The sequence below is a fragment of the Amblyraja radiata genome, chromosome 8 (assembly GCF_010909765.2).
Source record: "Amblyraja radiata isolate CabotCenter1 chromosome 8, sAmbRad1.1.pri, whole genome shotgun sequence".
Classification (NCBI taxonomy): domain Eukaryota; kingdom Metazoa; phylum Chordata; class Chondrichthyes; order Rajiformes; family Rajidae; genus Amblyraja; species Amblyraja radiata.
Window position 1 is genome coordinate 1,191,177 of NC_045963.1, and position 72,089 is coordinate 1,263,265.

Here is a 72,089-nt window from a genome sequence, read left to right on the forward strand (position 1 = left end):
TATTCTTACTTGCAGCAGCACAACAGAATATGTTAACATAGTACAGGTACTGTACTCTGAAAACGATATAATAAACAAGAAAAAAAAGTTCAATGTGTAAATGTACTCTCGCACAAATACACACACACACACACACACACACACACACACACACACACACACACACACACACACACACACACACAGAGAGACACACACACACACACACACAGAGAGAACACACACAACACACACACACAGATACACACACACACACACGCACGCACACACAGAGACACACAACAACACACACACACACATAGAGACACACACACACACACACCACAACAAACACACACACACAAACACACACACACACACACACAGACACACACACACACACACACACACACACACCACACATACACACACACAACACACACAACACACAAAAAACACACACACACACACTAGACAACACAACACACACGCACGCACGCACACACACACACACACATATATACACACACACACACGCACGCACGCACACACACACACATATATACACACACACACACACACGCACGCACACACATATATACACATACACACACACACACATACAGATATAGATAGATATATATAGATATATATATATATATATATATATACACACACACACACACACACACACCTGTATATATATATATATTTGTGTGGGTATTTGTGTGTTTGTGTGTATATATAGAACATTATATATATATAAATATACACACACAAATACGTACACATAAAAACAACCAATAATAATGCAATACCTATATGGAAATTTGCCAGTCATTTATCATATTAAACTTTAGTGATATCTTTTTATCATTTTATCTCTACCAGGAACTAGATCAAAATGACTAACTAGTCTGCAATCTTTCAAAACCTATGAGGTATTAGTTTAGTTATGAAAAGTAATAACACATCTATTAATAACGTATTTTGAAGGAAGCAGCGTGTACACATCAAGTGAGTATATCAGAACCACCGCAGGGCAGGAGAGTTGCCAGAATGATTTAAGTCTGTGGATGCCAGTGGCATTATTTTGAGGGATCACATTGGTTGTCATGTACATTATGAAAACAAAGGCTTTAATGTGATTAGCAATGATTTCAATGAGTTTCGCTAAGTCAACATGACTTTGGGATTTATGTCAAGTGTAAAGTTCTTATTAAAAGCATCATTCGTTAAAACTTGTTTCAGATAATTGGAGAGTTTGTTGGGGTGGGAGATTGCAACCTTCACGTGGTCCGCCCTGTTTTGACGAATGCAATCAACCCGGCGTGCACAATCAAATAAGATCAAATAGAACATGTTGTCCAACAACTTTAGGCTGTGCACGCCATACGCAAGAAGAAGAAGGAGAGTTTGTTTCTTTTTATCCTTGCCTGGTTTTGGCAGAGAGTTTGTTTCCTTTTGTCCTGGCTCTGAAGAAGGGTCTCGACCCAAAAACGTTGCCTATTTCCTTCGCACCATAGATGCTGCCTCACCCGCTGAGTTTCTCCAGCATTTTTGTCTACCTTCGATTTTCCAGCATCTGCTGTTCCTTCTTAAACATGTCCTTGCCTGGTTTTGGCAGATGGAGTAATTTTGAGGGGTTTTCAGCAATGGGTTCTGCTTCCTGCTATTATTTTCAGGGTCTCAGGAAGCAATTGAGAAGTGAATGTAATGCAACTGAACACTAGACTAATAGGCACAACATTCAGTCAGTTCTTAAACATTCAGTCAGTTCAGTTTAGTTTATTGTCACGTGTACCGAGGTACAGTGAAAAGCCTTTGTTCTGTGCTATCCAGTCAGCAGATTGAAGCAGAAATACATGATTACAATCGAGCCATTTACAGTGTATTGATACATGATAAAGGAATAACGTTTAGTGCAAGGTAAAGCCAGCAAAGTCCGATCAAGGATAGTCAGAGGATCATCAAAGAGGTAGATAGTAGTTCAGTACTGCTCTCTTGTCTTGTACAATGATTCAGCTGCCTGAAAACAGCTGGGAAGAAACTGTCCCTGAATCTGGAGGTTTTCACACTTCTGTACAGTCACATGTTAGAGCACTCTGATTGTGGTAGAAAGAGCTGATGACTATCAATAAATTAATTCACATTTTTATTGTGCTGTTTCAGAGGTGCTTCATATAGCTGATACACAGGTATGAAGTTCATCAAAGCGTCAATGTTGTATCTATAACATCTCTATAATTATAAAACTCTGATCTTGGATGTGGATGTATTTATTTGTGGAGTTGTGTGTTCGTCTGTGATTCACATCTCCTTGAAAATACGACGTGCTAATGGTGACATTTTTACATATTCCAACAGAGATTTACGCCATGATGTCAAAAATCGCCATCTGAAAATTTGATGCATTATTTCTTAAGTTATTTATTAAAATTGTTCACAAAACCGAAAACTTTTTAAAAGTTAACGAGCTGATGATGTCACAATGGCTCTGCTCCTCGCGGCCTGCTGCGCACAGTTTTCAACGCGCTGCGAGTTACGGCCCCCCCCCGACTCGCAGTCATTTGATCACCGCCCGCTCGCAGTCGACTCACCACTCGGCCGGCCATCCACAGCGCCTCACCCCGCCTGCCTCGCCCCGCCTGCAGCCTAGCCGCGCTCCTCTCCGGGCTCTGGATTGAAGCCGCTGAACACGCAGTAATTTGGTTGGGCTTCCAAAGGGTTCCAAGGGCTTCCGAGGTCCCCCAAGGTCCCGCAAGGTCCCGAAAGGGCAGAGAGAACAGCGCACGAAGAAAGAGAGCACCTCAGCAGTCGGGCCCGCAAATCAGTGTCTGCACCGCCCCGGACAGAGTTCAAGAGACCTATAACAGCTGCACAGAACCAACAAACATAAGGGGAAAAAAGAAACAAGATGAACAACGAGAAACAAGAGAAGGTAGCAAAGAAGAGAAAAAAGGAAAACACAAGAAACCAACCCACCAAACCAAAACAACCTCCCCCTAAGAAAAAGAGGACACCCGCGAACGACTCTTCGAAATCATCCGCCAAGAACCGGAAAAAATCACTAACAAAAAAAGCCCCAAAATTAAATGTCGGCCAAGGCACCAAAATACCCGCTAAGAGATAGCCTATAAACCACCTCGAGATCAACCCCTCTACAAAACTCCCAACCTTCCCCTATCACTAAATCACTAAACCAAAACCCTTATTCCCCTCCCCCTCCCTCCCCTCCCCCTCCCCTCCTCCCATCCACCTCTCCCTCCCTAACCTGGGGTGTGGTGTGGGTGGTGTGGGGGGGGGGTGTGTGGGTGTGTGGTGGGGGTGGGGGGGGGGGTGTGGGTGTGGGGGGGGGGGGGTGTGGGTGGGGGGGGGGGTGTGTGGGGGGGGGGGTGGTTAATGTGTGGGTGGTGGGGGTGGGGAGGGGGGGGTTAGTGTGTGGGGGGGGGGGGGGGGTGGGGGTGTGGGGGTGGGGGGGGGTGGTTAGTGTGTGTGTGTGGGGGGGTGGTTAGTGTGTGTGTGGGGGGGTGTGGTTAGTGTGTGTGTGTGGGGGGGGGGTGGTTAGTGTGTGTGTGTGTGGGGGGGGGTGGTTAGTGTGTGTGTGTGTGTGGGGGGGGGGTGGTTAGTGTGTGTGTGGGGGGGGGGTGGTTAGTGTGTGTGTGGGGGGGGGTGGTTTGTGTGTGTGGGGGGGGGGTGGTTAGTGTGTGTGGGGGGGGTGGTGGTTAGTGTGTGTGTGGGGGGGGGTGGTTAGTGTGTGTGTGGGGGGGGGTGGTTAGTGTGTGTGTGTGGGGGGGGGTAGTTAGTGTGTGTGTGTGTGGGGGGGGGGGTGGTTAGTGTGTGTGTGTGTGGGGGGGGGGGGTAGTGTGTGTGTGACGCCGCAGGCCCCCCCCCCACAAATACTGCGCGTTGAGGGGACGGGACCCAAGCTGTTATTATTATTTAAAGCTATAATATTGAGTTTGACAAAATTCTTTGTAATGAATTTAATCACAAAATTAATAACAAAGTACCCCGTTCCTGCTTTCTCCCCACATCCAATGATTCCGTTAGCCATAAGAGCTGTACCTAACTCTCTTGAAAACATCCAGTGAATTGGCCTTCACTGCCTTCTGTGGCAGAGAATTCCACAGATTCACAACTCTCTGGGTGAAAATGTTTTTCCTCATCTCAGTCCTACATGGCCTACCCCATATTCTTAAACTGTGACCCCTGGTTCTGGACTCCCCCAACATCGGGAACATTTTTCCTGCATCTCACCAGTCCAATCCCTTAATAATTTTATGTCAAATGCATTTTAAATGCCAAATGCACAGAGAAAAAAGTGATCAATGTCGGGAATACAGCTGTGCTAGGACAGGTTTAAGGTGGATAAAACCTCAGCGCCTGATGGGATCTATCCCAGGCTATTGAGAGATGTAAGTGAGGAGATTGCAGGGGATTTGATGAAGATTGTTGCATCTTTTCCAGCCCACAGGTGAGGTCCCGGAGGACTGAAGAGTAGCCAATATTGTTTCTTTTAAGAAGGGAAATAGAGATAATCCACAAAAAATATTGCAGTGAGCCTCACGTCAGTGGTAGGAAGCTCGAAGGTACACAAAATTGCTGGAGGAACTCAGCGGGTGCAGCAGCATCTATGGAGCGAAGGAAATAGGCGACGTTTCGGGCCGAAACCCTTCTTCAGACTGATGGGGGGTGGGGAAAGAAAGAAGGAAAAAGGGAGGAGGAGGAGCCCGAGGGCGGGCGGATGGGAGGGTGGGAGGAGACAGCTAGAGGGTGAAGGAAGGGGAGGGGACAGCACAGGCTAGCCAAATTGGGGGAATTCAATGTTGATGCCATAAGGGCGCAAGGACCCCAGACAGAATATGAGGTGCTGTTCCTCCAATTTCCGCTGTTGCCCACTCTGGCAATGGAGGAGACCCAGGACAGAGAGGTCGGATTGGGAATGGGAGGGGCTCGGGCTCCTCCTCCTCCCTTTTTCCTTCTTTCTTTCCCCACCCCCCATCAGTCTGAAGAAGGGTTTCGGCCCGAAACGTCGCCTATTTCCTTCGCTCCATAGATGCTGCTGCACCCGCTGAGTTCCTCCAGCAATTTTGTGTACCTTCGATATTCCAGCATCTGCAGTTCCCTTTTGAACACAGTGGTAGGAAGCTGTTGGATTCTTTGGGATAAGATTTAAACACCTTAGGCAGCAAATGGGCGAATTAGGGGCAGTCAGCATCAAAGATCCTATAGCGGAGCAAGATAGGCCACTCCTGCGAAATGCAATGGGCTGACGTGTAGTACGCAATGGAGCAGAACGCTGGGCTTTTTTCCGTCCATTTCAGTAACCCGACCCAACTCGCAGTGTAATCAGCGTTGCGGGGGGAACAGTTTGTGTGTGTGGTATAGGGTTAGATTCATAATTCTGTTAGTTCATAATTCTGTTAATTCTTGTTAAAGAATAAAATGTTTATAAATTTTTAATGTTTTTTATCATTTCTTTTTAAATGGCTCATGTGCTGTGTTTGAGTTGATTTTTTATTACACTTGCACTCTGTAATTCATTCATCTAATCACACTGTTCACAACTGCAGTATTTGGGAAAATAATAGCAATATGAAGATTCCAGTTGCTCTAGCCCTGGAATGTTCCTTAATGTTTTTGTGTCTATGGAGCTGTTTCTCAACAATAAAATGGGTCTGGTCTTCCCAATAGCCAGAGAGTAGAATGAGATCTGTCTGTAATGATGGGGTTATCTAAATTAAGTATTTCACAAAATTACATTTGTTTTGAGCAAGATTTACAAATGATGTATAACTTAAGGATGGTTTTATTCAGCGAGCATACAACTGATTAGATTGTGCTGGAAAGAACACACCATATAACCATATAACAATTACAGCACGGAAACAGGCCATCTCGACCCTTCTAGTCCGTGCCGAACACGTATTCTCCCCTAGTCCCATATACCTGCGCTCAGACCATAACCCTCCATGCCTTTCCCGTCCATATAACTATCCAATTTATTTTTAAATGATAAAAACGAACCTGCCTCCACCACCTTCACTGGAAGCTCATTCCACACAGCCACCACTCTCTGAGTAAAAAAGTTCCCCCTCATGTTACCCCTAAACTTCAGTCCCTTAATTCTCAAGACATGTTCTCTTGTTTGAATCTTCCCTACTCTCAGTGGGAAAAGCTTATCCACGTCAACTCTGTCTATCCCTCTCATCATTTTAAAGACCTCTTTCAAGTCCCCCCTTAACCTTCTGCGCACCAAAGAATAAAGCCCTAACTTGTTCAACCTTTCTCTGTAACTTAGTTGCTGAAACCCAGGCAACATTCTAGTAAATCTCCTCTGTACTCTCTCTATTTTGTTGTGATGTGATATAGATGTATATAATCATACATTTACATTTCTTCTGATTTTTATATCCAATGATGAACTTTATTTCAGACTAGACAAGGGACAACATTAAATTAAAAAACATTGTAAACCTCCCTGCAACTTCACCCTGGTGTCTCAGCCGTGCTGATCTGGGCCAGACTCCCCGCACGCTGTGGAAGGAACATAGGCATCTTTTCGCTTTTATTGTGATTTATTTTTCTTTTTAACACTGAATATCTGATAACTGCACATTAGCAGCATATGGCACCAATATTGCACCAACCCACTCAATTTTAAATAATTCAAAAGCAAGATCCATAAACAAACAAGGATAACACTTTTCATTTCTGTCATTCATGATAAGATTTTAATGTGAATCTCATAACGACACATTAGCAGTATATTGCACTAATATTGCACCAACCCACTCAATTTTAAATAATTCATAATAGAAATCCATTAACATGGTTAACACTTTATTTCTGACATGCATAGTAAGATTTACATAATTCACATTATTCTGTGCGCGAGATATACAGGGTTGCAGTGTTCAGCATATTAGCTAACCAGTGAAAGTGATGTACAATTCAACGTATGTAACACAATGATAGCCCTACCCCTGCTTACACCAAATAGTAAAACGTCCAACATAGATACAATAATAAATAAATTGCCATTTCTTGAGGTTTCTCGAGGTGAAAAGTACGCTGTTGATCATTCTTCAGTGCTCTTCTGTGATTTACATCTGGTGTGAATTGAAATTCATTCTCACGAATCTGGTTCGCAGCTAAGCAGTAAGAATGGTCGGCCTGTATGTTGTATGACACTGCCAAGGAAAAAAAAGTTAGAAAGGGGTTAAAAGAGATATACAAATGAAATGGATTAACATATACATGTAAATAAATTAGCATCTACTGGTAATTCTCATTTGAAATTAATGTGATGCACCAATTTCATGCTACAAAAATTGAAAGTAAAATAATGATCTTGCGCGAAACAGCCTCCCAGGACACGTTGCTCACTGCGGCTGTCCGCTGCTCCGGTCCCAGTCATGGTCCCTCTTTGACCGCTCCTCTCTCACCACGGCTGATGGTGGTCGTACGCCGCCGAGACACAGGGTTGGCGAGCGGCGTTCCGGCGTTTGCTCTGGAATGTTCTCGAACATCTCACACATGAAAATATAAGTGTCATACAGGCTATTACATATTGTGCCACTGACATTGTATCAGTTTGGATACAGCATTGTAATTTAGCAAAAGTGAGAAAATAAATGTTAATAACAAAATTCTTGCCTCTTTGCTGCTTTGAAGGCTTCGGTGAAGATGGGAGGTTCTCATTCTTCCTCTTAAGTATCCTGCGTTGGGTAGACAGATGTTTTGGCGGGTTAGTGATGTCAAAGAGCGTTGGAACTGCATTACAATTTAGCCTTTTCTTGGTCTGCTTGTTGGAAAACTGGTCAAGATCGAAGTGCTCAGAACAAAGAGGGCAGTTATTTGACAAATACTCCGCAGTTCGGTGTAGGAGATCATGTCGACGAGTATTCTGGACCCACTGTGGACATCTGAAATTACAGAAAATATCATGCAATCAATATGTTCTTATTCTGCATTAAATAACAGAGAGGTAGAAAGAAAATGCTCCTGAGGAGAAGATTTTTACAAGGATGTTGCCATGAGGACTCGACTATCTGAGCTCAATGATCTAACTACAGTGAGAGATTGAACAGGCTAAATAAAAATTTCAATATGCCACAGAAGTAATAAATGTTTTCTTACCTTTCCTCCTTAATGGGGAACCTGAAGAAAGACAAGTCAGGTCGCCTACATTGCTGATTGGAGCAATTTGCAGCAGAGCAGAATGCAACACTAGTAGACGTGGACGCCATGGACAAAGCAAAGATACGAGTGCGGAGGCAGAAGCAAAGATCCTATCGTTGGGCAGAAGCAAGATGGCGGAAGCTGGTTACGGAAATGGGGCCTTAAATTACCCATGAATCTGCCCATGACCGTACTACATGTTTTTCGCAGGAATGGTCCATCTTGCTCCGCTATAGGATCTTTGGTCAGCATGGCTTACATCATCAGTTTGAAGAAGGGACTTGACCCAGTATGTCACCCATTCCTTCACTCCAGAGATGCTGCCTGTCCCACTGAGTTCCTCCAGCATTTTGTGTCTGTCTTCGGTGTAAACCAGCATCTGCAGTTACTTCCCACACCAGAAGATTAAGATGCAGGGGATCCACAGTGACCTTGTCATTTGGATTCAGATCAAACTTCTTTCAGAGGAATTATAGAGGAAGGGTGTAGGAAGGAACTGCAGACGCTGGTTTAAACCGACAATAGACACAAAAAGCTGGAGTAACTCAGCGGGACAGGCAGCAGCTCTGGAGGGAAGGAATGGAGACGTTTCGGGCCGAAACGTGCCTGAAGATAAATAGGAGAGAAAGTGCACAGGCTAGCGTTAGACACTAACAAGCCAGCTGAGGCGAACGAGTGTGTCTGCTCAATAGAGCAGGCGTAAATCTAAATAGCCCACAGGAAAGCAATTTTAATGAAGCAGTAGTGCATTGCCGCCTAAATTATCAATGCAGCCCAACGCTGCCTCGAGGCCAGGCTAGTGAAATACGGTTTCTATTGCATGCGTATCGCTTTTGCACCATCGTAAAGTCGAAATATCGTAAGTCGAAGCATCGTAAGTCGAGGGGCATCTGTACTCTGTAATCATGCTTACAGGCAAATCCTAGACCTGATACAACAGCGTGCATGCGTGCGCGTTAAATATGCTGTTGACGTCACGCACGAGTGCTTCACCTGCCATCCAATAACAGGCCCTCTTATGCTCAGCAGTTGTACGTAGGGTTGCCAACTGTCCCTATATGGTTGGCAACCCTACGAGCACATGTAATGAATACAGCAAAATGCAGATTCAGATGTTTCTTGTATTCATACTGTGATTAATAACTTTGTGAGACCCCAGCTTTGATTTTGATTCTTCTTCTGTGTTTCACATGCTTTCATTTATCGGTTTTGTTATTTAATTTTGTCCCTGGTAACTATTTCACTCATACTATTTTGTTTCTTTGTCTCTGCTTTTGTTCACTGTTTGCCCTGGGGAAATTTACTAGAGAGAGAGAGAGAGAGAGAGAGAGGGAGGGAGGGGGAGCAGGAGAGGGAGGGGGAGAGAGAGCGGGAGAGGAAGGGAGGGGGAATCTGAGGCGAACAGAAACCATGAGTGAGAGGGAGCGACAGAGAAAGGGAAAGAGAATGAGGGGGGAGAGGAATTCACACAGGGAAACAGAAACACTGAGAGGTAGAGAGAGATGTGGAAAGAGAGAGAAAATGAGGAGGGGAGATCTTACGGGGAAACAGAAACAATGCGAGGTAGAGAGAGACAGAGAAAATCTGGTGAAAATCTGAACCCCTCCTGAATAGATGGCCAATCCTGAGTCAATTAGCATTTTCAATACTAGGAACACAGATATTTATTTGTCTTTTAGTCTCCAGTGCTAAAAGCATGAATGTAACTTGCCAGTTGTACTCACATCTGCCCCTTTGGCAACCAGTAACCAATTCAAGTGCATGTGCATTGCTCTGGCAAACTTGGTATGTAGACACAAAATGCTGGTGTAACTCAGCGGGACAGGCAGCATCTGAGTGATATGTTGTGTCAGGCAAGGGATAATGATCAACATCGGGTTAATGGGGGGAAGTGCAGAATGATCACCTCATATAATAGTAAAACAAACTTGAGGGACTATTTCCTTTCTTATCTCCGGGCGACGTTGCTGTATTTTCTAATCAAAATACAGCATTAGCTCTGGCGAAGTTCGCATGTCTGGTCCCTTAATAATTTACAGAACAAATGGCGAATAAGATTAGAATCAATTAATTTAACAAATAATGCCTTAACATTAAATGTTGTCTCAGCTCATACATATTCCTGTTGCAATTTGTTCTTTGCTCTAAAATGAGGTGCACTATAAATAAAACAAGATTTGGAATAAAGGTTTAGATTGTACGAAGATTGTTTAATTACAGAATTAGATTTTGCTTTCACTGGCTGGGTGTAACATCTCATATTGCTTAACCTACACCTATGCTTCAAGGATTTTTAACAAGGTAACCAACATGAAAGCAGATAAAAGACATTTCGGAAATATGAACTCTTTTAGATTCCTGTACATAATCTTGTAGCTACCCCTGCACCTAAATCTTCAAAGGTTGATTGGATTTACAAAATCACTTTTAATTGTAATTTGAAAGTCTTGTCCAATTGGTATGCCATGGGGAAAACAACAACAAAAAAAGCTGCATTTGGTGTAGTCGTGAGCGAGATCTTGGCTAATGTAATTTTGATTTTCATCAAAAGTTGATGTGCGGCATTTGATTTTTTATCAATTTTATATTTGCCCATTTATGGGCCTGTGGTTTGGATCTGGAACTTAATGAATGGGCCGATACTATGAACATGTTATAGTGCATGGCCAGCAGCTTTGAAAATGCAGTCACACGTCAGTTATTTTATGTACACAATGGAAATGGTAAAATAAAATACTTTGTGTAGCAACCTGGCTACAGCTTCAAAATGTTTTTAGGAGCAGGTGAATTTTATGAACGAATATTCCTGACCTAAGTTCCGGATTTCAAATTGGAAATAGAGATCAAATAGTTTCATTTAGGGTACCACTCAATAAAAGGACATAAACAAACATTGCAGTGATTAATGTTTCAGCTTTGGTCAGGTAGTTCAGTGGCAAATAAAAACAGAGAATGCAAAGTGTAATGTCATTGTTGGTGACATTGTCTTTGATGTCAAATGGTGAAACAATTACCATGAAACAAATTATAATATTGTACGTTCAATATTTGCATTTGAGCTGTTCTTTTCCACAAATTCTCCTGACGTAAGTGAGAAGATGGGTGTAACTGATTATGTAAGTTTAATCACCACGCCCACTAGGACATATAAGTTACATTCAGTGCACCTACTGATCACTCTAACTGAACAGACGTGTAAATAAGTAATTTGTCCATTCACTCCTTGAACAAAATGGAAAATATGGACTCAGACTTTTATGAATCGAAAAAACGACGTCGGAACAGGTAAACCTCTTCATGTGTGGTTATTGGCAATTTTTATATTAATTTATGTACTTCGGATATAATACACAACAGAAATAAATAATTCTTGTAAAATACACGAAATGTGAATATGCTAAGCTTGATATTAGATAATTAATATTAGATATGGAACATCAAAGCTAGTTTTGGTAAATAACAAGTGCATTTACCTAAGTGCAGTTTTATGATTGAAATAACATATTTAGTGTCCTATTGAATACTAGCTTTAAAGAATGCATAATGGATGAATAGACAGAGATAAGTTTACTGTCACAGAATGTATGTTTGCAAAAATGGTATTACATTTGAAATGTTTTTCTAAAAATAGAAAATTTAACAAACCAAATTAATAAATCTTAAAATGTGCAATGATAATTTATCTTCAAAATCCAATATTTTGTTTTTTAATTTTTAGTTTCCGAAAAACATGGGATCCTTTTATGTTAAAAACAATCAACAATGAGGAAGAAGTTACGGGGAAATCTATTCAGTTTCTTCAGTATATAATCTGCTTTTTATTTGGTGTTGCTGTACTGGGGTTCGCTTTTCTCAGCAAGGTCAGTAAAGTCTATCTGGATACAAATTCTGTTCGAATATATAGTCCATTTTGGACATAAATATGTAATTATGGTATAAAGAATGGCTTGCATTGACATGATAAGATTCAAGACGTTACATCTCATGCTGTACTTAGATTTAGTTTGAAATATATTTAAAAAAATTAAATAAATAGTCACATTACCTTTTTTTTTTGTCGATTGTTAACTGTTTGCCAGGACACTGGGAAAAAAATCTGCTTTTCTTTGAATAGTGGGAAAGTCTATTCTTTATAGCTGAGATCAATCTAATGTCTCATCTTAAAGGAAAGCAACTTCTCACGTGTAGTGCAGCATCAGTATTGGGCTGTTTAAGCAATGACTTGGTATTCAATTCTCTTGAGTTGGGCTAAGAGCCACCACCTAATGATTCAGGTTATGATTATTACCAAGTGAGCCCCGGTAGATGCACAAACACACAACAGAATAGATAAACTCATACAGGCAGAATGGACATTTGAAATATTTTCTGGAATGATGGGTATTGTATAAGTTCTTGTTGGATCATTTGTTGTTCTTCTTCTTGCGTTCGAGGCAGCAGAGGTAATGTAACACCCTCCAGGCGCTGTAGCCAGTTCAATGTGCTGTTGTCGAGGGCCGTGAGGTATACCCCTCCACCAGGGGGACAGCGCAGTTAAAAATGACGCGCTGCGCTGTTTGCTGGTCTGCTCCACACACGCAGGCTGCTGATGAACGCAGCCCCCAGCGATGCATGTTGGCGTTACATAGAAACATAGAAAATAGGTGCAGGAGGAGGCCATTTGGCCCTTCGAGCCAGCACCGCCATTCATTGTGATCATGGCTGATCGTCCCCTATCAATAACCCATGCCTGCCTTCTCGCCATATCCCTTGACTCCACTAGCCCCTAGAGCTCTATCTAACTCTCTCTTAAATCCATCCAGTGATTTGGCCTCCACTGCCCTCTGTGGCAGGGAATTCCATAAATTCACAACTCTCTGGGTGAAAAAGTTTTTTCTCACCTCAGTCTTAAATGACCTCCCCTTTATTCTAAGACTGTGGCCCCTGCTTCTGGACTCGCCCAACATTGGGAACATTTCCCCTGCATCTAGCTTGTCCACTCCTTTTATAATTTTATATGTTTCTATAAGATCCCCCTCATCCTTCTAAACTCCAGTGAATACAAGCCTAGTCTTTTCAATCTTTCCTCATATAACAGTCCCGCCATCCCAGGGATCAATCTCGTGAACCTACGCTGCACTGCCTCAATCACAAGGATGTCCTTCCACAAATTAGGAGACCAAAACTGTACACAAGACTCCAGATGTGGTCTCACCAGAACCCTATACAACTGCAGAAGGGGTCGGCCGGTTCAACTACAAACGGCGTTGAACCTGTCCGACCCCTGTACGGAGCCGGTTCAGGGCGACCCACTCTTTGAGGGGCAGGTCCGAGCCAGGTGGGGCTGTGGTGTTCAGTGCAACAGTGAATTGAGGAGGTGGTGAAATCTGTTCCCAGCTGGTTCCCCATACTCCTTTTGTTGTCCTGCTGAGTCACTCCAGCACTTTGTGTCTTACTTTGTTATACTCATCCTTTGGTATACTGGAATTGAACGCTAAACTTTTGATTTGCTGGGACTAGCTGGAAAGGAAAGGAAACCAGGAAACAATGTTTTACAATAATAATCTTTAACAATAAACCTTAACATCTCCTCATATTCCACTTGGGTAGCTTACAGTCTAAGGGTATGATCATTGAATCCTCCAATTTTGGGCAACTACAAACCCACCCCTTTTTTCCCCCAACTCTCTCCCCTTTTCTTCCCCACTCTCTCCCCTGTGCCCCATCTGGACTTACACCTATTTCTCCACTCCCCGTGACATTCCACCCTTCCTTCCTTCCTTCCTCTAGCTTCACAATTCACAACACTTCAATCCTTTTGTCTCACACCTTCTACCTTTTTATCTCTGGCATTTGTCCAACCATCCCCCTATCACCCCCCCCCCCCCTCACCTGCATCTACCTATTACTTGCCAGACTTTGCCCTGCTTCTCCACCTCCAGCTTTCTCTTCCACACCCACCACCCCACAATCTGCCTGAAGAAGGGTCCCAACCTGGAAAGTCACCTATCCATGTTCTCCAGAGATGATGCCTTGTTTTGTAAACCAGCATCTGTTCTTCCTTGTTTCTGAAAATTATTTTTTATTGCTTCGCACCAATAACTGAACGATGGGTTTGCGATGCAGTGATGTATTTTTTTCACACAAAAATGAGCTAAGTGAGAAATGTTGCTCATTATGGTCTCAGCAGAAGAGAAACTGGAATTCACTCTGTCACCATGAACCTTAAATATTAAAGTAATATTGTTTTTGATGTTACATGTTACCTTCTGCCAGCCATACTTACACTGAAAAATATTAAATTTTGCTTTGCAGTCTAGTCTTCTTTTATTGGTCAGCATTTCAAGTGCTAATTCGCCCTTTGAAAACAAACCTTTTACTCATCTTATCTTGGCCTGTGCATTAGTGGTGCCGAATGTTTTAGCATTTACAAAAGCATTGTGGAAAACATCATTTAGATCATCCTCTAGTCCACCAAAAGGTGTTCTAGCCATGGTAAGTTGAGCCGCCTTTATTTTAATATTCACAGTTTAAAACACATCAATGGAGGTTTAGTAAAATGAAGTGTTATTTTTCAAAGTCATACTGTCAGCAGATAATCAATAGATACATTGGCTTTAGAAACTGAAATCATGTTCTCATGGATGACAATGTAAATATCTAATTAATTAAAAGTAAGGAGGGTAAGAACTCTGTGGAAAGACCTTTCCAATAAAACATTTAACACCAGTCTTCAATCACATTTAAGGTTTAAGTTATTCTAAATTATACTGTACTTTAAAAAAAGTATAAATTGTACAATTGTTTATGCATTTGTTGATATGCTGTTAATGACTTGACAAAAATAAATGAGTGAAAATGTTAAATCTTAGCACATTTGCTTTCCCTGAATCTATTCTGGAGGAGACATATTAGTTTTTAGTGCACTGATTTTATTTAATTATCTATGTTCTTGAAAGGGTTATCAACTCTGGAAGTGTTTCTAGCTAACTTTTTTAAGTAACCTCGCAAATGGACGTAAAAAGTAAAAAAGAGAAAAATATCAATATTTAAACCATGTTAAATATCATTGAGTCAGGGCAGCACAGTGGCTCAGCTGGTAGAGCTGCTGCCTCACAGTACCGGAGACCCAGGTTCGATCCTGACCTCGGGTTCTGTCTGTGTGGAGTTGACAGTGTGGGTTTCCTCCGGGTGCTCTGGTTTCTTCCCACATCCCAAAGACATATAGGTTTGTTGGTTAATTGGCCTCTGTAAATTGTTCTTAGTCTGTGTGGAGTGGATGGGGAAGTGGTTAACATAGAACGAATGTGAACAGGTGATCGATGATGGTCGGTGTGGACTGTGGCCGAAGAGCCTGTTTCCGCACTGTATCTTTAACATCAGAAGCTCAACTAAACTATATTAGTTTGAGTCGGTGATCTCACCAATATGTAGGAACCTCAGTGTGTTGGAAAAATGGATCTGAGACAAGTTCTCCCTCAATAGGAAAATCCAGAAATAGCCAGTATAGTTTCAGGTTAAGAGGTTAGCGACAATTTTGAGATAAGGAGGAATTTCACCTCTGAAAGAGTTAGGAATCATCATATTCTCTATTCCAGACAGTTGTGGATGCTGAGCCTACAAATATTTGCAAGGTTCAGATAGCCTTTTAAACATAGATTCAATCATGGGGATTTAGCAGGAAAATAGAGCTGAGTGATGATGAGATTACTAATTACCTGCTTGAATCATGGAACTAGATTAAGAGGCCACAAGGCTGAGATCTGCTCCTGGTGTTCACATTTTGAACAATGTCCAAGTCTTTGTTTGTATCTCGCGAATCTGCCAAAGGCAGCTGCACATTTCATCATATGGGAAGAAAGTCATCATTTATGTAATCTGCAAATTACATCATTACATGAAGAAAATTATATAATCTAACTTTAAGTGTAATGATAAAAGATAACATTATCAAATGGAACAGAGTTTATTCAAGCAAAGTGTAAAATTAGGATCAATTGGAATCTTTCTAAAGAATGAAATTTTGTGTTTATATATTTTAATCAATTAATACTCTAGGGTTAATAATGCTTTGCTCATTCTTGGAGGACTCGTGTTAGTGACAGTTTTAAATGCGCAAGATGACTTCATTTGGATTTAACTTTGGAATTTGCATATCGACATTTTAAAGTATATTACAACTTTTAAAGTATATTACAACACTTATATTTAAAGTTCTAAATTCTATTTTTGTTTCTACCCTGCCTCCTTCCTCACTCCCAACTTCCTCCAACCCCACCCACCATTTTTAATTGTGCCAGGTATGCTTCATCGAAGCAATCATCGCACTTGCCACTTCAGTTCTGGTGCTGGTCTGCTTGCCTCAGTTTGATGTCATTACAAATCTCTGCATTTTGAATGGTGTCTGTCTGTTTCCTTCATTTCTACAAATAATGTATGAGTTGAAAAATCTCGGGATTGCCTTGCTGTTCCCCCTCATTGGCTTCGGGTTGACTTTTCTAGGCCTCTTGCTTTTTGTTTTGGTCCACAATTCCCTGCAGCAATCAGAAACCCCCCAATTCCTTCAGATGTACGTAGCCATAGCAATAGTTTCCTTAACACTATTATCTCTCAATTGGTGGGAAAACTTTACATCCTACTTTAAAGTTGGATTCCTGCAAAATATAAGGGAAAGCCTGCGTGGCAATAGAAATCTTACGTACGTTTGTAGTAGTGCAGTTAGAATTCTCGTCACCTTTGGTGTAGTCGCGGCATGGATTCCAATTAAGAAATATGACTGGAAAGATTTGAAAACAGTCTCTCAATTTGAACTAAATATTATTTTGGGTCTCTTTGGAGTGCAGGCATGTTCTTCTGTACTTTGCCACTGGTTTGGGGTCCTGGTGTGCAAAATGCATGCAGTCAGACGAAGTTTCATGCTGCCATCCATATTAGCCTTCCCTGTGGTATTCATTGCCATTTTGATAGTGCTTTATGATAGTTCCAACAAGTACAGTGAAGGGCCCACCTCCAACCTCACCCTCTTCTGCAATGATTTAATAACTGTCCAAGAAATCGATCCTGTACGAATCCTCCTTTTAGAAATCCCTCAGAGCCTTTGCAGAGCACAGGGATTCTTAAATACCAGCAGAGTTGGTTTGGCACTTCTTGGCACTTCAGCAATATGCTTTTGGCTTGGGCTATTTTTCTCAACTTACTATGTGTGGGGCCAGCCCCTTCAAAGGATTGAAAGGACATCCCATCTCTTTGTTCGATGGCTATATGAAGCTGCCTTCATGGAACAATCAATGCTGCTCAACATACGTGTCCAGAAAAAGCAAATTGAGGAAATCAAAAGGTACATTTTCGTTATATATATATACCTGTATAACGTAAATATCGTTAGAATTTCACACGCTGCTAAAACAGCACAAACTATTTCTTCAGATTTGCATTGTACAAGGCGGTTCAAATGCAATGCACTTCGTTTCACTGTTACCATTCTGTTGTAATTTCCTCAACCCTGTCACCTTAGTGAATAACAGAAGTAAATGCCAAGTAAAGAAATATTGTTTCATTTCTTGTTTGGTTAATCCTTCCCCTAAGGGGAATTCCTTTGAACAACTTCAGCCAAGTCTGCAGAGATCCTTTTTGCATTGCAGTGTTTAATGTGCAGTGGAGTGCAAGATTTAAAAAAAAAATAACACCTTTCTGTAGTTTACCGCATCTACTGGCATCATGTGATCTTCATTACATGGAAAGGCAATAGTACATTTTTTTACTGAGAAACCTATGTGAGGAATGATGCTAATCAGAGAAAAAATATGTCCAATATCTTTCCCTTTCTCTTCATAAAACATTCTGATAATTCATCCTGTAATTCAGCTGAAAAGTAACTATATTTAACCAAATTGTGATAAGCAGCAGTGACTGACTAAACTTATAGGGTATTAGTTTAGTTTAGAGATACAGTGTAGAAACAGGCCCTTCGGCCTACCGAGTCAGCGCTGACCAGCAATTCCCGCATATTAACACTATCCTACACACACTAGGGACAATTTACATTTTTTATTCCAAGCCAATTAACCTACAAACATGTTTGTCCTTGGAGTGTGCGAGGAAACTGAAGATCTTGGAGAAAACCCACGCAGGTCACGGGGAGAACGTACAAACTCCGTACAGACAGGACCCGTAGTCAGTATCAAACCCGGATCTCTGGCGCTATAAGGCAGCAACTCAACCGTTACGCCACCGTGCCGCCCGTAAATTAATGCCAAGTACCCTTCTAAGTAAATGGAACATAAAATACTTTCCCCAAATGCTCACTGATTCAAATACCAGATCGATACTTTATTACAGATTTCTAATATTGTACACTTTGTACTTGATTTGCACAATAAATATTTTTTTAAACAGGAAATCAGACCATGTGATGATATATCTGTGCGCAACAATGTGGCACGAGACAGTGGATGAAATGGAAAAGATTCTCAATTCAATATTCAGGTACATTTCCAGGAACTGGCGTCTAATAATGCTTTTAAAAACTACTTGTGGTGCTTATCTTCAAGGATTTTAACCACAGAGATAAACTATAGTTGTCATCCTGAGTAAAGTTAACAGTATTCAATCATTGCCAAACTTGTAATTTAACTACTTAGATCAGTATGTTGTCAGGTTGCACCACATCAAAGAGCCGACGGATGTTTCTACTAATTTCCTTGATATAATTTTCAAACCACCGTTTCCTGGAAGCATATATGTATCCTCAGTCATGTATTTAACTGTGCATCTCCAAGTGACGAAATGTGTTAAGGGCCTGTCCCACTTTGGTGTCATTTGCGCATCACGCAGGTGGCGCACAAAGATTTTGAGAATCCCAAAATCCTGAGGCGCGCGCGCGACCGCGCGTCACTGCCTACGGCACCACGCTCCATGCGCACGTAATGCTCATTATGCACGCCATGCGCGCATCACATGCGCGTCACGGTGCGTAAATGATCTCGAGTAAATGACGCGCAAATGACGCCCATGTGGGACAGGCCCTTTAGTACTGTAGTGGCATTTATAATTGAATGTGGACTTTCTGCCCTTGACTTATTTTCTCAAAGTTGGCTATATTGCTGAGAAATAAACTCGGCAAAAAAGGCCCCCCAAAAAATGTCCTGGACACGAGCACCACTGCACATCTGGCAAGGGTTTGAATAATGGTGGTGAAGGGCGAGTTTCAGCAGTAGAATGGCCAGGTTATTGCCCCTCATTTACGGTGGAGAACACTTATACGACATTTGGCCAGGTACATGGATAGGAAAGGTTTAGAGGGATACGGGCCACATGCAGGCAGGTGGGTCCAACGTAGATGAGGGCACATTGGTTGGTAACGGCAAGTTGGGCCGAAAGGCCTGTTTCCGTGCTGTGTAGCGCTTTGACTCCATGACTCTAAACAATATAATCTGCATGACCCAACTCATTTTTTGCTGGGAAGTTATTCCCATCTTCAGACTGCTTGGACATAATCACTTTACTGCCTTCAGATCAGATTAATGATCAACTTGAAATGTTTCTAAAACTGTGAAACTAAAGTTCTGCTCACACTGCTGGTATTTTCTCCCACCCATTGAACATAATTTAGAGTTTGTATTGTTCAAGCCTAACTTTATTCTTTACACCATGGCTTGGAGTTTTAAAGCACTATTATGATGTTATTATCAAGTTTCTATCAAATTCTATCAGTTGTCCTTTCCCAGTGTGGACGGAGCCATGATACTGCGCTCTCTAACACTTTTGTCCCGTGACCAGCCAGCAGAAAGGAGAACATTGCAATGTGGGGAATTAATTGCCTCTAGCTTCTATTCATCAGTCGAAAATGAGCCTACTTATTTTTAAACAATGATGCACGGGATGCCCCCACATAGCACTGACAACATTTAACAACAAAAGCTAATGAGAGACACAAAAAGCTGCGATGACACAGCATGCCAGACAGCGTCTCTGGAGATAGATTTAAACCAGCATCTGCAGTTCCTTCCTAAACAAAAGCTAATGGCTTTCCAGACAAGCTTATAGAGCCTGCCTCACAAAAATGTAATAACTCTTCTTCTGCATAGCCCAATTACAATAACTTAACATATGTTAATTAAAATTATCTTTGGACCTCATCTTTTACTCACTTAAGAAATCATATATTAACTGCTTCCATAAAATGCGGCCATCTGTTACAAAGGTACATGTTTATCTCATTTGACCATTTCTCTTTGCAGGCTGGATAAATACAAACCATATACTTTAAAATCACACAAAGACAATTTTGACTTTGAAACACATATTTACTTTGATGATGCATTTACTTTTGTGGGACCCGATGAAAATACGCAGCAGAGAGTTGTGAATGAATATGTGATGAGCCTTGTTTCGACAATGGAGGACATTTACAGGTACTGGAGCTATCTTACATTTGCTATGAATGCAATGTCCTCCATATAAAATGCATTGTGATATTCCCAAGCCCTCGCCTCTCAGCTACACATTGTGTTGCGAAATGAATCTGGAAACCAGTTTTAACCTATTGTTACAAGGTCGGGAGTTTCTGAGAAAGCTTTGATGTGATGCTACTCACTCCAAGCGAATAGTTGGCCTGCAATTGCAATTGTTCCAGCATCACTGATGCATGTAACTTACATCATACTAAGAAACAAAATGTCATGGATTCCAATTTCAAGAAGGAGCATGTTACTAAATTCCTGAAACTGAACTTTTTATTAAACAGGATATTTTCACGGGAAAAATGCACTTCTAAGGATGAACTGGAAGATGATGACATTATGAGGCAAACCATAATGGAGACACCTTACGGTGGAAGAATCTGCTACACACTCCCATACGGAAACACCATTCATGTTCATTTGAAAGACAAACAGAAAATCCGGCACAAGAAGAGATGGTCTCAGGTGTGTTTAAATATTGGGTGACTTTTTACCCCGGACCCCGTAGAGTCTTTCCATCATTTACAAGGCATATGTTATTATGTTGGAATACTTACCTGTAACCTAGATATGTACACCTGCAGCATCACAGACGCTCAATAATGTCAAGGATTAAGTTGTTTCGTTAGTTGTCAACTCAGTCACCAACTAAAAGCTGCAACATCAATTCACAATGTGCGTTTTGCAACAACCAGACGGTACCCACAGTTTAAGGATAAGGGGGAAGTCTTTCAGGACCGAGATGAGAAAAACATTTTTCACACAGAGAGTGGAGAATCTGTGGAATTCTCTGCCACAGAAGGTAGTGGACGCCAGTTCATTGGCTATATTTAAGAGGGAGTTAGATGTGGCCCTTGTGGCTAAAGGGATCAGAGGGTATGGAGAGAAGGCAGGTACGGGATACTGAGTTGGATGATCAGCCATGATCATATTGAATGGCGGTGCAGGCTCGAAGGGCTGAATGGCCTACTCCTGCACCTATTTTCTATGTTTCTATGTTAACCCCTACTAAAATGTGTTGTCATGTTACTTGGTGATTTGGAAAGTCTTTTTAGTGGTTTATTTTAACGATTGGGATCAAAGTTGACGTTCACATTGACGCAAAGGCTCTTCTGAAAACTTCTCAATGTCCGGTGCAACACACAGGAAGAGGAAAAAAAACATTTAAAGTCTGATCAGATATTTGTGACACTTAGACATTTTTAGTGATTTGGCTGAGAATTGGGAAAATGCACTTCCACACCATCCAAGATACTGAATACCATTTTCGATCTGAGCTCACATTCAACTCTTTGGAAGGTTTATAATTCTTCTTTTGGACATCCTGCTAAACCTGTTTAACAGTTAATGGTTTATGTAACAAGACTGTTTATTATGTATATTTTACTGTTTGTCTAGCCATACGTATGTCAACATTCTCTAAATGTATTTACAGATCATGTACATGTATTATCTGCTGGGATGGAAGTTAAGTAGGAAGTACACTACCCTGTCAGGATGTTTTGAAGATGAAGTATCGAATGAAAATACCTTAAGGGTGAGGAATGTTTCTTGATATCCAGCACCAAAAATGCATATGTGGAACAAGCTGCCAGAGGAGGTAGATGAGGCAGGGACTATCCCAACATTTAAGAAACAGTTAGCCAGGTTCATGGATAGGACAGGTTTGGAGGGATATGGACCAAATGCAGGCAGCTGGGACTAGTGTGGCTGGGACATGTTGGCCGGTGTGGGCAAGTTGGGCCGAAGGGCCTGTTTCCACACTGTATCACTCCATGACTCACTATGACTCCACAGTCATAAGGTTCAGAGAGTCAAGATTGGAAATTTGACCTTGATCGTTTGCAGTGTAGTGGTGGTGCCAATGATCAGCGTTGAATTTCGAACTTGCTTTGTGCTTTGTGGAAAGGTAGAGCCATATTAAATGGCTTTGGAGATTCAATCCTATCCCGCTGGGTTTTCAGCCCTCTCGAAAACTGTCAATTCAAGTGGGGTGAAGACAGGTTTGGGGAGAAGACAGGTTTGGGGAGAAGACAGCTTTGGGGAGAAAGGGGTTGCCTCTGGAGCTAAGCCAGTCTGCCAAGTGAGCAGGAGTATTTCCTCCCAGCCTTTCAATCATTCATTGGACTGGAGTTCTTGTACCCAACAGAGGATTCTCACGCAAGTCCCCTGGTGCGGACGGAGCTCACTGGGTGGGATCAGAGTTGCTACAGATTGGTAAATGCTTAGCCGAGGTGAGGACTTGAAGCCCTCCACCCAGAAGCAGCTGAAGGCCCCCTGTCTTGGTCAGTGACCTGATCCAGAGTGCTCTATGTTCCATGCAACCAAGCCCATCAATCAGGCGAAATGTGTAGGAAGGGACTGCAGATGCTGGTTTACACCGAAGACAGACACAAAATGCTGGAGTAACTCAACGGGACAGGCAGCATCTCTGGAGAGAAGGAATGGGTGACGAATGGGAGACCCTTCTTTAGACTGAGAGAGGATAGGAAACATGTTTAACACAAGGCTCCTTTTATAATCCATTTTGTGACATTCTGTATTGTAATTTGTTTTGTTTTTTTGTTTTTTAAAGAACGAGAAGGAAAACACCTATATTCTGGCATTGGACGGTGACACTGACTTCCAGCCCTCCGCGTTGATCTTACTGGTGGACAGGCTGAGAAGATATCCCCACGTAGGGGCTGCGTGTGGGAGAATACATCCTACAGGAGTTGGTACGATATCCTATTGAGCTCTTACCACTCACCAGGTTAATCCTCGGGATGGCGGGACCGACATATGATGAAAGAATGGCTCGACTGGGCTTATATTGACTGGAATTTAGAAGGATGAGAGGGCATCTTATAGAATCATAAAAAATTCATAAAGGATTGGACAGGATAGACGCAGGAAAAATGTTCCTGATGTTGGGGGAGTCCAGAAGCAGGGGTCACAGTTTAGGAATAAGGGGCAAGCCATTCAGAACGGAGATGAGGAAAAACATTTTCACCCAGAGATTTGTGAATCTGTGGAATTCTCTGCCACAGGAGGCAGTGGAGGCCAATTCACTGGATGATTTCAAGATGCTGGGTGTATTCAATTACTGGATGTATTTAGAAACATAGAAACATATAAAATAGGTGCAGGAGTAGGCCATTCGGCCCTTCGAGCCTGCACCGCCAATCAATATGATCATGGCTGATCATCCAACTCAGTATCCCGTACCTGCCTTCTCTCCATACCCCCTGGTCCCTTTAGCCACAAGAGCCACATCTAACTCCCTCTTAAATATAGCCAATGAACTGGTAGGTTCATTGGCTTGGTGAAAATGTAAATTGCCCCTATAGTGTGTGTAGGATAGTGTTAATGTGTGGGGATCGCTCGGTGGGCCGAAGGGCCTGTTTCCGTGCTGTATCTCTAAACTAAACTGAATATCAGATTTCAAAATGTAACAAAATTACGCAACACTGTAAAGTGTAAAATTTGCCTTTTCTCAAAGGTCCGATGGTGTGGTACCAGAAGTTTGAGTATGCTGTTGGCCACTGGCTCCAGAAGACAGCTGAACACGTGCTGGGCTGCGTGCTGTGCAGTCCAGGTTGTTTCAGCTTGTTCAGGGCGGCGGCCCTGATGGACGACAATGTTATGAAAAAATACACCACAACCGCAACTGAAGCACAACACTTTGTCCAATACGATCAAGGTAAAAATTAACATATGTAATCTGTCTACTTTCAGTTTTACACTCAGCTAGAATTTCTGCATAAGTTATCCTGATCTCCTGTCACAATCTTGGCAGCTAGTTAATAGTATTTGTCGGTCTGAAAAGGATTATTTTGACCTAGCAGCGGTGCATTGAAATATTTGGCATGCTCTCAAGTTAATTCATTCTGCTGTGCGTTAAGAAAATAGGAGCAGCTAAAACACAAACATTTATTTCAAAGGAGGAATCTGAGAACTTGCTTTGACACGAGAAGATAATGTACACTGACAGGCAACTAGATCAAATGTCAATACCTACAATTGGGTGACATGTAGCAACCACATGCCAGACACTGGAACAATCACTAAAATAAACACACTCTATGCACTTGATATAGATTTGTGTATGCAGCAATCTTGAGTCAATTTGGATGCAGATATCCTTTGATTTAATCACTCAAAGCCCTGTCCCACGGCACGAGTTCATTCCAAAAGCTCTCCCGAGTTTGCCCTGATTTGAACTCGGAGATTGATGGTAATAGAAACATAGAAACATAGAAAATAGGTGCAGGAGTAGGCCATTCGGCCCTTCGAGCCTGCACCGCCATTCGATATGATCATGGCTGATCATCCAACTCAATATCCCATCCCTGCCTTCTCTCCATACCCCCTGGTCCCTTTAGCCACAAGGGCCACATCTTACTCCCTCTTAAATATAGCCAATGAACTGGCCTCAACTACCTTCTGTGGCAGAGAAGTCCACAGATTCACCACTTCTCTGTGTAAAAAATGATTTCTTTTTGGCCACTCGTCGGTACTCAGGGATCTCGTGGACATTTTTCAACATGTTGAAAAATCTTCACGAGTCTTCCTGTGCTTACCTGCCGTTAGCGAGTCTTCCCGAGTACCTGCCGTTTGTGTTACAAGCCGCCAAGAGACGTCCCCGAGCTCCGACGTACCCACTACGTTCATTCTCTATGCTTACCACGAGTTTGATTTTTTTTAAACTCGGGAGAGCTCTTGGAATGAACTCGTACCGTGGGACAGGGCTATCAGCCTGAAGAAGTGTCTCAAACTAAAACGCCACCCATTCCTTCTCTCCAGAGATGCTGCCTGTCCCGCTGGGTTACTCCAGCATTTTGTGTCTATCTTCTATTCTAAGCACTTTGAATATGAATGTGTGACTATCAATTGCAACAGGGGAAGACCGTTGGCTCTGCACATTACTGTTGCAACAGGGGTGGCGAGTGGAGTACAACGCAGCCTCAGATGCCTACACCAATGCACCGCAAGAATTCAAGGAATTCTACAACCAACGACGTCGCTGGGTACCATCCACTTTGGCAAACACAATCGACCTTCTGGACAGTGCAGCGCAAACATCAAAGAAAAACCCTTCAATTTCCAAACTCTACATTCTGTACCAGATTATTGGAACAGCCGCCTCAATCCTGGGTCCTGCCACTGTGATTTTGATGATAGCAGGTGATTATGCCCTAAATGCAATATCTTCTTACCTATAACCTATGATAATGCACTACTTATACACTGGTTATTTTATTTATGAGCAATATTGTAAAATGGTAGCATTGCCACAAATCAAGATGATTTTGTATTCAGGTGTACACAATAGAAGCTGCATTGATTTTTTTTCGTGCCCCATTATGAGAGTTCAGGTTTCTGCAGTCAGACATGGAATTTATTAATTGTCACAGCAGGATCTGCCAATCTAATTATGAAGGATGTTAGACTCAAGAAAATCCTTTGGCTCCAGTTACAGAAATGACACCTTGTGAATAGTAGGTTTGTAATATTGCTGTATAGCCTCAGAGTGAGACGTAACCCTCAAAGTATCCAGCATTCAGAATCAAACCAATGCACATGGTTTGATGGGAGTGTCAATTGGTTTTGATACTGATCTGCAGTGCTTCCAGCTCTCATTCCCATCAAGTAATGCTCTCTACTGGGAGATAAGATTATTTCTCCAGCCCCATGGTGTCAAACATTGCATGAAATGCATACTTGTGACATTTGAATCTGCTATTGTCACCAAATAGATTAGTACTGGCGTCAAGGGTTATGGGGAGAAGGCAGGAGAATGGGCTTGGGAGGGAGAGATAGATCAGCCATGATTGAATGGCAGAGTAGACTTGATGGGCTGAATGGCCTAATTCTGCTCCTATCACATGAATAAATAAAAGGAATGAGATCAAGTCCAGTGTACAAGTTCAGCGCTCAGAGATATGTGGCCCTCAGACTCTCAGTGATATGTGGCCCTCAGACCCTCAGTGATATGTGGCCCTCAGACCCTCAGTGATATGTGGCCCTCAGACCCTCAGTGATATGTGGCCCTCAGACTCTCAGTGATATGTGGCCCTCAGACTCTCAGTGATATATGGCCCTCAGACCCTCAGTGATATGTGGCCCTCAGAAAGTGTCAACAACAAGCTCTGCTTTTTCAACACTTCAATTTACAAAAATAAATCACAAGGACCTCAGTGGAAAAAGGGAGAGTGAACATAAAAGAGCTTTCATGGGTAAGAGACGGTAAGATATGAGCCAGGAATTTGCTTGGGATTGTTACTAATGGACATTTTCAGGACATTTTCCGATGTAATCTAATATGTAATCAATCAGATGATTATCAGTGACGGAAAAAGAACATTCATTAAACAAGGCTGGTGTTTAGGAAGGAGATTTCAAAGTAGGCATATCTTGAGGAGAGTTTGCAGTGGAGCAGACGAGATGTGTAGGAAGGAATGTTTGAAGAAGGGTCTCGACCCGAAACGTTACCTATGCCTTTTCTCCAGAGATGCTGCCTGACTTGCTGAGTTGCTCCAGCATTTTATGTCTATCTTCACCTCATCTGGTATTATATTCGTTAGGCTAGTAAGAGAAAATAACACCTTAACAAATCATAATGATTAAAAATATGCTTTTTGTTAATCAATGTAGATGATTATTTTCCATACAATATCTTTCACAGGATCATTTACCTTTGTGTTTCAATGGAATGGAAATGTTGCCCTGGCGCTAGGAGTCATTCCTCCCGCCCTCTATATACTCATTTGTTACAAAGTCAAATCGGACACACAGATCAATATTGCTGCCGTTCTGAGCATCTTTTATGCTTTCCTAATGATTGCAACGATAATGTCCATCATCGGTGAGTGCCCTTGTATTATAATATCAGATTTCCATATCAATTTTTATTTTTATCATTGTAATTAATTATTTAATATGTGGATCATTTTAGCCAATAATTTGTCAATAATCTATTCAAGTCAAGACTCAGCCACTGCTATGTCATAGATCAACTGCTGACCACCAGGGAGAAATTTCCACTGCAGTGCAAGAAAGGCAGAACTATTTCTATTAAAAAGAGGCCCTGAAAATAATGGATGACATTGGAAATCAATGTGTTCTACTGCATCTTAGCCAGATTTGACATTTATGCTACCCAAAATGCAATTCCATTCAAGTCAACATGCAGCCATTGCTATTTTGTGGCGAATTTCTCCACCAATATTTTTGTCACACTCATTTATGCCTTATATATTGTTACTTAACTAATTACTTTCCCAGACTTCTCCTATTGAAGATCTACTTGGTGTCAGGGATTACGGGGAGAAGGCAGGAGAATGGGGTTAGGAGACATAGATCAACCATGATTGAATGGCGGAGTAGACTTGATGGGCCGAATGGCCTAATTCTGCTCCTATCACTTCTGATCTTCTGATCTTATTATCTTACTTCCCTTCTTCTGGACACCACCCCCTGCTCCCCAACTATCCAGGGCAAGGCAAAAGGAAGGTTGAATTAAAATGATTACTTGCACTTTTGGTATTGAATTAATTTGTGACTGAGGGTTCAGACTGGATTTTTGAGACAGTCTGCCAAATCATCACTTAATTTATTAATATCATATGTTTGCCCAATAAAGAGAGCACCTGCATTGTGCATTTTTGTGCCTCGACCACACCTTTAATATCCCAAACTTTCTGTTTCCAGAGCCTTTCTTGGTGGGTGTGGCCATATCAGTTTTGAATTACCAAACCTATGGGTGTGACGATGTGAAAGCTACTATTCTAAATCTCAGCAGGCCTTTCAATTAAAAATAGACAAAATGTCTGCTCAGTTTCAGGAAGGGCTGAAACCATTGACTTACACAGATGGAGAAAAATGTGAAGGGAAAAGAAATCACTGTTGCTGATGGCTGTTTGAAAAGTGGGGTCCCGAAACATCACCCATTCCTTCTCTCCAGAGATGCTGCCTGTTCCACTGAGTTACTCCAGCATGTTGTGTCTCTCTTCGGTGTGAACCAGCATCTGCAGTTCCTTCCGACACATATAATTTCAAGGCCTAGTGCGCGGCGAAAAGCAGCCACTTTGGCCAACCGTGTCTATGCCGACCATCATGCCTTTCTATACTAATCTGGCACTGATGCCAAATCCTTCTATGCCTTACTCATTCACATGCCTGTTTAGATGCCTCTGAAATATTGTTGCTGTTCTGGCCTCCACCTCCTCTTCAGGCAATTGATTCCAGATACCACCTACCGTTTGTGTGAAAACGTTGCCCCTCAGGTTCCCTTAAAACCTTCTGCCTGCCGGCGTAAACTTGCGCCCTTTATTTTTAGACACTCTTCCCGTAGAATAGAAAGCTGGCTACTGATCTATGCTTCTCATCATTTTATACACCTCTATCGAGTTACTTCTCAGCCTCCTTTGCTTCAGGGAAAACAGTCCCAGCCATACAATCCCTCCTTATGTTGTTCCCAGCAGGCCTATAATTGAGTATGAAATGAGCCTCGTCTAAACTATCATTGGGTAGATAAAATGCGGTAAGACTGAACATTTGCTGACGATAGATCGCATTTAGAAAATTCTGGTATGAATGGGAAAAACAAAGATCCATAATATCTATAATTTCCTTTATTTAGTAGATACTTTAAAAAAAAAAATTATTTTAATTTATTTTTTTATTTTTTATTTTATTATGAAACTACTTTTATTCAAAAAAATAAAAATAAACATAGAGTATTAACACAATCAAAGACTGCCTATGCTGACAGTTTACAAACAAATGATCGTCAAATTAATAACGTCAACGTCAACTGGACCCACGAATGGCCGTTGAAGGTCGAGTGTTCCGTTTATCAACAAAACACTCGACCTTCAGTAGATTTAGTAGATACTGGGAGCATAGGTGGTGAGAGCCAGGTATTGGGGGGGGTGTTCTGGGACACCAGTACAAACTGCCCTAGCCTTCATGGGCCTAACTTAATGAAACACTAGTTAAGGGAGGTGCCCACTTGATAACCCCAATGATATACTTGCATCAACACGATCGTTGTTTAAAATGTGCTTGTTAACATGTAGGTAGCTGATTAGATAGATAGATAGATAGATAGATAGATAGATAGATAGATAGATAGATAGATAGATAGATAGATAGATAGATAGATAGATAGATAGATAGATAGATAGATAGATAGATAGATAGATAGATAGATAGATAGATAGATAGATAGATAGATAGATAGATAGATAGATAGATAGATAGATAGACAGACAATAGATGCAGGAGTAGCCCATTCAGCCCTTCGAGCCAGCACCACCATTCAATGTGATCATGGCTGATCATCCCCAATCAGAATGCCCGTTCCTGCCTTCTCCCCATATCCCCTGACTCCGCTATCTTTAAGAGCCCTATCTAGCTCTCTCTTGAATGCATCCAGAGAACTGGCCTCCACCGCCCTCTGAGGCAGAGAATTATTGCATATGAAGTTAGTTATTGTCCTCAGCATGAGTTTGTATTATCAGTTTAGATAGCACTTTGGCTTTAGGCTTGGTTTTCTTGGTTAAGCACTTATCCTAGTGTTATCGCAGAAGTGCTTTGTGTTTTTAATTGTAATCTTTAAATACACAAGAAACTTCATGTGGACTCAGTTCAGTTCTGCCAGTGCATGTTCATATTACTATTTGATGTGAATGACCACAACATTTCTCTTTGCTCTTGTTTGCTGTAAAAAATTCCAATATATGTATTTCCCCTTTCAGGTGAAATGATCAGGGAAAAAACCTTTATTACTCCAACGGGAGTGTTCTTCATATCCATGGTGGTCCTCTTCCTCTCAACAGCATTGCTGCATCCCCAGGAATTCCACCTTGTTCTATACGGATTGTTGTACATCATTTGCATTCCGAGCGGATACTTGCTCTTGCCCATTTATTCTATGGTGAACATGAATAACGTTTCATGGGGCACTCGTGAAAGTGCCACTCCAAATAAATCTACCAAGAAGAAACCTGAGCAGATTAAGCGATATGAAAAGAAATGGAAATGCATTTGTTGGGATGTTGAATTTGTAATCAAAGAGGATAAAAAGGAAGCAATTCAACAAAAAGACAGGTATCTCTCTTTAATACTGATTGGTAAAATTAAAGTATACTTAGTGCTATCTCAGCCGGTTCTAATTACATGTCTTACTACTTTTGGTTCTCTATTTCTGATTCCTTTGTTTTGAGATACGATTTTCGCTTGTTACATTTTCTTTGGTTTTACTTTCCCCCTCAAAGTATATCTTAGAAGTTTATGGCTGGATGATATAAGATTAAAAAAATCTCATTGCGCTCGTGAACTTACATTTCGTCACTGAGTTCTTGCAATTTCCTACACAGTTTAGGGAGGATTGCTTGAGGTAAAAACATGGATTAGCTAAGAGTTGTCCTGACTTTGGACACTACAATTGGTGTAGTAATCTTACACGTATAATTTGACACTCATGAATCATTGGAATTTTTTTTTTGATTCATCGGATAAACTGAGGTTGAGATCGTGATTGTTGCCTGCATTATAAACGTTCAACTATCCTTTCAATGGAATTGTGAATAACACATGGGATTCTGATATTAAGGATGAATGCAACTCTTTTTTCTTACATAGTTCAAGGTGAAGAGGATTAGCTAAATACTTTGTCTTTGGCATAGTGGGCTAAAATCCAAACACATGATCAAAGCTAGGCTAGATTTGCAGAGGTCAGTCCAAGTATGTTTTCAAGAGTCAAAAGATCTAAAACATTAATATTTTTATCTCACAAAAATATGCGAGCAGAACATTGGCTGAAGCAATTTATTGGTACCAAGTTGTATTTGCTTCCTAACGTTTGTCTCTATTAACTTCGAAGGAATTGAACTTACAAAGATAAGTGGCTGATAATTTTGCACACATTTCTTGCTAGTGACCAAAAACACCTTTCCCTTCCATGGCATAGAAACATAGAAAATAGGTGCAGGAGTAGGCCATTCGGCCCTTCGAGCCTACACCGCCATTCAATATGATCATGGCTGATCATCCAACTCAGTATCCTGTACCTGCCTTCTCTTCATACCCCCGATCCCTTTAGCCACAAGGGCCACATCTAACTCCCTCTTAAATATAGCCAATGAACTGGCCTCAACTACATTCTGTGGCAGAGAATTCCAGAGATTCACCACTCTCTGTGTAAAAAATGTTTTTCTCATCTCAGTCCTAAAAGATTTCCCCATTATCCTTAAATTGTGACCCCTTGTTCTGGACTTCCCCAACATCGGGAACAATCTTCCTGCATCTAGCCTGTCCAACCCCTTAAGAATTTTGTAAGTTTCTATAAGATTCCCCCCTCAATCTTCTAAATTCTAGCGAGTACAAGTCGAGTCTATCCAGTCTTTCTTCATATGAAAATCCTGACATCCCAGGAAACAGTCTGGTGAACCTTCTCTGTACTCCCTCTATGGCAAGAATGTCCTTCCTCAGATTAGGAGACCAAAACTGTACGCAATACTCCAGGTGTGGTCTCACCAAGACCCTGTACAACTGCAGTAGAACCTCCCTGCTCCTATACTCAAATCCTTTTGCTATGAATGCTAACATTCATAACATATGGGCATCTCCCCATTATTCACATCTTTCTATGCTATCTAGAGTTGTGTTCTTGAGAGTGTCATACTTACCTGAGGCTTATTTTGTTCTGGATTGGAGATTTTTGTTGGCTTTTTCTGTATGTAAGATTGACTGGACACCCATAGTCTTTCCCCTTTGTGTATTTTGTTTTATCTTGTATCATTTTTTAAATTCCTGATGTCCTATATTCTAATTATTCAGTTGGGTCTTTATTTTATTTCCTTTAGTGCAAATGATGAAATGGAAATATTGGAACCCAAAGTTGTAGACAGTGAGTATTAATATTTTATTGCTAGCTGACAAGTGTGTTCAGAAAGGTTGTGGATGGGGAGGAAATTGTTTTATGATTTTAAGGAAGGGCGCGACATATTCAAAATTAATGTTAGCACTATAGAGCTCTTTAGGGAAGAATAATTTTCTTCAAGATTACTATCTCTGAAAATAGATTTTAAAAAATAGAAAAAGATGACTATTTTTGTTACTTTGCCCATTCAACTAATGCTTTCTGTGAGTCTGATCTTGCACAGAATCAGATAATTTAAATCTCCAATGTAATGTTGGGGACGCTCAGCAAATACGTTCACTGGGATTTCATGATGGCATCTATCACACTAATATCAGATATGTGGCAGATCCACTTTAAGGATCACTTTATTTCAATGTAAATTGAAACATAGAAACATAGAAAATAGGTGCAGGAGGAGGCCATTCGGCCCTTCGAGCCAGCACCGCCATTCATTGTGATCATGGCTGATCGTCCCCTATCAGTAACCCGTGCCTGCTTTCTCCCCATATCCCTTGACTCCACTGGCCCCAAGAGCTCTATCTAACTCTCTCTTAAATCCATCCAGTGATTTGGCCTCCACTGCCCTCTGTGGCAGGGAATTCCATAAATTCACAACTCTGGGTGGAAACGTTTTTTCTCACCTCAGTCTTAAATGACCTCCCCTTTATTCTAAGACTGTGGCCCCTGGTTCTGGACTCGCCCAACATTGAGAACATTTTTCCTACATCTAGCTTGGCTAGTCCTTTTATAATTTTATATGACTGAATGGCTGAAAAAGTTTCATTGATCCAATTTTGATGCTCAACGGATCCAATCGCAGTGAGCCAGTGAATAATGTGTATTTCGTGTCTTTTTTATTATTTAGACTGGATTGACAATTTAAAAGAAAAGTCTCTCTATATTGACCTCATTGAAGAAAAACTTGATGAAGTGAGTTATTTCAAATCACATTTCTCTCAGCTTCCTTTGGAGTTAATTTACCAACTTAATCTGCCGCAGAACATGGCTACAACAATGATGGGGTTGATGCCAGCTCCCAGTTGAACAAAGTTATCAGCCCAATGCCCCCTCTACTCATTTTGCTGCACTCTGGCAACTTAATTTCTGACCTATATCTATAAGTTTACCCTTGATTCCTTTGCCACTTACCAAAAGAATATGTGTGTACAGCGGCCAGTTAGTTTACCAGGAAGTGTTTGGGGAGATGGGAGAAACAAGAGACTTGGATAGAACCTCACACAGTCCCGGGGAGAACATGCAATCTCTTTAGCACCCATAGCCATGATTGAGTTGAGTTGAGTTCAGTTTCAGTTCAGCTTAGTTTATTGTCACGTGTACCGAGGTTCAGTGAAAAGCTTTTGTTGTGTGCTAACCAGTCAGCAGCAAGACTAAAACATGATTACAATCAAACCATTTACAGTGTACAGATACACGATAAGGGAATAATGTTTAGTGCAAGGTAAAGCCAGCAAAGTCCGATCAAGTGTAGTCCGAGGGTCGCCAAAGAGGTAGATAGTAAGGTCATAAGGTCATAAGTGATAGGAGCAGAATTAGGCCCTTTGGCCCATTAAGTCTACTCGGCCATTCAATCATGGTTGATCGATGTTGCCCTCTTAACCGAATTCTCCTGCCTTCTCCCCATAACCCTTGACACCTGTACTAATCAAGAATCTATCTATCTCTACTTTAAAAACATCCATTGACTTGGCCTCCACACCCTTCCGTGGCAAAGAATTCCATAGACTAAAGACATTTTTCCTCATCTTCCTATGGTAACATATAACCATATAACAATTACAGCACGGAAACAGGCCGTCTCGACCCTTCTCGTCCGTGCCGAACACGTATTCTCCCCTAGTTCCAACATCCTTTAATTTGGAGGATGACCTCTAGTCCTAGACATTCCCACTAGTGGAAACATCCTCTCCACATCCACTCTATCCAAGCCTTTCACAATTCGAGATACTGTAGTAGTTCAGCTACTGCTCTCTGATTGTGGTGGGATGATTCAGTTGCCTGATAACAGATAACAGCCTGATTGAACATGTGTTCCTGGTGGTTTGAGGCAGCGGCACTAACTGCTGCACTGCTGTGCTGCCCTTCAAAGTGTGTTAAGGATTTAAAAATTATAATGTTGCATTTAACTACTCACCTGAATAATGAAAAAAATAAGGCAGCCACATAGAATGATGGAACAAAACATTTTATTAATAATATTCTCTATTTCTTATTCATAGAGGGAAAACCCATTCTGGACTGAGTTAATTGAGGTGTATCTTAAACCAATTGATGAAGATAAAGCAAGACAGCAAGAGATTGCGAAAAATCTGAGCACTCTGAGAAACAAGGTAGCGATTAGTTAACAGTTTGTTCTGAATCTAATAAGTTGTAAATGTAAAATCTTGTTATTTATTAATTTGTGTTTGGGTATGGAAAGATGAAGTGCAAAGGCACAGAGGAACATGGCAATTTAAAAAAACTAAAATTAGGAAGGGCATGTCAGCCTTTCTCTTAATCTATTAAGCTCGCAAAATATAATGGATTTACACAATTTGTACAGAACCTTGCCAAAGCTGAATGTGAAAAAAATGCATTCTTGTTTAAAGAAAAAACAAAATACATGAGTCATTAAGGTAAGGGATGAAAGGATACATTTTTTTATGGCTTTATCCCTTGAGTAAAACAGGCTATAAATTAGAGAATTGCCATGGGAGAAATGTACGGCCAATTTACACAGTTCAGTAAATCACCAGCTTCCTCTATGCACCCATACTGATTAGTTCAATTTATTTTTGCACTCATTGTACTTAAAGGCAATATTGTGTATATTATTGTTTGTGCTAGGTTTTAAAGAGATCCTTTTATTTCCAGGCCACTTTCCTGTTCTTCATTATAAATATCCTGTGGCTCGTTTCAACATTCTTCCTGCAACTCATCGGTCCTGACATACACATCAAGCTACCCAAAATCCTCTCAAATGGTTCTTTCTCAATAAATGAAAATCTAACCGTCGAACCCATCGGTTTCATGTTCTTGATATCCTTTGCTGGATTGTTGGCAATTCAATTCATCACCATGTTATACCACAGGTATGAATCAAAAAAATGCTCTGTGTTAATCAATCAAGAATCAATCTAATAATAAGCAAATAATAATATTGTTATCTACTATTTTTCAGGATTAATACCCTCATCCATTTCATTGCATACAAAGGAACTGAAGTGAAACCTCTGCAGAATGTTGGAAAGTATAAAAAAGTAAGGGCTGACAAATTTCATGATTCTATTTAATTGAATGGCTTCAAATTTACTCCAATCTTAAGGTCATAAGGAATGGGAGTAGAACGCGGCCATTTGGCCCATCAATTCTACTCCGCCGTTCAATCATGGTTGATCCATCTCTCCCTCCTAACTCCATTCTCCTGCCTTCTCCCCATAACCTCTGACGCCTGTACTTATTTAAAGTAATAAATTGAACATAAACTGATGCAATTTTGGAAGGTCCAAGCACTCATTGTAATTTTCTGGGAAATACAACAGTAGCTTTAAATTATTAAATATAGAAATCCAATACATGGATAGACTAACAGCTCTTCATTGATTATCTCACCACTGATGTACACTGAGTGCTATGTTCCTATATTTGCATTGTAAAGACAGGACCTCAGCAAGTTAGACCACACTTGATGTGGACAAGACTCCATTTTAGAGCTGTAATCATGCCAACATTAGCTAGGAGAGATATTTTCAATAATATGTTAATTGTTAATGGCCTTCCATCACCCTTTTGAAGAACCAAAGCATCGCCATTGCATTTGTGAAGTGTTTTTCCTTCATGTTTAATTCTTGTTGCATTTATTAAAAATTTGAAATATTATTTAGTTTTCATTGTTTATTACTGTTTCTTTATTTTGATTATTTTTGATCATTTTTTCCTCCTGGTTTACTGTTTGTTTTTCTTTCTAATGTGTTTGGGAAATCACCTCAACAAATTATGTTTCCTTCTCAGTTCTATTACACTCCTAATTTCACAATTCACTGATTTGGTTGGGTCAAGGGGAGCCAAGCTGCTTGTCCAGTCCCCACTGTCATAAGGTCATAAGGAATAGGAGTAGAATTAGGCCATTCGGCCCATCAAGTCTACTCCGCCATTCAATCATGGCTGATCTATCTCTCCCTCCTAACCCCATTCTCCTGTCTTCTCCCAGTAAGCACTGACACCTGTACTAATCAATAATCTATCTATCTCTGCCTTAAAAATATCCACTGACGGACTATATAGTGTTCTGTGGCAAAGAATTCCACAGATTTACCACCCTCTGACTAAATAAATGTATCCTCATCTCCTTCCTAAAAGAATGTCCTTTAATTCTGAGGCTATGACCTCTAGTTCTAGACTCTCCCGCTAGTGGAAACATCTTCTCACATCCACTCTACCCAAGCCTTTCACTATTCAGCATGTTTCAATGAGGTCCCCCCTCATTCTTCTAAACTCCAGCGAGTACAGGCCCAGTGCTGACAAACGCTGTCCATTCACCTGGTTGCACTGTCAGCGATTGTAGTTCGTCAGGAAGGGCAATGTAAACAAGCTGACGCTGCAAAATCTACACTGAAAATCAATTTTGTTGCAAAATTATTAGAATATTTCTTTTTTTAAAAAGCAATTTATTTTAAGTCACAAAATCTAATATGAAAATTAAATATGACATATTGTTCTTCTCTTTTAGCATGAAGATCTTGAGGTTTGACATCATAGAGAAGCCAAATGAACAGAGCTTGAACAAAAACAGAACAAGGTTCCAGCTCCACATCTTGATCAGCATGGTGTGAAATACAATAGACAATAGACAATAGATTCAATGCGATCATGGCTGATCATCCCCAATCAGTACCCGGTTCCCTCCTTCTCCCCATACCCCCTGACTCCGCTATTTTTAAGAACCCGATCTAGCTCTCTCTTGAAAGTATTCAGAGAACCTGCATCCACCACCGACTGAGGCAGAGAACAACAGTTTGCTAATCATGGACAATGCAGTGGAGATCTGTTGCTCGTGTTACCAAATTGATATTTATGCACAAATATGGTGATTGCTTAGTAACAGGTCAATACAAACAGTAGTAGAAATTCATTAGTGCTACCTGTTTTAGAGGTGTAAAAGGAATATCCAAGTGACAATGTGGCAGCAGGCATGGGGTAGAATTCACAAGCCCCGTCCACAATTCAACACATCCCTTGATTCAGAATCAGCACTTTAGAACAAACGATGCCTCTGATTTGTGCCTTCTAGCTGATCGTTGTAGGTAAAAATTGACTGTTTGGTCTCTGATCCACACAGATGGTGTTAATGGGCCAAATCTGCATAGTTCTGCCATCAGTTCTTATAAAGCATAAATACTATGCACAGCAAGTTTACTAACTTGGGATTCACCTAGTCTTTGACTGTGCAATCAATGACTGACTCGTACTAAACTATACGGTGAACTATTACCGTCAGATCTGGTTAATGCCCTTTACATCTCTTATTAACTCACCAATGTTTCTTTTAAGAACATAAACATATCTGCCATTTCCACTAACCGAGTATCTCAGGGATTACAAATACGTTTCATGGCTGTAAATTTATTTTGTGATTTATGTCATATTCCATATCTGCCACTCAACACATTAGAGACACGAGGAGAAAACTCTTCCATATACAAACCATTGCAAAACTGTAAATTAATTATTTATAAATATTTTACAACTTTGCAATGCAAGGACATTTTCAACCTTGGAACGCAAACATCAGCACTCTCCCTGGGCTGTTTCTGTTTGTTTATAAATGCTTAGCCCACCGATCCTATTCTAAACTTTTATATTGATTGCGGGGGTCAGTCTTGTATTGACAATCAGCTTTGGGAAAGGTGAATATAATTTCCAAAAGTCAAAAATCAAAGAGCAGCATTCGTAAACAGAGGGATTCTGAAATATTGTTGGATCGAGACAATCGGATCTGTTTAGTGCCTTTATAGTGCAATAAAGATCAAGTGCAAATGCACACAATCACACACATGATGAAGTTGCATTATCTTAAATGAATGGAATTATTATTGTGCAATTATAATACTTTACAACTGATCATGAATTAATATAATTTATACCTTTGCACAAAATGGTCAGTTGACATAGTTTCTGTTTACAATTATCTTATAGCTATAAAATATGTAATGGAAATAAAAATGTTAATTTATTATAAATAACCCATTAAATGTATCTTCTATGACATGTGCTCTTTTATCTATTTAATTTTAAGCTGCAATTATTTGGTGTATTTTGGATGTATATTTTTCACAATATAAAATACAATTGGTGGGAAATGCTCATTTTAACATGATCTCAACTTGCAATATGGATATCAAATGTACTTTAAAGTTCTATAAATTGGATTTGAAATATTTCCATTTTTTCTCCAGTGTACAGATTTTCTCATCCAAGCAAAACACATCATATTTGTTATTGACCATTTTTAATGTCACACATAGATTACAATCCATTCAATTTCAACATCATATCAACAGTACAGTTTAGTGGGTTTGGCTCGACATGCTTTCTTTGTCATTTTAAGCTCTCAGTTTATTTGCCAATCAAATTGTGGTGAACATATTTTCCAACTCACTTCATTGAAATACAACATATTAGGATCTTCAGGTGACTTTTAATATAAACAATATTTCTAATTGATGACCTATCTATTACGACTATTCAACTAGGCATTCATTTTTGTCCCACATTTTTTAATTGGAAAAATGAAAATGAACACTGTAAGTCTGCATGACCTTTGATGCTTGCACTAATTACCGTCTTCATGAAATTAAGTTATTATCTTTACCGGTTGTGTATGTATATTTGTAAGATAATTAATCAATGGAGTGAATGATATTCTCATGGATGAAACTGCTACATACTAAATAAACTGATATTTTAACTTAATTGCTTCTATTTGGTTTTGTTTATTATTGGACAAATGTAACAGATAGATTTTAGAATGAATTATTTGTACAATTCATTGTGTCATACTTAATACACAGCATATTCTTGAAAACGTTAAAGCTTTATCAAGATGTACAGTAGCTAGAAAAGCACTCGTTCCTTAAGCTTGATAATGCTTATTTTGATAGAAGGAATAAAATGTGCATTATGCAGGTAGCATACTGGTAAACTATCATAAACTATTTAAACTAAACTAAACTATCACGATGTAGCTGCAAAAATACTTGTTCCTTAAGCTTGATAATGGTTATTTTGATAGAAGGTGTAAAATGTGCATTTTACTACCTGCACAGTGAACTGGCAGTGTGGTTATTTGGCATGTATGAGCTAAGCATTCTCATGATCAGATACAAGGTATTTATACTATAATAAATAGGGGATGGACCAGGTGATTTTCCTATTGTAATGTTGGAATTTCTATATTTACATATTCCATAATTAATGATTAAGTAGCTAAGCATAGAACCGGACAAAGGACCATATGTTTAAAAATTTTTACAAATTTTGCACCGTATAATATTGATGGATTTAACTTTCAGTAGGCCCAATTAAATGTGATTGAGGAAATTAAAAAATTGAACAGTAGAATTCATGTTCAAGGCAAAAGGAAATTACTCGAGCACTGAAGGTGTGCAGTGAATAACTCCTATTGACTATCTATCTATCTATCTATCTATCTATCTATCTATCTATCTATCTATCTATCTATCTATCTATCTATCTATCTATCTATCTATCTATCTATCTATCTATCTATCTATCTATCTATCTATCTATCTATCTATCTTTAAAACTCTGTGTGTTTCTGCCTGTCTTGTGGGTGCCAGCCTGTGGGTGCCAGCCTTTGATTCGTTGCTACGCCAACACCAGACGCAGAAACGCCGAAATTTTTTCCATTTCGGTAGAGATTTCACTTTTCATTCCAAGCATCCACTCCTGATTAAATTTCGTCGTGTTTATATACAAATTTTTAATAAAATCCTTCTCCCCCCTCCCACTCACTCATTTTGTCACCTCCTGCTGGCCAGCGACCATAATGGCTGCTGGCGCCCGCCTCTCGCCTCAAAGACACCATTTAAATACAGCCACACTGCTGAGTGCTGGAATCTTATGTTCGGGAACGGCTTGAGTTGGAGGACCATGTCTCCCGTGGGGGCTATGGGTAGGGAACGGGTGCGTTGGGGGAGCAGACCCAACGGGTCTGCACTTGGTCTAGTATATTACTAAAACTCTCATCTTGTCTGTGTCTGTGCGTGGGTGTGTGTGTGCGTGCGTGCGTGTCCATCATGCCCTGAATTACGCCAAAACAGTACATGATAGCATTACAAATTTTGGACCACCTTACCCAGCATTGTCCGGTGGTGTGGTGTATCAAGTTTCATTCAGATTGATGTTATATTTTTCAAGTTAATCTCATTTTTCAACTTTACAAAATCCAGTTGGAGAAAAATCACAGTGGCAGTTAGCAGCTATGACGTCACAATGGGATCTTATTTACGTAAACTGCCCGTAGCAGTGCTCCACTTGACAATGACATTACAATGGGATCAGCTGCTTCCACCTCAAGGGGGTGGGGAGGGGAGAGGGGTAATGGAGGGAGGGTGGGAGTGAGATTAAAAAAAAAAATCTGTTTAAATTAAATTCTTGGGAGGGCGGTTTCATTTACAAAAAAACATTGAGGTTTTAATTGTGGGGAGGGGGGTGGAATAGGGGAGAGGTTTCATTTACAAAAAAAATCCAGAATTTTCCTTGTGGGGGTGGGATTGGGGGGGGGGAGGTGAGTGCCGATGCCACTCCCCACCCTCCCATGTTGGCTCCAGGGTACTGAGGGTAGGGGAAAGGAGGGAGGGAGAGGTGAGGGAGGGAAGGGGGAAGGAAAGGAGGGGAAATGTTATTTAAACAATGTGTTTAGTGGGGGAGTGAGATAGGGGAGAGGTGAGGAGTGGGGGAGCAGGGGGATAGATGTAGAGGAGGGGGTAGAGAGGGGATAGGGGCTATGGAGGGAGGAAGGTAGCGACTGAGGGTAGGGGAAAGGAGAGGGGGGGAGCGGTGAGGGAGGGAGTGGGTGAGGGTGGGAGGAGAGGGGAAGAAGAAGGAGAGTGAAGAGGAAGGGGAGGGAGTGCTGGGATGTGAGGGGAAATGAGCCGCGCCTGCGCAGTTGGGGGCTGTGGGTGAGTGGTGGAATATTGCATTGGTGGAACGGGATGCAATGGGTCCCAGTTGGTCGAGTATATTACTAAAACTCTCATCTTGTTTGTTTCTAGGTCTGTGAGTCTGCCCATGTAATCCTGAAATTACGCCATAATGGTACACGATAGCACTACAATTTTTGGCCCACACTCACAATTCTTTTGGTGTGGTGTATCAAGTTTCGTTCAGATAGATGGTATATTTTATGTTATTAACATTTTAACTTAAAAAAAATTCAAACAGCGCCCCCACATAGGACACCCAGCCACAGTTCTGGCCTTTGCAGAATTTCAGGCCACCATCTATATTTCCTTTTGCCTGTCCTTGCCTTGGCTCACAATGGGGGCACAATCGCTCCATGGGTACGTTTTTTCATTTGATGAATTTTAACTTAATTTCTGCCCCCCCCCCCAGGGCCCTGGCCCGGGGTTGGAGCCGATGCGGGTTCTGGGGGCGGCGAGAGGCCGGGCCGGCGAACCGGTCCTCGGTGCTGTGGCTGGGGCTGGATTTGCTGCTTTGGGAAAGAGAAAATTGGTAACCGGGGCTCCACGCCACTCGGCCCGCCCCCCCCCCCATGGCCTCTCCTGCAGCTCCAGACCGCTCAGCCCATCCACCCCCCCCCCCCCCCCCCCGCCGCCGACGTGGTGGAGAAATGGCGCCGGCAGTGGTTTACATCGAAATCCTGGGGAGACAAGGAGGGAGACTGGGGGGATTGAGGGAGAGGAGGGGGTAGGGAGGCAGAGGGTGAGGAAAGTGGTGGAAGTGAGGAAGGAGAGTGGGGGGGGGGGTGGGATAGGGGGGAGGTGAGGAGTCGTGGAGGATGGGGATCGTGGGAAAGGAGGAGGGTAGGGAGGGGATAGGGGTTATGGAGGAAGGGAGGGAGTGACAGAGGGTAGGGGAAAGGAGAGGGAGGGAGAGGTGAGGGAGGAAGTGGGGGAGGGGAGGAGGAGAGGGGAATGAAGAGGGTGCATGAAGAGAAGGGGGAGGAAGTGCTGGGGGGTGAGGGGGAATGGAGGAGGGTAGGGGTAGGAAGAGGGATGGTGAGGTAATGGAGGAGGGGAGGGGGAAGAGAGAGGAGGGGAAGGAGGGGGTGTGGGGGGAAAGCAGAGGAGGGTTGGTGGAGGGTGGGGGAAGGGTGGATACTGGAGAAGGGGAATAGGGGACTGAAGAGGGAGAGTGAGATGCATTCACATTGATCTTATTTTTACAAGTTATTGCCATTTAAAATTTTATAAACATCAGCCGTGCCTGCGCAGTGGCTGGCTATGGGTGAGTGGTGGAATATTGTGTTCGGGGCCCAGCCCTCCCATGTGACAGGGACCCAACGGGTCCCACTTGGTCTAGTAATCATTAAATCTTGTTGTAGCTTAACGTTGACTAGTTGGTAGCTTGTCGTGGACAATGTCATGGGGTGGGTGCATTTTTGCCACAGTTGCCTAAGTGGGACAGGGCCTATACACCAGCACATTTTCTGTCTATCTTCAAGAAGGACTTGGACAGTTACTTGAATAGGAAAGGTTTATTGGGCAGAAAGATCTCGACCCAAAACGTCAATTATGCCTTTTCTCCAGAGATGCTGCCTGACCTGTTGCATTTTGTGTCTCTCTTTGGTGTAAACCCAGCAACCGCACCTTCCAACACAGTCAGTAAATCTTGCCAGTTACTTGTATGTGACAAACTTCCAGATCTACGGATTTCTGTGAAGCACAGGATCACTATCTTCTGTCACTGCTCCAATTGTGTTTTTACATTTAGTCACAGAATATGAGAAAAATAAACTCCTGATAGCTACAGCACTGCCTGTTTTAAACCTTTTATCAAGGTCATTACTCAGTACATACATCAATCATGTGAAAACAGAAGACCTGGATTTCTCCCAGCTAACAATGATCTATTCTACACGTTCCTTGAACTCCATCCCCTTTGTCCTGTTTTCACATCTTATATACCCTTATCTATGTATCTCCATCTCCCCTGATATCTGTCTGAAGAAGGGTCTCGACCCGAAACATCACCCATTCCTTCTATCCAGAGATGCTGTCTGTCCCACTGAGTTACTCCAGCATTTTGTGTCTATCTTCGATTTAAACCAGCACCTGCAGTTCTTTGTGTAAGAAAAGATTGGCTGGTGTTTGATTCACAAAGAGCAAAACACATTGGCGGCATGGTGTCACAGCGGTTGAGTTGCTGCCTTACAGTGCTTGCAGCGCCGGAGACCCAGATTCGATCCGGACTATGGCTGCTGTCTGTACGGAGTTTATACGTTCTATCCGTGACCTGCGTGGGTTTTCTCAGAGATCTTCGGTTTCCTCCCACACTCCAAAGACGTACAGGTTTATATGTTAACTGGCTTGGTATAAGTGTAAATTGTCCCTGGTGTGTGTAGGATAGTGTTAGTGTGCGGGGATCGCTGGTCGGTGCAAATCTGGTGGGCCGAAGGGCCTGTTTCCGTGCTGTATCTCTGAACTCAAACTAAACTAAAGATGAGGTGTCCATCCTTGTCAGAATTGAACCAACTTCTTCAGGGTCAGCTTCGATCATAATCGTCTCCAGTATATTTCAGAAGTTTTCTGGGAAATCCACCCAGGAAATGCACACCAGGATCAGAATCAGGAGAATTGTGAAATTCATGGGCCTCTCCCACAGGCGATTTTTCAGCGGACTGCCGGGGACTGTCAAGTTGCCGGCAGTCGCTATAAAACCGGCAACTGGAAGGCCGACTGTCAGAGAGGAACACACACAAACAAATCGCTTCCGTCACCAGCCCGTTATGCAGGCGGGGACAAGGCAAGCGGGGCGAGAGCTGTCTAAAGAATTAATACGTTGCAAAGCCAAGGTGATAGAGACACACACCGCGATGAACAGGAAGGTTGGCGCTGTAAAAAACGGCTAAAGCACAGTGTACGGTAAGTCCTTTAAAAGAGGGGGGGAGAATGGGGGAGAAGGAGACAACTTTTATGAAGCCTAGATACACAGCTGTGAAGCACGGCGGACATTTAACATTACCGGTCGGTTATCCTTCGTTCTGAAAACTACTGCTTACCTTTAATTTCCTAATGAGCCAATTAAATTCACCGGCTACAACCTACGAGAACCTTCGACCTCCTAGCGACCCACCTACGGCACGAGAATTCTCGCTACTCTCCATGGGGGCTTCATTCTAGTTGCCGCTAATTTTCAACATGTTGAAAAATTCACGGTGACCACAATGAAGCCGCGACTAGTTCCCAGAATGCGGGAACTCCTCGCGACCATGAAGGCGACTCTCCGACAACCACCTGCGAACATGTGGCGACCGCATAGTCTCCTGCAGTCGCCGAAAAAGTCGCCTAAGTGGGAAAGGCCCATATCTGCAGGGGCTCTGACAGAGATATACATATCTTCTCAGGGCGCTGAACTGATGCCACATAACTGAAGGTCAGCAAATGTGATGCCTTTGTTTGCCAACACTTGGAAAGTAAGAGATTGATAAAGGTTTGTCAATATGACTTTATACGACCTACCTGATCTCCCAGGTTGCTGAACACTTTAATCCTCCTTCCCATTCCCACACTGACCTTTCTGTCCTGGGCCTCCTCCACTGTCAGAGTGAGGCTAAATGCAAATTGGAGGAACAGCACCTCATATTTCACTTGGGCAGCTTACAGCCCAGTGGTATGACTTGATTTATCTAACTTCAAGTAGCCCCTGCACTCCCTCTCTCTCCATCCCTCCCCCACCCAAGTCACACCAGCTTTCATTCTCACCTAGCAAATAGCTACCAATGGCCTGTTCCCTTTATCATCGAACTGTTTTGCATATCTTTCACTCATTTGTTTTACATCTCTCAGCATCACCATCTTTATCTCTCGTTTCTCTTTTCCGTGACTTTCAGTCTGTCTGAAGAAGGGTCTCACCCCCCGAAACACCACTCATTCCTTCCCTCCAGAGATGCTGCCTGACCCACTGAGTTATCCAGCATTTTGTATCTATCTTTGGTTTGAACCAGCAGCTGCAGTTCCTTCTTACTCAAAGCAGGGGTCACAGAAATTAAAAAATTGCTGCTATTTTTCCCTATATGTAGAATATATATGTACATATATAGAATATGGATGCATATATATATATATATATATAAATATATTCCATATATTCTATACTCTCTCTCTCTCTCTCTCTCTCTCTAAATATATATACATAGTGTGTGTGTATATACAGTATATATATATATGTGTGTGTGTGTGTGTATATATACATATATGTATATGTGCGTGTGTGTGTGTGTGTGTATGTGTACATATATGTATATATATATATATATGTGTGTGTGTGTGTGTGTGTATGTGTACATATATGTATATATATATATATATATATATATATGTGTGTGTGTGTGTGTGTGTGTGTGTATATATATATATATATATATATATATATATATATGTGTTTGTGTATATATATATATATATATATATATATTGATACAAATACATCGATAGATGCTCCTGAACACATCATCAGTGATGTAACCTGCGGTTATTGGGTGTTTCGGGTCTTTCAACATCAGACACCCTCACCCAGGCGACCCAGCCGTGGTTGATCAGACCACAACTTGTGTTCAGGTGGCATTCGCTCCTCCCCATGGACCTCCTCTCCTGATCCAGAGCCATCTCGAGGCCTTCTCCACTGCCTCTGTGGTGTTCTTGATGGCCCTTCTCCTCGCCGCTCCGTTGATGCCCAGTGCACTCAAGACTTTGTAGAGCGATTGCCCTGCAAAACCTCTGCAGCCAACCTCGATGGGCATACACCTTGCCTTCCAGCCCTGCTTGCGGCAGTCCATGACCAGTTCTTCATACTTGGCCAACTTCCTCTAGTGGGCCTCCTCCAGACGGTCCTCCCACGGCACTGTCAGTTCCAACAAGATTGATAGATAGGTTCTTTATTGTCATTATAACATGTAAACATGTACAACTAAATTAAAAATGCCAACCAGTCAGTGCACCATTCACACATTATCTAAAAGCTAACGATACGTAAAAGAGAAATATCTAAAATAAACAACTAAAATAAATAACATGAAAAAAAAGGCATAAACACACAACTATACAATCTTCTGTCGATTGCACAATCCCTTTGGTATGTAGCGCACCTCCGCTCATTTGGTGGCTATATTAAGTGTAGTTATTGCTGTGGGATAAAAACTGTTTTTGAGTCTGTTTGTCCTTGTCCTCATTGATCTGTACCGTCTGTCTGACGGCAACAGTTCAAACAGGGAGTGTCCAGGGTGGGAAATGTCCTTTATAATGTTCTGGGATTTCTTGAGACAGTGGGAACTGTGTAAGTCCTCCAAGGTGAGGAGCGGGCAGCCGACAATCCTCTGGGGGTTGTCAATGGCCCTCTGGAGCGCTTTCCTCTTAGCCGCTGTGCAGCTGGTGTACCACACGCATACACAGTATGTTAGGATGCTCTCTATGGAGCACCGATAAAAGGACAGAAGCAGTCTCTGGGTGATGTTATTCTTCCTGAGCACCCTCAGGAAGTGCAGTCTCTGCTGGACCTTTTTCAGCAGCGCAGAGGTGTTCATGTTCCATGTCAGGTCCTCCTCAATGTGGATTCCCAGGAAGCAGAAATCCGCCACCCTCTCCACACAGTCCCCTCTGATGGTTAATGGTGTAATGTCCGTTTTCTTCTTCCTGTAGTCTATTATGAGCTCCTTGGTCTTTGAAGTGTTGAGGAGCAGGTTATTCTCTCCACACCACACTGTCAGCTGCTCCACCTCATCCCTGTATGCATCATGCAAGACAATGTTTTTGGTCGCCTCTGAGACCAGGAGGATATCTGGCCTCAGGGTGGTCGTGGCAATGTACTGTGGGAACTTCAGCTGCTTCACCAGGTCTACGGAAAGCTGCCAGTCCTGCGCAATCGCCAGGATTCCTGACAGATTCCTGGCTGCTGTGGTTCTTGGCAGCTGCACTCTGGCCTTCACGAAGGTGATCATCTGGGTGGTGGGGCGTTCTCCTCTACAGCTGCTGATTCCCATGCTGATGGCTTCTGCAATGGGTTTGAGAACCTGGTCATGACGCCATGTGTACCGGCCCTGCCCAAGAGCCTTTGGGCAACAGCTCAGGATGTGTTCCAACGTCCCCTTGCCTGAGCATTGCGGGCAATCTGGAGATTCCGCTTTGTCCCAGATGAAGAGGTTCGATGGGCTGGGCAGGACATCATACACTGCCTGGACCAGGAACTTGATGCGTTGTGGTTCAGCCTGCCAGAGCTTAGTCCATGTGACTTTTCGGTCCATGGCCTGCTCCCACCTTGTCCAGGCTCCCTGCTGCCTCAATCCAACTGCTCTGGTACACCTCTCCTCCTCCACCACTGCCCCCACTTCCTCCTGGACCAGCCTGCGCCTCTCCTTCCCCTTGGCCTTGTCAAACTGGGGAGATGGGAAGATTCCCAGGCCTGCTCTTCCCCGAGTCACTGCTCCCACCAGGACTCTGTGGCGTATCCGGGACTCTGCTTGCAGCACGGCTTCGCCGGCTCTCCACTTCCTCCCAGTTTTCACCTCCACCCCTGCTTGAGCCACCTTGGGGTCGCTGGAGTCCCTGTACATCATCACCTCTCTGGCCCGAGTCACCTTGAACTCCTCCTCCAGAGACTTCAGGGGCAGCTGGAGCTTGGTGTTATTTCCGTAAAGGGCGATGCTGCTAAGGCTCCTGGGCAGTCCCAGCCACCTTCTGAGAAAGCTGCTGACTTTCCTCTCAAATCTCTCTACGATCAATATTGGGACTTTGTAGACAAGCAGTGGCCAGAGTATCCTTGGCAGGATACCATGCTGGTAAATCCATGCCTTGAACTTGCCGGGAAGCCCCAACCGGTCCACTGCTCTCAACCAGCTCTCCAGCTCCTGACAGGTTGCCTGGACAGATACTGTATCCTTCAGGCTGCTGTTAAACACCTTGCCAAGACTCTTCACTGGCCTTTCGGAGACAGTTGGGATTGGTGTCTCTTCGATGCTGAAGCAGAACCTGTCCATGACTTTGCCCTCCTTCAGCACCAGTCACCTTGATTTTCCTGGATTAAACCTCATCCTTGCCCATCCAATCAGTTTCTCCAACCCCTGCAGGATCCACCTATCTCCTGGCACTGACTCAGTGGTGACAGTCAGGTCGTCCATGAAGGCTCTGATTGGTGGTTGGCGCACTCCTGACTTGGTCCGAGGGCCCCGGCACTCTGGGTCAGCAGACTTGACGATCATGTTCATCGCCAAGGCAACAAGGATCACAGAGATGGTACAGCCTGTGATGATCCCAACCTCCAGTCTGTGCTACTCTGATGTTACTGACCCTGATGAGACTCTCATGCTGAACTGGTTGTAATAGTCCAGGATGAGATCTGCCACTTGGCCCGGCACATGATGCTTGGCCATGACTGTCTAGATCAGCTTGTGCGGGATGGAACCGTAGGCGTTGGCCAGGTCAAGCCAGAGCACTGTCAGGTTTCCCTTGTTCTCCCTGGCTTCTCTGATGAGTTGGGTCACCACTCCCGTGTGCTCTAGACACCCCGGCACTCCAGATAAGCCTCCCTTTTGCACTGAGCTGTCGATGTAGCCATTGCTGGAGAGGAAGTTGGTCAGCCGCCTCGCCACTATGCTGAAGAAGATCTTGCCTTCAACACTTAGCAAGGAGATGATTCTGAACTGATCGATCTTCTTGGAATCTTCCTCCTTTGGGATCCAGACTCCTTCAGCGAATCGCCACTGATGCGCCACTTTTCCTCTCCTCCAGATGACTTTCAGGATCTTCCACAGCCGTTTCAGTAACAAGAGGCAGTTCTTGTAGACACTGTAGGGGACTCCGCTCGGGCCAGGGGCTGAGCCAGATATATGTATATATATATACACCGAGAGAGAGAGGTTCTTATATACATACACATGTGTGTATATATATATATATATATATATATAAAATATTCTATATATGTATATTCTATATATGTACACACACACACACACACACACACACACACACACACACACACACACACACACACACACACACACACACACACACACACACACACACACACACACACACACACACACACATATAACATATTAATATACATTTCTGCTATTGCCTGCAAATATTAAATTCCAACTCTCAGCAGAAGTAAGAGCATGAGAAATGGAATTTGTAGCCATTGCTGGTGATCCATTTTGTGTTAACAGAGGGAGAAGATGTACATGTACATTCTGGCACTGGATAATTGTTCGGCACGGACTTGTAGGGCCGAGATGGCCTGTTTCCGTGCTGTAATTGTTATATGGTTATATGGTTATATGGTTAAGGGTTTCGGACCGAAACGTTGCCTATTTCCTTCGCTCCATAGATGCTGCTGCACCCGCTGAGTTTCTCCAGCATTTTTGTGTACCATCGATTTTCCAGCATCTGCAGTTCCTTCTTAAACACGTACATTCTGGCACTGGATGGGGACACGGAATTCCAACCATCTGCTGTGACTCAGCTGATTGACCGACTGAGGAGATACCCTAAAGTCAGAGCTGTTTGTGGACGCATACACCCAAGTGGGTTTGGTCGGTAATTAAATCAGCACATGTGCTGCCTTTAGCATGAGTGTCCTGCCGCCTATACATCTAATCAATCATTTAAAGACCTTCTGTCAAACCAAACTTGTGTTTGTGGCTTACTTGCTAATCCTCACATCATGCATGGATTTCAGAAGATCATGTCCTTTATAGGATCAAGAACTAACACAGTTGGACAGACAATTATGTAGAATTTCATACAAAATGTGCAGAAGTTTAGTTTAGTTTAGTTTAGTTTAGTTTTGTTCAGAGATAAAGTGCAGAAACTTGCCCTTCGACCCACCGAGTCCGCACTGGCCAGCGATCAAGATCTTCTCCGAGATCTTCGGTTTCCTCCCACACTCCAAAGATGTATGGGTTTGTAAGTTAATTAGCTTGGTATAAAATGTAAATTGTCCCTAGTGTGTGTAGGATCGTGTTAATGTTCAGGGATTGATGGTTGTCGCGATTTTGAAAATCCTCACCCATTCCCCTCAATATCTCGATCACCCTCACTCCCACTGTCTCTCACCACCAATCACTTATCTGACTATTGTGTCCTAAACCTGTTGATTCCTGGCCTTAACTTCCAAGGACTGATTGTTATGAAGACCAGAATATGACTGTGTAGGAAGGAACTGCAGATGCTGGTTTACACCAAAGATGGACCCAGAAATGCTGGAGTAACTCAGCGGGACAGGCAGCATCTCTGTAGAGAAGGAATGGGTGACGTTTCGGGTCAAGACCCTTCTTCAGTATGAGTGGGAGCCTGGACACTGCAATGGACCAGATTGCTGTCTCTAGACTTAGTATTGCAATAACGTTGGGATAATTGTTGTGATTTGTTTGCTTTCTTTTACGTGCACAAGTTAACTACAAAGTAAAGATTGGTATCTATAATCACCTTGAGGCTGTGAGTTTGACGGCATATTATGTGGGATATATTATGCAGCCCTGGACCAGGCGCTGCCGCGGGCCCCCAAGGAGACCCGCGCTGATATAACTCTGTTTCACGGAGCATATCATGATGGAGCATCCTTTCCATAAAGTGCCCTATCCGGGATAAACGCCCGAAGATGTTATCCATCACTGCGGGTGGCGAATCCTCCTGGCCTGACTCGTCTTAGTAAACAGGCCTATCAGACTTCTTCTTGGCTTTCCCCCCTTTCGGGGTTGCCAAGGTGCTTCGGACAGGCACCAAGTCTGAAGTTACTGACCGTACCGTCAGCGACTCGGACAGCGAAATCGACGGCCGCTGGCTACCCGCACTCCCGCGGTCCTCGTAGCCGGTTTCCCCGCAGCCCGTCTGGACTTCGCCCTGAATTTTTCCATAATTAGTTCGAACTCCAACTCTGTAAGAAAATTTTTCAAACGAAAAGACGACCTCAGAATAAGTTTAAAACGTACCTGTAGGGTTTTTAAACTTACCGCTGGAGGAGCGACGCTCCTCCCAGCCAGTCGTGTGCCACGCGTTAGACGTATTGACGCGCATGCGGGCTGGCGGGCTTCTTCACGTAGTCACTCACGTGACTCCGAAGTAAAATATATATTTCTGCTATTGCCTGCAAATGTTAAATCCAACTCTTCTGCTGAGAAGTAAGTGCATGAGAAATGGAATTTGTAGCCATTGTTGGTGATCCATTTTGTGTTAACAGAGGGAGAAGATGTACATGTACATTGTGGAGAAACTCAGCGGGTGCAGCAGCATCTATGGAGTGAAGGAAATATTCAGACTGAGGAGCGAGGTGGAGGATAAATGCGTGGCTGAAAGACTGCTGCAGAGGGCAGGGATTCAAGTTTCTGGATCATTGGGACTTCTTTTGGGGAAGGTGGGACCTGTACAGAAAGGACGGGTTGCACTTGAATCCGAGGGGGACCAATATCCTGGCGGCGAAATTTGCAAAGGCTACTGGGGAGACTTTAAACTAGAATGGTTGGGGCGAGGGACTCAAATAGAGAAATCTAGTAGACAGAATGGGAGGCAGGAAGCAGAAAAGGGAAGCACTCGGACACAAGAGGAGAAAGAAGAAAAAGGAAATAAACAGAATAAGAGGCGGTGGGTTTCTTAAATGTGCATATTTTAATGCTAGGAGCATTGTAAGAAAGGTGGATGAGCTTAGAGTCTGGATAGACACCTGGAAGTATGATGTTGTGGCGATCAGTGAAACATGGTTGCAGGAGGGCTGTGATTGGAAACTAAATATTCCAGGATTTCGTAGCTTCAGGTGTGATAGAATTGGAGGGGCAAGAGGTGGAGGTGTTGCATTGCTAGTCAGGGAAGATATTACAGCAGTGCTTTGGCAGGATAGATTAGAGGGCTCATCTAGGGAGGCTATTTGGGTGGAACTGAGAAGTGGGAAAGGTGTAGCAACACTTATAGGGGTGTATTATAGACCGCCAAATGGGAATCGAGAATTGGAAGAGCAAATATGTAAGAAGATAGCAGATATTAGTAGTAAGTACAAGGTAGTGATTGTGGGAGATTTCAACTTTCCACACATAGACTGGGAAACACATTCTGTAAATGGGCTGGATGGTTTGGAGTTTGTAAAATGTGTGCAGGATAGTTTTTTGCAGCAATACATAGAGGTACCTACTAGAGGAGGGGCAGTGCTGGACCTCCTGTTAGGAAATGAGACGGGACAGGTGGCGGAGGTATGCGTTGGGGAGCACTTCGGGTCCAGTGATCACAATACCATTAGTTTCAATATAATTATGGAGAGGGTCAGAACTGGACCTAGCGTTGAGATTTTTGATTGGAGAAAGGCTACCTTTGATGAGATGCGAAATGATTTAAAAGGAGTGAACTGGGACATTTTGTTTTATGGGAACGATGTAGAAGAGAAATGGAGGACATTTAAAGGGGAAATTTTAAGAGTACAGAATCTTTATGTTCCTGTTCGGTTGAAAGGAAACGGTAAAAATTGGAAAGAGCCCTGGTTTTCAAGGGAAATTGGACATCTTGTTCGGAAAAAGAGGGAGATCTACAATAATTATAGGCAGCATGGAGTGAATGAGGTGCTTGAGGAGTATAAGGAATGTAAAAAGAATCTTAAGAAAGAAATTAGAAAAGCTAAAAGAAGACATGAGGTTGCTTCGGCAAGTAAGGTGAAAGTAAATCCAAAGGGTTTCTACAGCTATATTAATAGCAAAAGGATAACGAGGGTTAAAATTGGTCCATTGGAGAGACAGAGTGGACAGCTATCTGCAGAGCCAAAAGAGATGGGGGAGATATTGAACAATTTCTTTTCTTCGGTATTCACCAAGGAGAAGGATATTGAATTATGTGAGGTAAGGGAAACTAGTGGAGTAGCTATGGATATTATGAGTTTCAAAGTAAAAGAAGTACTGACACTTTTGAAAAATATAAAAGTGGATAAGTCTCCAGGTCCTGACAGGATATTCCCTAGGACATTGAGGGAAGTTAGTGTAGAAATAGCCGGGGCTATGACAGAAATATTTCAAATGTCATTAGAAACGGGAATAGTCCCCGAGGATTGGCGTACTGCGCATGTTGTTCCATTGTTTAAAAAGGGTTCTAAGAGTAAACCTAGCAATTATAGACCTGTTAGTTTGACTTCAGTGGTGGGCAAATTAATGGAAAAGATACTTAGAGATAATATATATAAGCATCTGGATAAACAGGGTCTGATTAGGAACAGTCAACATGGATTTGTGCCTGGAAGGTCATGTTTGACTAATCTTCTTGAATTTACTGAAGAGGCTACGAGGGAAATTGACGAGGGTAAAGCAGTGGATGTTGTCTATATGGACTTTAGTAAGGCCTTTGACAAGATTCCTCATGGAAGGTTGGTTAAGAACGTTCAACTGTTGGGTATAAATGCAGGAGTAGCAAGATGGATTCAACAGTGGCTGAATGGGAGACGCCAGAGGGTAATGGTGGATGGCTGTTTGTCGGGTTGGAGGCAGGTGACTAGTGGGGTGCCCCAGGGATCTGTGTTGGGTCCTTTGTTGTTTGTCATGTACAGCAATGATCTGGATGAAGGTGTGGTAAATTGGATTAGTATGTATGCAGATGATACCAAGATAGGGGGTGTTGTGGATAATGAAGAGGATTTCCAAAGTCTACAGAGTGATTTAGGCTTTTTGGAAGAATGGGCTGAAAGATGGCAGATGGAGTTTAATGCTGATAAATGTGAGGTGCTACACCTTGGCAGGACAAATCAAAATAGGACGTACATGGTAAATGGTAGGGAATTGAAGAATGCAGTTGAACAGAGGGATCTGGGAATAACCGTGCATAGTTCCTTGAAGGTGGAATCTCATATAGATAGGGCGGTAAAGAAAGCTTTTGGTATGCTAGCCTTTATAAATCAGAGCACTGAGTATAGAAGCTGGGATGTAATGTTAAAATTGTACAAGGCATTGGTGAGACCAAATCTGGAGTATGGTGTACAATTTTGGTCGCCCAATTATAGGAAGGATGTCAACAAAATAGAGAGAGTACAGAGGAGATTTACTAGAATGTTGCCTGGGTTTCAACAACTAAGTTACAGAGAAAGGTTGAATAAATTAGGCCTTTATTCTCTGGAGCGCAGAAGGTTAATGGGGGACTTGATAGAGGTCTTTAAAATGATGAGAGGGATAGACAAAGTTGATGTGGACAAGCTTTTCCCTTTGAGAATAGGGAAGATTCAAACAAGATGACATGACTTCAGAATTAAGGGACAGAAGTTTAGGGGTAACATGAGGGGGAACTTCTTTACTCAGAGAGTGGTAGCGGTGTGGAATGAGCTTCCAGTGGAAGTGGTGGAGGCAGGTTCGTTGGTATCATTTAAAAATAAATTGGATAGGCATATGGATGAGAAGGGAATGGAGGGTTATGGTATGAGTGCAGGCAGGTGGGACTAAGGGAAAATAATTGTTCGGCACGGACTTGTATGGCCGAGATGGCCTGTTTCCGTGCTGTAATTGTTATATGGTTATATGGTTATATGGTTAAGGGTTTCGGACCGAAACTTTGCCTATTTCCTTCGCTCCATAGATGCTGCTGCACCCGCTGAGTTTCTCCAGCATTTTTGTGTACCACCGATTTTCCAGCATCTGCAGTTCCTTCTTAAACACGTACATTCTGGCACTGGATGGGGACACGGAATTCCAACCATCTGCTGTGACTCAGCTGATTGACCGACTGAGGAGATACCCTAAAGTCAGAGCTGTTTGTGGACGCATACACCCAAGTGGGTTTGGTCGGTAATTAAATCAGCACATGTGCTGCCTTTAGCATGAGTGTCCTGCCGCCTATACATCTAATCAATCATTTAAAGACCTTCTGTCAAACCAAACTTGTGTTTGTGGCTTACTTGCTAATCCTCACATCATGCATGGATTTCAGAAGATCATGTCCTTTATAGGATCAAGAACTAACACAGTTGGACAGACAATTATGTAGAATTTCATATAAAATGTGCGGAAGTTTAGTTTAGTTTAGTTTTGTTCAGAGATAAAGTGCAGAAACTTGCCCTTCAACCCACCGAGTCCGCACTGGCCAGCGATCAAGATCATCTCCGAGATCTTCGGTTTCCTCCCACACTCCAAAGATGTATGGGTTTGTAAGTTAATTAGCTTGGTATAAAATGTAAATTGTCCCTAGTGTGTGTAGGATCGTGTTAATCACCCATTCCCCTCAATATCTCGATCACCCTCACTCCCACTGTCTCTCACCACCAATCACTTATCTGACTATTGTGTCCTAAACCTGTGGATTCCTGGCCTTAACTTCCAAGGACTGATTGCCATGAAGACCAGAATATGACTGTGTAGGAAGGAACTGCAGATGCTGGTTTACACCAAAGATGGACCCAGAAATGCTGGAGTAACTCAGCGGGACAGGCAGCATCTCTGTAGAGAAGGAATGGGTGACGTTTCGGGTCAAGACCCTTGTTCAGTATGACTGGGAGCCTGGACACTGCAATGGACCAGATTGCTGTCTCTAGACTTAGTATTGCAATAACGTTGGGATAATTGTTGTGATTTGTTTGCTTTCTTTTACGTGCACAAGTTAACTACAAAGTAAAGATTGGTATCTATAATCGCCTTGAGGCTGTGAGTTTGACGGCATATTTAGGAGTGGCAGGGTGCTTCCTGCAAGGCATTGGTTAAAAGTAATAATGAACCTCGCGTTTCTGACTCATGGAAATTTATGAGGGAGAAATTGTAGTGAGTCTACAACTTGGAACACCTATTTGTGGAAAGGCAAGCCACTTCTACCATATCCATGGGCCATTTGAATTGTAAACCTAATGCGCATTCAGATGAAATGTGTGGGTGGGGAGAAGGTGATGTGCAAACATGCATTTGCATCAGGTTTCCTCTGACAATCATTCATTACATATCAACAACATGCTCATCATGAGGTCAAGCCAGGGTGAATGACTCCTTAGAAAAACGAATTAAAAAAAACCCTGGAATTTATGTAAAAACAGAAAAATGTCGAAAAAACTCAGCAGGCCAGGCTGCATCTGTGAAAAAAGAAATAGTTCATAAGTTCATACATTCATAAAGTCTAGGAGCTGAGTTAGGTTATTCGGCCCATCAGGTCTACTCCGCCATTCAATCATGGCTGATCTATCTTCCCCTCCTAACCCCAATTCTCCTGCCTTCTCCCCATAACCCCTGACACCCGTACTAATCAAGAATCTATCAATCAGTGCCTCAAAAATACCCATTGACTTGGCCTCCGCAGATTCACCACACTCTGACTAAAGGAATTCCTCCTCATCTCCTTCCTAAAGAAAAGTACTTTTATTCTGAGGCTATGACCTCTTGTCCTAGACCAAGGGTTCCCAACCTGGGGTGAATTTAGGGGGTAAATTTCGCTTAATGAGGGGGTAAATTTGTTGATTCTGGATTTGTACATATTGTTTCTCATTGACTGACTGTGTTTGGTTCTGGTTCTGTTCATCATTAGTTGTTCATAAATAAGTGAAATAACATTGTTATGTACTATTAACGCCCTGTCCCACGGTACGAGTTCATTCCAAGAGCTCTCTCGAATTTAAAAAAAAATCAAACTCATGGTAAGCACGGAGAATGAACGTAGCGGGTACATCGGAGCTCGGGGACGTCTCTTAGCGCTAACGGCAGGTGCAGTGGAAGACTCGCTAACGGCAGGTAAGCACGGGAAGACTCGTGAAGATTTTTCAACATGTTGAAAAATGTCCACGAGAGCCCCGTGTACCGACGAGTGGCCATTACCGTAAATCTCCGAGTTCGAATCAGGACAAACTCGGGAGAACTCTTGGAATGAACTCGTACCGTGAGACAGGGCTTTTAAAGTTGCTGGGGTAAATGGGATGAAAAAGGTTGGGAACCCCTGTCCTAGACGCTCCCACTATTGCAAACATCCTCTCCATGTCCACTCTATCCTCGCCTCATCGGCCAGGCCAGCCTCGGGATTCTTCCTGAGCAGCTGTGTTACAGAGGATTCTCTGATTTACGAAGTGTTCACACTTGGACACACTCAGAGACGGACACCAGGTGCTGCTGGAAGACCATCTATTTGGGGAAAGATGTTATTTGCTTTGCCTAAATTGTGGTGGTCTCCCAGCACAACAAAATGTCCGTCAGGGAATATTGCTGGCGGATTGCGCGAATAAGTGCTGTGTGACTCACTGAAGCTTGGTGCGCGGGTGGCCATGGTGGCGCAGCGGTAGAGTTGCTGCCTTACAGCGCTTGCAGCGCCAGAGACCAGGGTTCAATCCTGACTACGGGTGCTGTTTGTAAGGAGTTTGTACATTCTCCCCGTGACTTGCGTAGGTTTTCTGCGGGTGCTCCAGTTTCCTCCCACACTCCAAAGACATACAGGTAGTAGGTTAATTGGCTTGGTGTATGTGTACATTATCCCTAGTGTGTGTAGGATAGTGTTAATGGGTGGGGATCGCTGGTCGTTGTGGACTCGGTGGGCCAAAGGGACTGTATCTCTAAAGGGCCTGTCCCACTTAGGTGGCTTTTCAGTGGACTGCCTGCGACCTTCAAGATCGCGGCACTCGCCTGAAAAACCGCGAACTGGAACGGCGACCAGCAGAGCGGAACACACACACACACACGCACACACACACACGCACACACACACACACACACACACACACACACACACACTCACACACACACACACACACACACACACACACACACACACACACACACACACACACACACACACACACACACACACACACACACACACACACATCGCAAAGGCGGGGGCCAGGGAAAGCGCTGTCTGAAATTCACACGGTGCAAAGTCCAGGTGATACAGACACACACCGCGATGAACAGAAAGGTTAAGACGGCTAGCATAGTGTACGGTAACTCTTTAAAAGAGCGGGGAGGGAGGGGGGGGGAGGGGAGAAGGGGGAGAAGGGGGGGAGAAGGGGGAGGAGAAGGGGGGAGAAGGGAGGAGATGGGGGGGGGGGGGGGGGGGAGAAGGACTGGAGACACTTTTAAGAATCCAGACAACTTTTAATAAGCCAGAGATACACAGCAGTGAAGTTTGGCGGACATGTAACATTACCGGTTGGTTTTCCTAGGTTCTGAAAATTTGAGCTTATGTTTTTTTTCCCCCAATGAACCATTGAAAATGCCCGGTCACTACCTCAACTACCCATAACTACATGGCGACCCCACTACCACTGCACCTACGACTGCAAAAGTATCGATTTTCTCCATGGCGACCAATTTTTGGTTGCAGAAAATTTTTCAACATGTTGAAAAATTTGCGCCGACCATACTGGGCCGCGTCTAGTTCCCAGAATGTGGGAACTCCTCGCGACCATGAAGGAGACTCACCATAGACCACCAGCGAACATGTGGCGACCATGTGGCGAGCACAGAGTCTCCTGCACTCGCCTGAAAAGTCGCATAAGTGGGACAGGCCCTTTAACCAAACTATCAAGGGCAGCACGGTGGCGCAGGGGTCGAGCCACTGCCTTACAGCGCCAGAAACCTGGATGTGATCCTGTCTACAGTTGCTGTCTGTAGGGAGTTTGCACGTTCTCCCTGTGATCTGCGTGGGTTTTCTCCAAGATCTTCGGTTTCCTCCCACACTCCAAAGACATACAGGTTTGTAAGTTAACTGGCTTGGCATAAATGTATAAGTGTAAAGTGATCCCTAGTGTGTGTAGGACAGTGCTAGTATGCGGGGATCACTGGTTGGTGCGGACAGGGTGGGCCGAAGGACCCATTTCCCCGCTGTATCTCTAAACTAAGCTAAATTAAATTATACATCATGAAGGCGCTGTGGGTGAGCACCACAGTCTAGGGTCCTCCTGCTGTTGAAAATTGAAGGTCAGAGTCTGCTGGGAACATCTCTCAAACAAGGGAAGGGGTGTGAGAGAGTGTGGAGCCATTTGTAGTGATCTTTGAACAATCACTTGTCTGGAGTGGTCCCAGAGGAACAAAAAATTGCAAATGTTACTCCGCTGTTCAAGAAGTGAGTGGGGTGGAAGATTGCAACCTTCACGTGGTCCGCCCTGTTTCGACTAATGCAATCAATTCGACGTGCACAAACGGAAGATCAAATAGAACAAGTTGTCCAACAACTTTAGGCTGTGCACGCCATATGAAAGAAGAAGAAGAAGAAGTGAGTGAGGAAAAATAGGTGAATCTATAGGCCAGGTAGCCCAACTTCAGAAGGTAGCCCAACTTCAGCCCAACTTGAAGAAGGGTTTCGGCCCGAAACGTCGCCTATTTCCTTCGCTCCATAGATGCTGCTGCACCCGCTGAGTTTCTCCAGCATTTTTGTGTACCTTCGATCTTCCAGCATCTGCAGTTCCTTCTTGAGCCCAACTTCAGTGGTTGCTAAGATGTTAGAATCCAGTATAAAGGATGAGGTTTCTGAATGCCAAGAAGTACATGATAGAGTAGACCCGTCAGCATGGTTTTGTGAGTGGTCTTGCCTGATGAATCTATTGGAATTCTTTGAGGAAGTCAAAAGCTGGATAGATGAAGGAAAGTCAGTGGATTGTGCTTACTTGGATTTTCAGAAGGTCTTTAATAAGGAACATCAGGCTGCTAAAGAAGATGAGAGCCCATGGTATTACAGGGAAGATACCAGCATGGGCAGCAGATTGTCTGAATGGCTGAGACAACAAGTGGGAATAAAGGGGGCTTTTTGTGCTCGGCTGCCAGTGACTAGCAGGGGTGGAAGATTGTAACCTTCACGTGGTCCGCCCTGTTTTGACGAATGCAATCAACCTGGCGTGCACAATCAAATAAGATCAAATAGAACAAGTTTTCCTACAACATTAGGCTGTGCACGCCATACGCAAGAAGAAGTGACTAGCAGTGTTCCGCAGGGGTGAATGTTGGGGCCACTGCTCTTCACATTGTATATTCATGATTTGGATGAGGGGATTAAAGGCTTTGTGGCCAACAAAGCGGATGATATGAAGATAGTTGGAGGGGCAGGTGATGTAGAGGAAGCAGGATGTCTGCAGAAGGTCTTGGATAGGTTAGGAAGGTGGGCAGAGAAGTGGCAGATGGAATACAGCGTAGCAAAGTGTGCAGTCATGCACTTTGGTGGTATGAATAAAGGCGTTGACTATTTTCTAAATGGCAAGAAGATTAAGAAATCAGAAGTGCAAATGGACTTGGGCGTGTTGGTGCCAGAATCCCAAAATGGTAAAGGGCCTGTCCCACGAGCATGCGAGCTGCATGCGGCAAGCATGACCAAACCGGAAGCGGAGGCCGCGCGGAGGTCGAGTGAGTGACGTGAAGTTTGAACGAAGTCTGCGGGAAGTTCACGCGTGATGTACGGCGTCTGGCGTCGAGATGCTGCGTATGCCCGTTGAGGCGGTGCGTACGGCGTCGAAGAGGCTGCGGGCCGGCAGGCCGTTGCCACACGGAATATTTGAACACGGTCAGTTTTTCGGAGCCCCGCGCGATGTCGGAACCAGCTCCGCACAACTCCAAACGGCTCCGGCGATCAAAGTGGGACCTGCCCCGCGAGGCCGTACGGCTCAAGCGACCACGTTAGGTCGCACTTGCCGCATGGAGTCGCATGCTCGTGGGACAGGCCCTTAACTTGCATGTTGAATCGGTAGTATGGAAGGCAAATGTGATATGAGCATTGATTTTGAGAGGACTGGAATATAAAAGTAGGGACATAATGCTAAGGCTTTTTAAGGCAGTTGTCAGACCACATTTGGAGTCGTGAGCAGTTTTGGGTAATATATCGGAGGAAGGATGTGGTGGCTCTGGAGAGGGTCCAGGGGCTGTTTATGAGAATGATTGCGGGGATGATTGAGCTAACGCATGATGAGTGTTTAGTGGCACTGGGCCTGTACTCGCTGGAGTTTAGAAGGATGAGGAGGAACATCAGTGAAAGTAACCAAATAGTGAAAGGCCTCGATAGAGTGGATGTGGAGAGGATGTTTCTACTATTGGGAGAGTCAAGGAGCAAAGGGCACAGCCTCAGAATAAAAGGACGTATCATTAGAATGGAGATGAGGAGGAATTTATTTTGCCAGAAGGTGGTGAATCTGTGGAATTCTTTGCCACAGACGGCTGTGCATATTTTTCATGGGGAGATTGAAAGATTCTTGATTAGCAAAGGTGTCAGGAGTTATGGGGAGAAGGCAGGAGAATGGGAAAGATAGGTCAGCCATGATTGAATGGCGGAGGTGACTCGATGGGCCGAATGACGGAATTCTGTTCCTATAACATGAACTTATCACTCCAGAGATCACATGAGTGGCAGCGTGTTTTGTATTAGGACAGGTGCGAACACTTCTGAGTATAACACTATATTCACAAAAATTTCTAAACACCTCTTTTCACTTCTTCATTCTGGGATATTGTGTGTAGATCGATGATAAAAAAAAAAATTAATCCATTTTTAAAATAAGGCTGTAACGTAAGAAAATGTGGAAAAAGTGAAGTCCGAATATTTTCTGAATGCACTGTACATAACACAAATCTGTCAATGACACATTGAACATTAGCAATAACCAAACATCTGTTGCCTTTGATGGACAAGACTCAAATTTCTTCATCTTTTCACAAGGGGAAATGCTGTTGAACTTTCCATTGTGCCCACGGTCCCAGTATGCCCATGTGTTGCAAACAGTTCTGATTTCCCCTCATCATGAAAGCTTCGATCAAATGTCCCCTCATTTATGCTGGACCTCTAAATGCTGGACACACTCAGAAGATCAGGGAGCATCTGTGGAAACATAGAAACATAGAAAATAGGTGCAGGAGTAGGCCATTCGGCCCTTCGAGCCTGCACCGCTATTCAATATGATCATGGCTGATCATCCAACTCAGTATCCTGTACCTGCCTTCTCTCCATACCCCCTGATCCCTTTAGCCACTCTAACTCCCTCTTAAATATAGCCAATGAACTGGCCTCAACTACCTTCTGTGGCAGAGAGTTCCGGAGATTCACCACTCTCTGTGTGAAAAATGTTTTTCTCATCTCGGTCCTAAAAGATTTCCCCCTTATCCTTAAACTGTGACCCCTTGTTCTGGACTTCCCCAACATCGGGAACAATCTTCCTGCATCTAGCCTGTCCAACCCCTTAAGAATTTTGTAAGTTTCTATAAGATCCCCCCTCAATCTTCTAAATTCTAGCGAGTACAAGCCGAGTCTATCCAGTCTTTCTTCATATGAAAGTCATGACATCCTAGGAATCAGTCTGGTGAACCTTCTCTGTACTCCCTCTATGGCAAGAATGTCTTTCCTTAGATTAGGAGACCAAAACTGTACGCAATACTCCAGGTGTGGTCGCACCAAGACCCTGTACAACTGCAGTAGAACCTCCCTGCTCCTGTACTCAAAGAGAAACAGATTTAGTGTTATAGGTCTTTCACTGTTTGTCTGGTTTGGAACATCAACCCCTTATTAATTTGCAGGGAATACAACCTAGTTTGTGCATACTTGCCTCATAATGTAACCCTTGGGATTCAGGAAGTACTAGGCTGCAGTTTCTCCCTGACTGATGTTTACTTGCTTGAATGGAGATGAAGCCTTTAGGTGTGGCCGAACCAGGACTTCAGACAGTTTTAGCTTGATTTTGAGATTGAGGGATTTAAACTTCTGTTAATTAAGGGCGAGCCGGTCGCTATTGAGCTGCTTTTAGCTCTGTGTCAGCTGGTAGTCTGATGACTGTACACAATCTTTCAGAACTAATGGTGTATTATTAGTCTGGATAATGAATGGACAGTGAGCACAATAATTCCTGTGGGAAGAGAGAGCGTGAATGTACTCATGGAATTAAGGTCTATTAGCATGTTGCTTCGACATATATATATATATATATATATGTTTACAGGAACGAATATTGTTCAAAATGTGTTGATGCTAATTTTCTTGAGTTTACCAACACTTGTCAAGGACTAGTGTAGCTGGGACATGCTGGCCAGTGTGGGCAAGTTGGGTCGAAGGGCCTGTTTCCACACTGTATAATTCTATGACTCGATGACTTTATGATAATACAGTTGGATTTACATAGGCTGAGAGTTAGGGTTACTGTAGCTACAGAGGTAACTGTAATATCCTCATCCAGGACCACAATGGATTAAAATCTCCCACAATTACAACAAAACTATTACTGCTGGTAACTATATACCAACTCACCTAAAACCTGGGCAATAACATTCATCTACAAGAGACTGTTGGCCACAATTGCTTTACGTCATGGACTGGTCCATATTCAAGGACACAGTGATGGATCGATTGTCGTTACAAGTCTCCCTTACCCTCATGTAGTCAACTACACGTATCTGTGATATGTGTAAGAAAGAAGGAACTGCAGATGTTGGTTTAAACCGAAGATAGACACAAAGTGCTGGAGTAACTCAGCGGGTCAGGTTTTTGCGACATGGCTGGGGGAGGGATGGAGGGTTACTTGAAGATAGATGAATTAATATTCATACCACTGGGCTGTAAGCTGCCCATGCGAAATATGAGGTGCCGTTCCTCCAATTTGCGTTTAGCCTCACTCTGACAATGGAGGAGACCCAGGGCAGAAAGGTCAGTGTGGGAATGGGAAGGGGAATTAAATTGTTTGGCAACTGGGAGATCGGGTTGGTTCAGGCGGACTGAGCGAAGGTGTTCAGTGAAACGATCGCCCAGTCTATGTTTGGTCTCGCCGATGTATAAGAGTCAACGCTCTCCCGCTGAGTTACTCCAGCACTTTGTGTCTATCACTGATCTGTGATATTTGTTTTATCGTTGCCTTCACCCCATCAGCACCATCCATTCGATTTCTTTGTTATTGGTATTAGCTTATTATTGTCACAAGCACTGATATAGTAAAAGATAGACACAAAATGCTGGAGAAACTCAGCGGGTCAGGCAGTATCTCTGGATAGAAGGAATGGGAGATTTTTCATGTCAAGATCCTTCTTAGATCTGCAACGCCATCATTTCTTTCTTTCCAGAGGTGCAGCCTGACCCGTTGAGTTACTCCAGCATTTTGTGTCTATCTTCAGTGTAAACCAGCATCTGCAGTTCCTTCCTACACAGTAAAATATATAGTTTGTGTCGGAAAGAACTGCAGATGCTGGTTTAAATCGAAGGTGGACACAAAATGCTGGAGTAACTCAATGGGACAGGCAACATCTCTGGAGACAAGGAATGGGTGACGTTTCGGGTTGAGACCCTTCTTCAGACTCGAAACGTCACCCATTCCTTCTCTCCAGAGATGCTGCCTGTCCCGTTGAGTTACTCCAGCATTTTGTGTGCACAAAAGATGTAGTTTTGTGTGCTATCTAGTTAGATCATACCACGCATCTCCAACTCAGCACCATTGAAACACACTGGGATGGGTACTCCACCTCACTTCCACAAGGTGTTGCCAAAACGGCTTGTCCCACTTGGCCGTTATTTATGCATCATATGTAAAATAGGTCGACGTGTCATGACACGTGGGGTGCGCGTGGATGACGCGTGGGGTGCGTGTGTGACGCACGCATTGCGCATGGTGAGGTGTGGAATCACATGTGCGGTATCGCGCGGCGCTCCAGGATTTCGTAGTGTACCAAAATCCTCGTGCACCACCTGCGTGACGTATCGCTGACGCACGCTGACGCATTGGCTACGCAAGCTGACGCATTGGCATCACACGCTGTATCGCGTGGTGATGCATGGTTACGTCACCGTGTGTCAACGTCCGTAAACATGCGTCGCCGCGCGATGCCCTCACGGAATCGGCCCGCCGTTAACACATCATGTGTTAACCTCTAACCTCGTCCACACAGACCTCTTCCTGGGTTTCTTGCTGGCCTTTCTTGTTGTGCTCCTGCCTGGCTGATCTGTAAGTATGAGGGCTGCTGCTAACAGAAGTCTCTGTTGTTGCCGTAGCAATAACATCTGTAGTTCTTCCATGATGGTCATGATGCAGAATAGGGAAGCAGGGTATTCTAATGACGTCACGGGCACCAGACGGCTGTGCTGACGCGTGATGACGCATGATTTGCGCGTCACGACGCGTCGACCTATTTTACATATGACGCGTAAATGAGGCGCAAATGACGGCCAAGTGGGACAGGCCCTTAACTCCTTTGTCTTGCTGACGTTGAGGGAGAGTTTGTTGTATCGGCACCAAGTAACCTTCAATCAATCACCTATCTCATCATTGTTTGATATCAGGCCCACTATGGGTGTGGCGTTTGTGAACCTGTAGATTGAGTTGGATTAGTATTTGGCTACATGGTTGTGTGTGAATAAGGAGTACAGAAGAGGGCTGACAACGCATCCATGCTGGCCACCCGAGTTGAGAATTATCATTGAGGATGATTTGTCACCCATCCTCACTGAGTGTGGTCTTTTGTTCAGGAAGTCAAGGATCCAGTTGCCAATCCTTGCAATATTACCAAGGATCCAAACAGGAGTGCTGACTCCAAGTTCCACGAGTTTGGAGATGCCCTTTGTTGGATAATTGTATTGGATGTGGAGAGGTTGTTTCCACTAATGGGAGTGTCTGGGACCGGAGGTCATAGCCTTAGAATTAAAGGACGTTCTTTTAGGAAGGAGATGAGGAGAAATGTATTTAGTCAGAGGGTGGTGAATCTGTGGAATTATTTGCCACAGAAAGCTTTGGAGGCTATCAATGGATATTTTTAAGGCAGAGATAGATAGATTTTTGATTAGGACGGGTGTCAGGGGTTACGGGGAGAAGGCAGGAGAATGGGGTTAGAGTCATAGAGAGAGTGATACAGTGTGGAAACAGGCCCTTCGGCCCAACTCGCCCACACCGGCCGACAATGTTCCAGCTACACTAGTCCCACTTGCCTGTGCTTGGTCCATATCCTTCCAAACCTGTCCTATCCATGCACCTGTCTAACTGTTTCTTAAATGATGGGATTGTCCCAGCCTCAACTACCTCCTCTGGCAGCTTCTTCCATACACCCACCATTCACTGTGTGAAAAAGTTACCCCTCGAATTCCTATTAAATCATTTCCCCTTCACCATGAACCTATGTCCTCTGGTCCTCGATTCCCCTCCTCTGGGTAAGGACTCTGTGCATCTACTCGATTTATTCCTCTCATGATCTTATACACCTCTATAAGATCACCCCTTATCCTCCTGCGCTCCATGGATAGAGACCCAGCCTACTCAACCTCTCCCTATAGCTCACACCCTCTAGTCCTGGCAACATCCTCATAAATTTCTCCAGGGCAGCTCCCAGGCACTGGAACTCCTTCCCCCAACTGATCCGCAATTCCGTGTCCCTCACCATCTTCCAGTCCCGCCTCAAGACCCATCTCTTCACCTCTGCCTATCCTTAGCCCCACGTCCACCTCCCTTTTCATCTGTGCATTAATTGCCTCATATTGTGTTTTGTATTGAATTCTGTCTTTACTTTGTGTACTAGTCATGTCTCTACTATTTATTTCATTCCCCTTACATGTTTTTCCTCTACCTGCTAAATTTTTGTAAGGTGTCCTTGAGACTCTTGAAAGGCGCCCATAAATAATATTTATTATTATTATTATTATAAATCTTTTCTGAACCTTTTCCAAGCTTGACAATATCTTACCTATAACACGGTGCCCAGAACTGAGCACAATATTCAAAATGCAGCCTCACCAACATCTTATACAACTGCAACATGACCTCCAAACTTCTATACTCAATACTTTGACTGATGAAGGCCAAAGTGCCAAAAGTCCTTTTTACCACCTTTTCTACCTATGACTCGACCTTCGAGGAACCAAGCACCTGTACTCCTTACGAGAGATAGATAGATCAGCCATGATTGAATGGTGGAGTAGACTTGATGGGCCAAATGGCCTAATTCAACTCCTATCATTTATGAACTTATTGTGCAAAGCACTTATGATAGAGAGTCATAATATATCATAACAAGTACTTTAATTCGTATACATACAGCAGGCCTGTACGAAGCTCTTCAAAAAGGGTGGTGGCTTGACAGGATTACAAAAAACTTAATGTGAAATAATGTGTGCGCTGCACACATCACGAGCACGAAGCGTGAAGTCCCTCGATGCCGGGGTCCAGGGCCTGCTTAAGGGCCCTGGAAGCTCAGGGGTTTTAGATGCTCTCTGATCCTTTCTGAGCCTTGTTTTGGAGCATTTTTGCACCAAATTTATGACCAATATTTCAGAAATTAACAGGAATCTGAGGTAGCTTTTTCCACACAAAGGGTGCTGGGTGTATGTAACGAGCTGCCAGAGGAGGTAGTTAAGACTGGGACTATCCTAATGTTTAAGAGACATTTGGACACGTACACGGATAGGACAGATTTAGATGGATATGGGCCAAACGTGTGTGAGTGGGACTAGTGTAGATGGGACATGTCGGTCGGTGTGGGCAAGTTGGGCTGAAGGGCCTGTTTCCACACTGCATCATTCTATGACTAAAAAGTGAAGAAGAAAAATGCATGTAGATAAGTAGAGCAGATTTGAAAGAGGAGTGAAATGTAAAGGCAGAGAGAGGTTTATGGGTGGAAAGGAACATAGGAAAGGAGGGGGGAGAGTGGGCTTGGGCAGATGGGTGAAGGGAAAATAGTCACAAAGTGCTGGAGTAACTCAGCAGGTCAGGCAGCATCTGCGGTGAATATGAATAGGCGACGTTTCACAGAATGCTGGAGTAACTCAGCGAGTCAGGCAGCATCTGTGGAGAACATGGATAGGTGACATATCACAGAGTGCTGGAGTAACTCAGTGAGTCAGGCAGCATCTGTGGAGAATATGGATAGGTGACATGTCACAGAGTGCTGGAGTAACTCAGTGGGTTTGGATAAAAGGTATAGATTATAGTTCGGGTCAAGACCGTTCTTCAGTAATATTCATGATGTGGCATGCATAGACATTCCTGAATGTTACCCAAACCATCGTGAGCTACTTTGTTAGAGTGCTTGCCCTCTCCTATAACGTCTCTGCTGCCTTGGGTGATGGAGGACAGGACACAAGCTGTGGGACATGGTGTGAAGCTGTTGCCGTCTGTCCCAGCCTGGTAAAAACCTGGATGGAGTGGATTTGGAGAAGATGTTTCCACTAGTGGGAGAGTCTAGGACCAGTGGCCACAGCCTCAGAATTAAAAGATATTCCTTTAGGAAGGAGATGAGCAGGAATTTCTTAAGTCAGAGGGTGGTGAACTGTGGAATTCATTGCCACAGACAGCTGTGGAGGTCAAGTCAATGGACATTTTTCAGGAGGAGATTGATAGATTCTTGATTGATCGGGGTGTCAGAGGTAATGGGGAGAAGGCAGGAGAATGGGTTTGAGAGGGAAAGATAGAGTCATAGGGTGATACAGTGTGGAAACAGGCCCTTCGGCCCAGCATGTCCCATCTGCACTAGTCCCACCTGCCCACGTTTGATCCATATCCCTCCGAATCTGTCCTATCCATGTACCTGCCTAACTGTTTCTTAAATGTTGCGATAGTCCCTGCCACAACTACCTCCTCTGGCAGCTTGTTCCATACACCTACCACCCTTTGTGTGAAAAAAACACCGAGATGAGCACTGTAGGCTCTGAAAGTTAAAAACTAAAAAGCATCATGACTGCCCGCATGCCACAAGGTGGTGGTGTGGAAAACCTGACATGTATTATGGATCAGGTCACCAGCAGCAAAACCAGACACGGATCTAATCAGCAATACTGTTTGATCTACACTTATGACCTGCTGACCTTATGAAAGCAGAGCTGTAGTCAATGAATAGGAAAATGAATAAATTCCATGACTGCATTGGAAATAAATGTCATTAAATTTAATCCTGAAAGAAGATTATCTCTGACAAAAACATAGAGCTGTTTGCATATTTGCTTGAGATGTTCAGATGAATGTGAAGAGAGATTATTGAAGTGGTCATTGAAGATTGTGAGGCGGTTGTCAAGGTGAACGCTGAGAGGATGTTTTCTCTGAACTAGGCAGCAAAATCTCAGTGTGAAGGGTTGACTACTCCACTCTGGAATCAAGTTCTGGGATTGGCCTTACACTTCACATGTCACTAAAGAGAGCCCTTGTGAAACATTTGGTTTTAGCGTTCAAGGTACGCATGAAATCAGCATTTTATTTTACCTGAACCAAAACTCCAACGTTAACGAAATGTCCCCAGGGATAGGTGTTGACTGGATACTCAAAGATAAAAACATTGAGAAAATTGATTAATTATAGATTGCAACCACAGGCCGAATGAAAAAACATGTTGAGTCATTCCACTATTTTTGATCCCAGAATTTGTAGTTCATTCACCTTGAATTCTGGCAATTGGCATCTCAGTTCAAATCCTGGAGTTTCACTGAGATTTCTAACCTGTTAATCTAAAAACGCACAACTGCAGGTATTAGAAATCTGAAATGCAAAAAAATAGTTTGGGAAATACTCAGCAGGTCAGAGGGAAATGTTCTCTGGGGAGTTTTCCGCAATCGGTCACATGAGGAGGCAGGAGAATGGGGTTAGGAGGGAGAGATAGAGTAGCCATGATTGAATGGTGGAGTAGACTTGACGGGCCAGATGGTCTAATTCCTATCACGTATGACCACTTGGTTTGGAGGCAGTAGTCAAATGATAGTTGTAGAGGGTAGGCAAGGCAAGGCAACTTTATTTATATAGCACATTTCATACACGAGGCAGACTCAAAGTGCTTCACATAAAAACATGTCATACAATAAATGAAATAATAAAATGAAATAAAATAGAAGAACTAAAAGAAAAGAAAAGCAAAATTAAAAATGCATTATAAAAAGTGCAAAAGTTAAAAGTGCAATGTAGTTAAGATTTAGCTGAAAGCTAAAGTAAACATAAAAGTTTTCAGTCTTGTTTTAAAAGTGGTCAAAGTACACAAAAAAGCTGGAGAAACTCAGCGGGTGCAGCAGCATCTATGGAGCGAAGGAAATAGGCAATGTCTCAGGCCGAAACCCTTCTTCAGACTGATAGTTGTAGAGGGTTGTTTTTCGGATTGGAAGCCTATGACCAGCGGATTGCCACAGGAGTCAGCTGCTTCTAATATAGATTCATGACTTGAATGACCATGTGGTTAAATTGTTAGTAAATTTGCAGATGACACCAAAATTGGTGGTATAATGGATAGTGAGGAAGGATGCCTCAGTTCACAACTGGATCTAGATTAGTTGTAACTTCTATTCAACAACAAAGATACTACTTGGATTTATAAAGCACCTTTATGGTGAAGAAATGTGCCAACATATTTTGCAGCAGGGTTTTCAAACAAGTTTTACACTGATTCAGGCCAGTAATGATCAGAAGAGCACACCATGGTCAGAAAATTTAATTTAGTTTAGAGCTACAGCGCGGAAATAGGCCCTTCGGCCCACCGAATCCGCACCGACCAGCGATTCCCGCACACTAACAGTACCATACACACACGAGGGGCAATCTTACATTCATACCAAGCCAATTAACCGACGTCTTTGGAGTGTGGGAGGAAACCGAAGATCTCAGAGAAAACACATACGGTCACATGATCATAGGGAGAACGTACAAACAATAATAATCATAATATTAATAATAATATCTTTTATTGTCATTGCACATTAGTGCAACGGGATTTGGTATGCAGCTTCCATCCGATGTCTATCCGATGTTTATCTAAATTAAATTTAGATTTAGATACCCCGAGAACATGGTTTGTAAAAAGAACATTACAACATGAAGATAGTCAAAACAGTTCAAACAGACTAAAGTGCAGATGTGTCTATGCGACGTGACCATCCGAGGGAGATAGTCCTTAGGGGGGTGGGGGACACTCAGCAGAGCCGGTTCAGAGCCGCTAGAGCTCCTTACAGACAGCACCCGTAGTCTGGATCGGACTGTAGTCAAGTGGAATAGTTTAATAATAATAATAATATCTTTTATTGTCATTGCACGTCAGTGCAACGAGATTTAGTATGCAGCTTCCAACCGATGTAAGAGAAAAGTAAAATAAATAAATAAGCCTTGTGACGTGACCATCCGAGGGAGACAGTCCAGGTGGGATGGGGGGCACTCAGCAGGGCCGGTTCAGAGCCGCTATAGCTCTGGGAATAAAGCTGTTTCTGAGTCTGGAGGTTCGGGCGCAGAAGGCCTTGTAACGTCTGCCGGAGGGAAGTAGTTCAAACAGTCCGTTACAGGGGTGTGATGAGTCTTTATGGATGCTGACGGCCTTGCGAGGGATCCCAGAGAGTTTACAGAGGGATCCCAGAGTTCGGAATATCAGTAACCAAGGGTTTATATTTTAAAGTGGAGTGATGGATGTCACCACAAATACTGCTCAACCTCAGGGTATTTCCAGCATCCTCTTTTATTCCAGCTTTTCCATCAGCTGCCGTGCTTTGCATCTCACGAGCCCAGCC

At 43.1% G+C, this 72,089-nt stretch overlaps 1 protein-coding gene across 1 annotated transcript; it reads left to right on the top strand.

Moving 5' to 3' along the window:
• Window positions 1–11,344: 11,344 nt before the first annotated feature.
• On the top strand, window positions 11,345–37,297 carry LOC116975808 (chitin synthase chs-2-like). Its single transcript, XM_033025030.1, has 19 exons — window positions 11,345–11,451; window positions 11,885–12,026; window positions 14,461–14,640; window positions 16,446–17,482; window positions 18,541–18,630; window positions 20,385–20,558; window positions 20,891–21,071; window positions 22,042–22,143; window positions 23,182–23,323; window positions 24,088–24,288; window positions 25,488–25,772; window positions 27,274–27,453; window positions 30,350–30,701; window positions 32,459–32,502; window positions 33,383–33,447; window positions 34,755–34,865; window positions 35,389–35,606; window positions 35,696–35,774; window positions 37,244–37,297. Exons 1-19 carry the CDS (start codon window positions 11,399–11,401, stop codon window positions 37,262–37,264), a joined length of 3,657 nt encoding a protein of 1,218 aa, XP_032880921.1. The 5' UTR covers window positions 11,345–11,398; the 3' UTR covers window positions 37,265–37,297.
• The last annotated feature ends 34,792 nt before the right edge of the window (window positions 37,298–72,089 follow it).

Excerpts from the sequence above, each read along its gene's own strand:
- LOC116975808 (XM_033025030.1), top strand. The coding sequence starts at position 11,399 with ATGGAAAATATGGACTCAGACTTTTATGAATCGAAAAAACGACGTCGG. Across the intron at positions 27,454-30,349 it reads AACGATAATGTCCATCATCG|GTGAAATGATCAGGGAAAAA; the intron begins GTGAGTGCCCTT and ends TTCCCCTTTCAG. Across the intron at positions 34,866-35,388 it reads TGAGCACTCTGAGAAACAAG|GCCACTTTCCTGTTCTTCAT; the intron begins GTAGCGATTAGT and ends TTTTATTTCCAG.